General features: G+C 38.0%; 4 protein-coding genes across 4 annotated transcripts in view; 1 reads left to right on the top strand and 3 right to left on the bottom strand.

Annotated features, from left to right (window-relative positions):
* The window catches only part of LOC145784351 (sarcoplasmic/endoplasmic reticulum calcium ATPase 1-like), a 13613-nt gene extending 4048 nt beyond the window's left edge, over positions 1 to 9565 (bottom strand). Inside the window, exons 1-17 of the mRNA XM_082596154.1 lie at positions 9448 to 9565; positions 8781 to 8798; positions 7940 to 8022; positions 7126 to 7230; positions 6660 to 6798; positions 6296 to 6376; positions 5561 to 5646; positions 4658 to 4813; positions 4320 to 4424; positions 3777 to 3980; positions 3145 to 3336; positions 2613 to 2744; positions 1901 to 2033; positions 1351 to 1556; positions 938 to 1121; positions 150 to 301; positions 1 to 66 (exon numbers count right to left, since the gene is read on the bottom strand). The exon at positions 1 to 66 is cut by the window's left edge and continues 155 nt beyond it. Coding sequence (XP_082452280.1) covers positions 1 to 66; positions 150 to 301; positions 938 to 1121; positions 1351 to 1556; positions 1901 to 2033; positions 2613 to 2744; positions 3145 to 3336; positions 3777 to 3980; positions 4320 to 4424; positions 4658 to 4813; positions 5561 to 5646; positions 6296 to 6376; positions 6660 to 6798; positions 7126 to 7230; positions 7940 to 8022; positions 8781 to 8798; positions 9448 to 9565 — 2160 coding nt within the window. The remainder of the gene's footprint in view (positions 67 to 149; positions 302 to 937; positions 1122 to 1350; positions 1557 to 1900; positions 2034 to 2612; positions 2745 to 3144; positions 3337 to 3776; positions 3981 to 4319; positions 4425 to 4657; positions 4814 to 5560; positions 5647 to 6295; positions 6377 to 6659; positions 6799 to 7125; positions 7231 to 7939; positions 8023 to 8780; positions 8799 to 9447) is intronic.
* A 6638-nt stretch (positions 9566 to 16203) lies between these two features.
* LOC145784024 (uncharacterized) lies at positions 16204 to 19350 on the bottom strand. The gene is made up of 5 exons (XM_082595781.1): positions 18705 to 19350; positions 17996 to 18124; positions 17291 to 17316; positions 16465 to 16517; positions 16204 to 16372 (listed from the first exon to the last, which is right to left on the bottom strand). The coding sequence occupies exons 1-5, from the start codon at positions 19348 to 19350 to the stop codon at positions 16204 to 16206; spliced, it is 1023 nt and encodes a 340-aa protein (XP_082451907.1).
* A 10133-nt stretch (positions 19351 to 29483) lies between these two features.
* LOC145784311 (uncharacterized) lies at positions 29484 to 45392 on the top strand. The gene is made up of 4 exons (XM_082596106.1): positions 29484 to 29666; positions 36187 to 36342; positions 40753 to 40836; positions 44091 to 45392. Exons 1-4 carry the CDS (start codon positions 29552 to 29554, stop codon positions 44378 to 44380), a joined length of 645 nt encoding a protein of 214 aa, XP_082452232.1. The 5' UTR covers positions 29484 to 29551; the 3' UTR covers positions 44381 to 45392.
* Positions 45393 to 45769: 377 nt separating this feature from the next.
* LOC145784023 (zinc-binding protein A33-like) lies at positions 45770 to 71412 on the bottom strand. Its single transcript, XM_082595780.1, has 11 exons — positions 71166 to 71412; positions 69461 to 69789; positions 66213 to 66392; positions 65586 to 65660; positions 49137 to 49349; positions 48641 to 48663; positions 48275 to 48478; positions 47863 to 48018; positions 47365 to 47467; positions 46710 to 46846; positions 45770 to 46088 (listed from the first exon to the last, which is right to left on the bottom strand). Exons 1-11 carry the CDS (start codon positions 71410 to 71412, stop codon positions 45809 to 45811), a joined length of 1947 nt encoding a protein of 648 aa, XP_082451906.1. The 3' UTR covers positions 45770 to 45808.
* Positions 71413 to 72089: the final 677 nt, after the last annotated feature.

Here is a 72089-nt window from a genome sequence, read left to right as displayed (position 1 = left end):
GCTTCCCATGGCGATTCCAATCTCGGCTTTCTTCAGAGCAGGAGCGTCGTTTACACCGTCACCTGTCTGAGAACAATAACAAGGAATGTGATGAAGCAGAAGCCTAATCTTAATGAAAAATAAATTGTAAGGGAGAATATGTTACTAACCATGGCTGTCACGTCACCGTTTGCTTGCAAGAACTCCACAATCTTACTCTTATGAGCCGGTTCTACGCGAGCAAACAAACGAGAACGCAGACATGCTTTGAACTGCTCGGCAGAACTTAAGTTGTCGAATTCACGTCCGGTAAAGGCCATCCCTGATACAAAAAAAATAGTTTAGATAATTTACTTACTTTGTAAATAAAAGAGGTAAAATAAGGCTGTTTAAACGAAATATGTCAAGTTGAAACAAAATTCTTCATAAAAAAATTGATTCTAAGCGAAACAGAAGAAATGCAGGATAGCAATTTTTGTAAAAACAAAATATTTCGATTTTCGCCATGTCTTTTGTTTCAAACACTCTTAAGCTTGAACAATGCAAAAATCGTTTCGTTTTTTTGGAGCTCTCTAAAAACGTAGTTATGCTACTTTTTTCGACATGAAACAAAGCCAAAACAAAAAATGTTGCGCCGAACCAATACAACAAGTTTCGACATTTGAAGTAAGTTTGTTTCAAAGAGCTTTAACTACAAAGTGGAAAGAGTTAAGCTTGACTTAAAACTGCTGATTTTGCAATTAAAGTTTTTTATTTAAATTCCACTTTTATCACAACAATACTGCAAGTAGGCTACAATTGTTTCAGCTTCTCGAAAATGGTGACAGTTGTTTAATTACAGTAGGCCTAATTTTACTTCCTAATAAAAAAATTAAGAATTCGGCAAAAAAGCATAATAACTATGGAATCCGGGTTGGCAGTTAACTAACTTTCGTAGATTTTTCTCCCCCACGCCTACCTGTTGTATCTTCATCTTCTCCAAAAACTCCAATACGACGACAGATAGCTTCCGCTGTGGCTTTGTTGTCTCCAGTGATGACGATCACACGGATGCCAGCGTGACGACAATCCTGGACTGCTTGGAAGACTTCCATCCGTGGAGGATCAAGCATCCCAACAATACCAACAAACGTAATTCCAGTCTAAAAGTATACAAGTTATGCAATTGTAAAACTAATAAATCTTGTTTTGCCAAAAATAAACAGAAATTTGTAAGTTTTTAAGCCAGCAGCCCACCAAGTTACTTCAAAGTTCAATTATTATTTTGTGTGTTTACTGCTAAACGTAGGCTATTCTACTAATTTTGTTTCCTTTGTACAACTTTTCATGAAATGAAGAACTTTGTAGTGTATTTTACGAAGGAATACTTGCTTCGTATTCAATAAATTTGCTTGAATCGCTTAAATCCATTTGGTTGGGGCTTGGTGGGACATCTATGGTCCCTAATGCCAAGCAACGAAGTGTGTCACGCCCTGTTCCGTATTCCTTGATCAAAGCTTGTATTTCAGCTTTGATTTCATGGGTCATGGGGACTCGCTGTTTTCCTATGCGAACGTACGTACATCTGTCCAACACACCTATAAAGAAAAACTTTATTGTGAAGGTAATTTGTGTGATGTTGCAGCGTTTGTAGCCTTCTCTGCAATGTAAAATGCGATACTTTTATGTAAAAAGTTTAAAACATTAAACAGCTTAGATAGTTTTCAAGTTCTGAGATTTTTATTATTAGCCTATAAACTAAATCTAGGTGCTGCACGCAGAGGCTGCTGAGAAAGCCAAACTAGTTTGTACAAATTGGAGAGTAAACTGCCAAACTATGTTTGTATGTGGGTTAAACTTCATACCAGTCATTAAAGGCAGTAAACCAAAAATTCGATAAAAGCAAAGTCTAGATAATTTAAATAAACAAAAGTGTTTTTGCCTTCAGGAGCGCCTTTGACAAACATTTTGGGGCCGATAGCTGAAGGCGCTGTTGGCCGACAATACGCGCTCATTGACTTCCTATCCCGAGAAAATTCCAAAGTGAATTCTTTTTTCAGCATTCCTTTGATAACCTGTTTACAAAATCAGAAATGCTTTAATCAACCCATATTTGAAACACTATCCAGGCTACAGGCAGTGACATAGTCCCAGGGCAGGAGAAACCGATCAAGGCCACTAGCTACTTGCTTGACGCATGTAGCACTGGACAATAGAAACGTTTAGAACTTTCTGCTTCGCTAGTGGCCCTGTCACAGCTTCTACAACAATGTGAACGAAACGACCACTGTGGTTCTTAAAGAGCAGGCAATGTTGTTCTCACTTCGAGCTCAAAGAGAATTAAATAACTGTCAACAGCTAGATGCATTTTAAAAGGAACATTTCTTTATATCATACCCATGTATGTCTACTGTTTGTCGCTTGAAATATACAAAACAACTTTTATACTGTAAGTTACTGGCAGTCTAATCTATGGAGTTTGGAAGTAGGAAGAAATAACCTTCGAAAAGAGTTTGTTTAAATAAATTATTATTGTTTTTATTGCAAATTTTATTGTCAACGATTCACTTTTTTAGAAAACTTCTCAGAACCTCACAAGTAGCCTACGATAGCCTACTATTTTTGACTAGAGCATAATATCTAGACTCCCTGACACTGTTGCAAGGATGAGATCGTTGGGACTTGCTCAACTTGCTCAGGTCAGTGTTGAAGACATTCATCTTCTCGCAAAGAACCGTCAGGGCGGTTTCTGTTGCTTCTCCAACTTTTTCGTACACACCTTTGCTCTGGAATATTTAAAGATACCGGTACACAAGTTGCTTGTAGTGATGCCAACGTTAGCGTCGTACAATAATATTGTCTTGCATACAATTGGCAACGTTACGTCGCCTATGGATCAAGCAAAGGTCTATTTCATAGTATGCTATATTCGTATGGCTTGGATGTTTTTTTTTTTAAAGTCTGCAATTGCCTACGATTCTAAGCAGTGCTATTTCAGTGGTAAACAATGTACGATAAGGTACTGTATTGTTGAAATCGCCGCCCTCCCAAGGTTACTTTCTGGATCCGTCTCTGCTTTAGCCTACAATTGCGTAGGCTACGCATGTTCCCCAATCAGTCAATTACAAGAGCAGCATACGTTTGAAACGCGCGTGTAAAGTGAATACAAAAAGTTTTTGAAAGCACCTCGTTGTAATCTAATGAAGAGTCATTGCACAGTGAACAGATGGTCGAAAGTTCTACAAGTGAATCGTAATCGCTGCACCGAATTTTTTTCTCATTTTTGGTAACGTCACCGGTTGGTTCGTACGTCGAACCAGAGACTTGGAATTCGTGAAAGCAAGCTCCGTCCGCTCTCACTTTGTCGACAACAAACATCTGAAAGAAAGTGAAAATATGATGTTGGAGAATAACTTTAGTCAAAGATTAATCGCTTCTCTTTCATTGTGATGTTTTTATCACACTACGGTTACGGTGATTTGCCCAACAGCCCCGTGCAAGATCACCTGACTTTGCAAAGCAACAGCATGAATGAAAAAAACAGAAAGATCGTTTTAGTGTGCGCTTAACCATGCATTTCAAAGGTTGCTCCTTGTAATCTGCAGAAAAAAACATTTCAACAAGCAGAGCCTTCACTCTGTCAATCTTGGTGACCAAGTCTGTGTCAGTGGTTCAATCTTTACCAGTAGACGTATGTGTAGCACCACTTACGTGCTTTGTTGGTTCAAAGATGGAGATTCTTACATTCTCACATTTCTACTGGAAAAAGTTTGATTCTAACATAATGTATACAATTTTTTACAATATTTAACTTTTACCCGGCAAACAGACATTTGATTCGTCGTCAGAGTTCCAGTCTTATCCGAACAAATCACGGATGTGCAACCCAATGTTTCAACAGAAGGCAAACTTCGCACAATCGAGTTCTTCTTTGCCATTCTACTTGTACCAAGAGCAAGGCAGGTTGTGATTACAGCTGGAAGTCCTTCAGGAATGGCTGCTACTGCCAAAGCAACAGCTATCTGAAATTTAACTTTCTCATTGAACAATACATCAGCTATCTGAAATTTAACTTTCTCATTGAACAATACATGTCAACAAAAGTTTGAAAATTTCAAACTTGTGGCAGTGACTGGCTCATTTAGATAATTTTGGTGGCTGAAACATTCCTTTGGAACAAATAGTTTCATTTTCCGAGAAACAAACATCCCGGAAGGTCGTAGCCTACTTGTGTGAACTGAAAAATTTTCTTTTGAAAACAAGAAGCGTGATAAAATTTAGGAAAGAAAATATCAATTTGTAGCTACATCATTCCTGGTTTATAAAATGCATAGATATAAAAGTTGGAAAATTTCATTCACTTTAAAGTAATAGATAGCTCCCTTAAACCATGAGCCTCCATGAATTGGGTCGTTAAAATGTCCAATGTTAATCGCCCAAACAGCAATACAGATCAGAGTGATGATCTAAAAAGAAGAAGTATCTCATAAGTTATGACACAAGTTTGATACTACAGTATGTTAAGTGGAGAAAATAAAGTTCTTTTAATGTAACATAAACTGTTTCGAATCAAATTTTGTCACATTAAATAAATGTTTAAAGTTATGTTTAATTGTTTTTTCAAAACTCTTACAACTTGTCACTACCTTTACGATGTAGGGTACTACCAATCTCAATCCAGAAGCCGCTTAGTTTTCACCTTAGAAAGTTGTTGTCCAAATTCGTCAAGCTTTTGTTGAAGAGGAGTCTTTTCTGCTTCTGTTTCTGCCATTTGATCGCGGATCTTACCAATTTCCGTGTTGCTGCCTGTGCCAACTACAATACCGGTGGCTTTACCAGAAGCTATATTGGTGCCCTGGAAAATAATCACTTATTCTTGGTGTACATCTGGGGGCTTCAGGTATTTGTTAGACCAGCATTTAGTAAATACCCTATACTGGCCCACTCATCAGAAATTAATTCCAAATGCTGAAATGTAAATTATCATGCCATTTTAGATTTCACAAAAAAATCTGAAATAGTTCCATGATCATTAGTCTGACGCTGCTGGTTTTGTTTTGACGTTTGTTTGTTTTTCATATCTTTATCCTGCATTGCGGGAAAGCGGACTTGAGCGCTATGCATCGGTGTACGCCTTCCGACGTACACCTGACCCACGCTGCAGCCGACGGCAATGTCTGTTTCCGGTTGTCTACTCTACTTATGACTTGAATTTGGTACTACCCATTACTCGAAATCGATCACTGGGTAGAGGTAATTATCGTAAAGTTTCTTGCCCAGAGAAACAACAGCAAGTGCGGGTGGCTGGAGTCGAACATGCAGGCTCTCGACTGCGAGCCCAACGCGCTAACCACTCGGCCACTGCTGCAGGCAAAAACTAATAAACTCTTTTCCAACCCTACATAATGAACCCTTGCAGGTTGATATCACTTCCATAATGCATCAATATAGTTGTTAAAGTTGATAAATTTACAAAAGAAAAACTATTTTTTATTGATAAACAATTCTCGAGGTAACACACTGGTTTGTATGTGACCAAATTAGACTATTTAAAAGCTACACGTAGATATTTTCAAATCAGTTGGAATGGCATTCCCCTTACCGAGAACAACATGTTCTTTTTGTCTTGATTGACAGCTCGGGGGTCAGGTACGGGATCTGTGTGCTTTATCACGCTTACGCTCTCTCCTATAGATAAATAATTCAGCAGACTGTTAAGTATCAATTTTAATTACCATACGCGATAACAGTTGAGAAGAACAGATTGACCTTCAAATATAGAACTCTGCATTTAAATTAAATCAAAACGCCTACTCAAGATATTTATAACGTCACATAACATAACGATATTCGTCATTTTGACAAAAGCTACAAATCTCTAGACTTTATTCTTACAAAATAAAATACTTTCTGTTTGTTGCAGTTTTAAGAATAAAGTCTAGAGATTTGTAGCTTTTGTCAAAATGACGAATATCATTTTGTAAGTTTAGTTTTTTATGCCCTCGTAATACTTGTCTCATAGATACCTTTTCAACTCACTTCTAAAAATAAATTTACTCGATGAATCCTTTTCGAATTAGAATTTTGGTGTTTTCTATTTTCTCTTTTTTAGTAAAATTATTCTTTTGATAAGCAAAATTTGTACATTGTTGAACATTTCTAACTTCACGAATTAATTTGACATTGAAAACTTAAAGACTCAAACAATAATGTACGTCAACGTCGACCTGTAAACCTATTTATTGTCATTGGCTCCCTTGTGTAAATATATCAACACCTGGCTACGTTGAAACAACGTAAAATGAAATCTTTCGCCCGCTAGGATTAGATTGCTGACCTGTGAGAATAGCTTGATCGACACGCAATGTGGTTGAGTGAATAGCGATCAATCGAACATCTGCTGGTACCTTGTCGCCAACTGAAAATAAAAAACTTTTGCAAATATCATGTGCACTACGATTACTGATCGTGTGAGCAGATGCAGGGCTTGTCACGCCACACACATAGGTATAGCTATCAAAATTTTATTTTTACATGCTTTTAGGCTAAATCGGCTACCGTAGATTAATCAGCTCAGAGGCCAAGTGTTTAGTACCATCGGTTATAGTGCTGTTAAGACTGGGTTCGATTCCAGGTCGGGATCGCATACCATAATGTGTTGTTACACATTTTTCAAATATTGATTTACAATAGAAACCGACCTGAGACTTCCACGATATCTCCTGGGACGATACTTTTTGCCAGCACTCTCTGAACAATAGCCCTGTCTTTCCTCATCACTTTTCCCATCTCTGGTTCGTATTCCTTCAACGCTTCTATGGCGCTTTCTGCATTCCGCTCCTGTGAGAAGCAACAGATTTTAAAACACTAAAAATTTGGAAGTTCTTTAAGATATTCATCTTTCTTACAATAGTTGCAAGGTTCTAAATGTGTATCTAAGATATAGTTAGCATATTAAAAGGTGTAGCCTATCTCAAATCACTAATCTAAAACACACAAGTTCTTCAAAGCTTTGTAAAAGGTAAGCATGGGAAAGAGAATACTAATCTGAGGTTTGAAAATCATCATGAACATATACCACAAACAATGCAATGTCGGCTAGTGTATTTTCAGTTTTCATAAAAAAACGTTGTCCGTGTTATCAGTTTTTGGCATTTATCAACTCACCTGCCAAATTCCGATGACTGAATTTGCAATCAAGATTAGAAGAATCACCAAGGGCTCAACAAAAGCTGTGATTGTATCTTCACCATCTTCAAAAAGAGCAAGCACCTATTTCAGAAAAAAAATTAACTCTTAAAACATAAATGGAGTTATATTGGAAAGTCAGTGCACGTCAATCGGCAATCGCTGTGATGATTCTATTTGAATAAGATACTGAAGAAGCCGCCTTCATATCAGCAAAAGTTTTATCAAAAAATTTATACGAGATTTCGAACCTAGCTGATGTTACTTATTCGTTGTGTTTAATTGTTCGGTTACATCTTAAAAAAGGATCCTTATATAATTTCCCATCCTCAGTAACATCAAGGAACCAGAGCAGAGGTTCAGAGACATCAGCGACTACCATATCACTTATTGTGATGATGGCGGCAGTTATATGAATTGATGCCTACCGAAAGGTAATAAAGTGCATTCAAAGATCTTCTCAAACGGTGAATTCAAAGCAGACACTACGAAATGGAAATAACTGATCGCATTTGCAATCAACACGTTCCAAGTTTCAAGGTCATATGCATTAGAAACCCGTTGATGTGTAGCGGTATATAAATTTAGCTTAGTAGTTAATAGTAATTGAAAACAATACGATAGATGGTGGAGTAGGCCTTAAATATTTTGAATGGTTGCATCTGAAAGATTTAGAAAATTGATGTTGGCTGTTGATCTATTGATTTTTTTTGGATTGTAAACTTGTAATAAAAGCAAATAAAATTAATAATACAAACATTATGTAGTAAGGTAAAAACAATTTTGAACTTACAAAAGAAATTATGGCCGCCAAGAGCAAAATTCGAACCAATAAATCCTCAAACTGCTCAATGATCATTTGCCATATTGATTTTCCTGCGTACAAACAAGAAAGACGACGTTTAACGTTTTTTGATGATACAACGTTTATTTACATTGAATCGATGGAAATACGACCATTGTTAAACATGTTCGTTTTGATGCTTGTTTAAGCTTTCACTAAACAGCATTAAATCTATTGTAAGAGGCTAAATATACGTTTTTTATAGCATTTTAATTAACCAGTTGTGTTATTTGGTAATATTGCTTGACAAAGCAGTCAGTCAACAACAAAGGAATGGAAATTAACGAAGTCACGATACGTTATGAAGTTATTTGTTTTTATGTGTTCAACTTCACAAATATTTTTAGGACTCTCTTGCGTTCCAGAGAAAAAGCGAAAGAAATTATTGCAATTGGAAACACTTCACAACATGGCAGTCAGCAAACCGTCAACACAACAAAATTTAGATTTGTTGGCATTATACTACATATCATTAATTAAAAACGAAAAAGTTTAATTTTTTTTTTTTTTTTGATAAATAAAAAGAGCTGTATCCTAGATAGCCACTTTATCTGGTCCAGATCTAGTAAAGATTTGGTCAGATCCGTACCCGATCTGGTAAAGATCTGGACCAGATAAAGTGGCTATCTGGGATAATACTCTTCTTAGTAATATGGGATAAGATACGTCTTAATAACAAGAGCTGCATAATACTCTTCCAACTATAACTTATATTTTTTTTAATGTTATTTAAAGCAACATTAAACGTTGTTTTATAGTTGTTTTTGAGGAAAATTAAATACTTTCTCACCTTCTTCTGCCGGGAGTTCTGAAAAGATACACAAGCTTACGTTATAATTATGAAAACAATATTCAATATTACGTGTCCGTCACGTCGGTTAAGCGCCCGACTCAAGATCACGCGGCGCTGGTTCGGCTCTCGGAGTGTGCGCTTGAGCAACGCATTCAAGACTGCTCTCCATTCAGAGACATATAGTGGATGGAATAATTCCCAGACAACAACACTTCAACAGCTATCGGAAACTCCACTCTTTGTCATTCTCAGTAACCGATCTTGCGTCAAAAGCCTCTGCAAGTATGTGAAACTGCCAGGAATAACCTATCAAGGATTTATCAGTCCGAGGATAAAGATTCAAAACCAAACCAAAACGTGTGTAACGAAAACATGGAATGATACACAGGCCTACCTAAAATAAGATCTTATCAAGGTTGTTATTTACCCTCCGTTGTACTATTTGAAGGTTGTTAAGTATTCACCGTTGCCGTTTTTAGAAAATACGTGTAGAGAACCTGTTTTAAAAGTCTTTTTCATTTAGAATGTAGCCTACGGAGTCTGCTTCCACTCAAGGATTGAGAAATTTTCAGTTTTTATCAAGATAATTTACTATAGCTATATATTACAACAGTAAGCCTAATAACAACTTATAGTTACCACTAGCTATTGCAGGCATACGTACCGTTCGGTCCATATTTTGCTCTGTTCGTTTTAATTTGTTCTTCGCTGAGACCAACTTTTAACGAAACATCAAAAAATTTCAGCACTTCACCGGACGTTTTGGCAAAAGCATCTTCCATGCTCCCCGAAAGGGCTTTGTCAGGAAGGACAACCTACTTTTTAATTCAATATTCAAGCTGTAATCTATCACTCTACAATTGAAACGTTTTGTGATTGAATTGACAAAAGATAGTTAGGTTTCTGATTCGTAAGCAAAAGTTTTACAAGCATATTTGTGATTACAAAACTAGGCTGGATGAGCCAGGATCCAGGTTAAGTTTGACGCCAAGGAGCTTCAAATACATATTGATCGCTTTTATTCCTAAATGACTGAGTCTATAAACAAGAAATATCAAGCAGGTAAAGCCTTACATTGTATTTTCAGTTGGACCAACATTTCACTTCGATTAATTTTATACTATGATCGATTCCCTTTCAAAATACAATGCTGATTGGTCATACGTGGATGAGCCATTACGACTGTTCCTCTTTTTTTTAGTCTTGCCTGACAGAGCAACTCGTTTGAGTAAATAAATGTTTTGTCATTACATTGGTTTTTCTGCTGACTGTGTAGTCACAATATTCGTCTACATGAGCTGCATTCTGAAAGTAAAAGTAACCATTAAAAACTCATCTTTTTTCCTCTATCGCTGCAGTTGCTTGGCTTTATGAATGACTTTGACTTTGTGATATCCTGTAACTTTATACCAACTATAAGATGATTCTTAATCTCACTTTAAGCTGCCAATGAAAGGTGATAAAAATGTGACGTCATATATCTTTCAACAGCGTCGATCAGTTATCTATACCGATCTATAAATGGATGCCTGGACATCACTTTAATGGAAACAGCAGAGATCTTACAATTTGCGGTTTTACGTTTGTTTTGAGTTTAGTCAACATGATTGCAATAAAAGCTCTACGACCTCTACGCTCGTACTAACTTGCTCTCCATAAAAAAAATCAGCATTGATATCACGTGGAAGAATAACAAGTAGTTTGCTCCGTCATCACGTTACGCGGATCTTGAGGGATTTGAGTTCAGTAAAAGGTCAGTCAATGGTGCAAATCTTAGCCAACATATAGATCTTTGAATACTGAAAAGTTTGGGTGTTCATCAGGACAATTATGTAATGATTGTTATGATTGCGCGAAACGTCAGTGAAGCAATAAACCATTTTGTTTGTTGTTAATTTTACTTTCAATTTCATCAGATGAACGTAGCAACTAGTGCTAGAAACGATATAGATCTTTATAACTTGGATAAATAAAAAGGTGAAGATATTGTGCAACTGTTTAACAAGGACACTATTATAGTTCATTTTACACTTTGTGTGAACCTGCAAAGAGTTTTACTTGTTTCCAAATTATAGTGAAGCTATATGATGGATGGCCTATAGAAATCGTAAACAACCAGACTATGAACCAGACTCCAGAAGAAAATCATAAGCTGTATGGCAAAAACGTGTTTTTTTTCTTTGCAGCTTATTTTTCTCTTTCTAAAATGTAATTCTCTTATTTTACTTTCTCATTTTCGTAAATCACATTTTTTTCCTCGCAGCTTACGTTTCGTTTTTTTTCTTTGTTAAACCTTTGGTCATGTTCTAACTTTTATCTTCAAGAGTAGAGTTGCGTTTTAAATATTTCCACACCTGTGTCGGACTTTTTTCATTCAACCATAGACCGGTGGTGATTGACATTAATCTGTTTTTTTAAAGTGGTGTTTTTTTTCGTTCTCGGGCCTTTTAGGAAAGATACCGGACCCTAAAATCACTCCCGATCCCAAGTCTAAAACTACCCCTGGACCCCTGTTTGCGCTACCAGCCATAGATGCAGATGATGAAAAGGTACAAACACGATTAGATCTTCTTGCTCTTGAAACGGTTAACCTGCCCTAAAAGATGAATTACTAAAAAATGATAAAGCTTCATCTCAATTGGATCGATTGTTTTTAGACTGAAAAATTTAATGTTATGACGGTGCTATGGCAATGCTATTAAAGAATGTTAGACCAACTCAGGACTAGGCTTTGGAAAATACAATTTTACTTAGCTTACAGCATATCGAAAATCATGTCTGGTCTCAGACGATTTCGACTTTTGGATTTGATGGAATTAAGGCCGAGAACCCTTGCTCACATTCCCATGTAAATAGGAAATCCAGCAGCTGACGATTAGTATTTCGGGACAAGGTTGGAAAAACAGAACTCATTATTAGGCAGAAACTTGTGTAAAAGAAAACAGCGGACGCCATTTTTGTCAAAATTTTCTTCTGACACATAAAAATCTTTCGCGTACCCCTAGTGGTACGTTTACCACAGTTTGAGAACCGCTGCATAGCAGAGGTGTACAGGAGCCGGAGTTTTGGGGTGTTTAAGAGCCGGAGTAATGAGTTTCCGGCCGGAGTCGGACTGCTATGGGAGTCTAAAATTCTCGGAAAAAAACCCAGAAGCCTGGTTGGAGCCGGAATCTGTTTTTTCGCTAGTTACTTTTAGCATAAAATTTTTTCCGCTTTACTTAGCGCAGTTGTTAGTTTTGTAAACTTTTATGGTTTCCTTTTTCAAGCAGTAATTTTTTTTTATTTAAAAGTATGCTTTTTATTTCATGACAGGGGTTAGGAAAGATACAAGTGTTTATAATAAAAAAAAACACAAATTTGGATTTTGGTGTAGGCTATGGTTTGCGCTAAGAGTCAATGCAGTTTGGAGTCAATATCCCCAAAATATTTGGAGCTGAAGCAGTCACAGACTTCAGAGTCGGAGTAAAACAGGAGTCTGGATAACTTGACTTTTTGCACGTCTGCTGCATATAGGCCATGTCTTGCTTAGTTCAAGTTACATTTGCAATAAGCAAACATCATTGGTTTGATTTAGTTTAGTTTTGAATCTTTATCCTTGGACCGGCAAAGCCTTGATAGGTTATTCATGGTAGTTTCGCATACTTGTAGAGGCTTTTGACACAGGGCCAGTTCCCTAGATTTGGCAGAGTGAAGTTTTCCGATTGTTGAAGGGAATTACTCCATTGACTAGTTGCCGCTGGACTCATTCATAGACACTGCAATGCATTCTCCATGTTTTCATAGAAACAACGCATTTTGGAATAGTAAAAAAAAGGAAAATATATTTAAAGTAAGCCAATTATTTTATTTAGCTATAATGATACTTAAACTGCTTTTTTCACAAAAACAACTGGGGATGAGTTACAATCTCTAGACCAGCCGTCACTACTATGGATGACGTTAATCAAGCAAGAGAAGATTTCTATCGAATCAAAAAGTAGTAAGCTGCGCAGTATTTTCACGTAAATACCAGAAACAGTAAAATTTTCTTAAATTCCCAAATTTTCAATCCTTATGTTCAAGGAAGCTAAAGTTATTTTTAAGAGCTAAAAGTAAGAATCTATTAAGGTGTTTTTGCATTCTCCGTATTTTGAAGGAGTTAAACCAACCGAAACTTGAATTTATAGGTCCCCCCTCACTCAGATTACAACTTTTCGTTGTACGCCACTGTTGATCATGTACAAGCGTTTAAAAATTCATTTTAAAAACCACAAAACACTTCACTTTGGTTTTGTGGTTTGCTTGTTATGACCCTTGACGAACAACACATAAATATTAAAGCAAGGCCAAAGATAGACGGAAGAAAATATTTACATAACAACATATAAACGAAAAATAGCATTGATTGTTGTTGGTTTAGTGGGGCATGTAGCATTTGATATTGCGATAGAGTCAAACAGTTTTCTTTCAGATTGTAAAAGATTATCTTGTTTTTACACTGATTGAACGTATACAGACGTTGGATATACGCAACGCTTACCAATTTGCAAGCTGGACTGTCAGACCATATGCCTGACAAGGCATTTCGAAACTAAGTTTTTGACATTTATGCTTTGTAAAAGGATAATTTTACTGTAAAAGGATAATAAATAAGCGTGCTTTGAAAATTTCCACTGACATCTTGAATTTACAAAAAAATAGTACCTACACACTTTTACTTTTGCTTTTACACCATCAGATCTGCCTTGCAATTCTGAAAAAGTTAAAAAAAAGACAAAACTGGAAGCGTGGCTGTGCTTTCAGTGATGAATAGAAGTATAAAGGATTCCCTTTAAAGAAGCAAATGATTAAAGAATGGACGTTTACTCGTCCTGATAGTGCCATTTTTGCAACGTAATTTTTTTGTAAAGTCCTATATGGAACAACAGAAAAGGATTTTCAAATGAAAACAACACTACTTGTGCTGCCTGTAGCAACAAAATCTTTGCTTTTTATCACTTTTGTTGGTGCATTGTAACACGGAAAGACAACTTAAAAAAAAAATATTTATGATATTAAATATTTATTTTGAGATAAAACTGTTTTAATAGCGATGACTCTCGACTTACTTCAAGACAAAATATAACCCTTTCTTTGTTTTGCTGTTTATTCCGTTTCCAGTCATTTTGTAAACAAGATTTTGCTAACACATCAACTTTTATTTGATTCTTAAAAAAAAAATTCGGCGACCATTCCAAGTTGCGCAAATTGTAACAGAGCCTCCATCGTACAACTGTTCAAACTTGGACAGCAAATGAAGTGACTCGGTCTTCAAGGAAAAGAACTTCATTCTTCGGCTTCGTATTCAATTCTCTAAACATGTCAAACAGAAGTGTCAGTTTGTTATGCTTGAAAAAACAAAACTTACCGCAATTTAAAGCCATAAATTGGTAGACATGACTGTAGGTCATTTAATCTAAAAACAAAGAGCCCAAAATGTAGATACTAAACTCATGTTCAGCAAACAAACGTTTTGAAAATTGTACTGTCTTCATTTTCAGTGCTATAAATGTACGCATAGTTGTGCATTGTGGGTCACAGATTACAGTTTGTAAATACACTCACTACGCTGTGCAGTATATCTGCAGAAAGCGTGCCTTTTGCTTTTGAAATTGACAGGCAACAAATGTAATGAAATAGATCTGATGCATTTTTAATTTTGTTCAATTTATTTTAATCATTCGTTGTGAAGAGGTTTAAAAAGAAGGCTTACACAGCAAAGAAAATCATCATCATCAATATGAAGTGTAATTTTTAACTGCAATTACCAATAAAGCTGTTTTTGCCTTTGACTTTACGTTACAGATCGCGCTTTTACATGTTAGTTATGCCACAGTATGTTGAGAGCTAAGGCGGGCTTTGAGAGTCACCAAGTTACACTTTCCCTGCAACGCATATGAGGAGCCACGATAGCGGAAGTTTGTAGGCTATATGAAGTTGCCAATGTTTTTCTGATATAAGTTTCTGACACTTCAAATTCTCAATGTATGCCCCTACTGCACTATAAATCGGTAGCAAACATTCCGCGTATGGTTTCATCACCCACGCAGACCTTACAATCCATTTTGTGGACAAGAGAGAAAAGACTCATTGATGACATCCTCTTTAGCCTTTTCTTCAGAGCCACTCCACATGAGTGGGCGGTGGAGCAGAAAGGCCTGACGCCCGTTGAGCCACTGAAGTCTGGGACAGATCGGTGACGATTTTTTTTTTGTGGTATCCAGGCTTACACCCGGTGGTTGAAGATTTAGATTAAGTGGACGGGAAGGCAAGGAAGCCGATCTTCGTATCCACCTTCCGGCATGACGATGTCAGCGTTATGGATAACAGAGGTGAAAAAAACGAAGACGAGGTATTTGGTTCATATACTCTCTTTTCACTAAGCGTTAGACCTGTTGCTAGTCAGTTCTGGACGTCTAGAAACGTTAATAGGCTACTCATGTTTGGGATATCGATAAAATGCCACATTTATTGTGCATATATGTGCGAATTGTAGCCTGACAAAAATGCAAACATCTGGCACCCCTCTTTTTATCAGAACGGTCGATTTGTGTCGCTTGATTGTCCTGGATGGCCTCAAAAATCTGGACATTGATTGACACAAACTTGAAGCCAAAATTTACGTCGATTCTGCGATAAAAAGTGACGACATTACAAAGCCTGCAGTGGCAGCACAGTCGTAGGCTCATAGAGACGTAGCCGAATATATTAATACCCTATAGCCATTCCATCACTAAGTGCCAAACAGGAATAAGATTCAGTACCACTCTTAAAACGTAGTTGGTAGGACCCTGCACAACAAGGTATCAAACACATGCTTACCGATTTCAGATGCGAACACTCCAGTCCAACCACTAATCCACCGAGTCGTTTAAAGTGCAACTGCACGATCGAATTAACATTTGGCTAGAATCCATTGCCAAGACATCCGGTACCGGTTGAAAAACTCACTTCCTTACAATTGAGGCCCACAGCCAAGAAACGGGCTTTTTTCCCACGCTCTCTTACGCTTCTCTCAAACGCTACCTGGAAGTGGTAAACTCGTCAACGCCATCTTGTGATATGACGTCAGTTCTAGTCGAACTTAGTGGAGACTAAACTAGACGAGATAGGCGTGGTTGCCAGTAAATGCGCAAATTTATAAGGCATCTATAATGAAGACACATCTTTCATCCAGCATATATATACAAATTTAGTTGTTGATGCCTATGTGTCAGGAGTGGTCTGCAAAGCCCATCGCCGAAGGCTAGTTTCGTAGATTGGAACAGCCAAATTTGGTTATATCGAAAAGATTTTTGTATTGTACAATAACAAGCTGCCCAGTAGGACATTACGAACGCACCACAAGGACATAGTAGCCTACAATCGGCTATCAATGCAACATGCGATAACGCTTCATCATTCATTGGGGCTGTTTTCTGAACCCAGCATAATCTCCATCGCCGCTAGGGCATTTTCTGCGAATGGAAGAGACAATGCAGGATAGCAGCACGACTCTGTTCGACTTGCCTAGAACTTCTCCCTCCAACAGCCACTCCAGCACGTGCCTATAAGCGACCAGCCGGAATTGCCTGAGAGATATAACAGCTTCGTTTAATTATGAACGGAATAATTACGCAACTAGCTCTTGAAAGGCTGTTGAACAGTAAACAAGCTTACTCACTCATTTGACAACTTTCCATTGCGTTGTCCGGGCTTATCATCTTTTTCCCAATTCTTACAACAATGTCACATAACATTGGTTAAGACTTACCAAGACGTACCGTGCCTCGCATGCTTTTCTTATGGGCATATGACAGCTTTGGTCGGTCCCTTAACCAACAATCTCAATGGATAAGTCAACAGACCTGGCTTATTTTTTCAAACTCGAGATTGCAAAGAGCCTATACTACCTGCCTTCACATAAAAAGCACGTACAACAAAATTGAATCAGCGAAAAAACCTTCTTCCTCTAGGTCCTAGGACGAAGACAACGAAAGAACTTGCAAAACCGATAGTCGCTTGGAGATCGGTCTAGAACTGACGTCACAATTTGATGTGTTGCGTAATACAATCCGCCATTGCAGGAACGTGGTCAAAAACACAAGCGAGTGGAAAACCATAGTTTTGATAATTTTTGTTGAGATAAACATAGCCTTAAAATGCAACGGCAAGGTTGGTATCGTATTTATAGAATGAAACATGCTCTTTCGGGTAAAGTGATGTAAAAGTCGTCGTGCAGTTGCACTTTACTGCAATCACAAAATGCTTAAAAGAACAACAGTGTAGAAAAAGGGTTGGTGCTAGCCTCTGATTCGGTGGCTATGGGTTCAATATCTTGTTAGGTTACACCAAATAACCTTATAGAAACCATCCCTGATAGAAACGACACCAAGTCTTGTTCCCGCTTTAGACTTAGCATTAAGGGGATTGATTTTGGACAATGATGTAAATCGCAGGCTTAGCCTACTCAGTTGCGTCTCTATACAATTGCGCCGAAATTGTCTGACTTGCAAAGCGTTGAGAGCAATGTAACCTGTAAGGATAGATACACTGAGGTAGTATACACACACACATTCAGCAAAAGTAGGCTATTTAAAAATCTTGAAATACTATATTTTTCCAAACAATTTGTTTCCAACAATCACATTTGATTGACTGATTGTGAAAATCTGTGTCTTCAGACTGATTAAGCCTCTGTTAATTCAAAAAAGGTGTGTTAATTTCAAATTCAACTTTTGACCTGATTTTCGGATACAACGAGATATTCTTTTTATGGGCATTTCTATCTATCCTCCTTCTACACTCATAATTACTTTTTACTTTTAGAAAAGGTTATTATTAATATTTGTTTGCGTCAGACAAAGCTGTCGATATCCAAAACAAAACAACGAAATAATACACACACTGCAAATGCGCAAAGGTTACATTACGATGCTGTAAAAATTGCCTGATACGTTACGACATCCAATTTTGAGGCATATCTCTGGCAGTTTCGCATACTTCGTCAGGCTTTGTACTTCGTGGAAAACTATCATGTGACTATTGCATTGCTTTGCTTCAAACAATCAACCACACAATTTGGTGATTTCACCTTACATTGAGGAGCAGTCAGAGCTTATTCTTTAGGCTTACTGGAATCCTAATTGGTTTCCAAAGTGACAATTTGCACGTCTTCTCTCGCTGATCTTTTGGTCGCATAAACCAAGGCAAACCTTTGGCTTGAGAATTAGCTGAGTTTTTTGACAGAAAGGTGTCTTTCATACTTTCTTGAAAAGTTGTTGCGCAGAGCGCGTATAAAAATGGATTAATCAAGCTATTGGCATAAGCAAGACAGAGAGTTTTTGATTGATTGATTGATTGAATCTTTATCCTCGGACTGGGAAAGCTTCTTGCAGAGCTTAATCCTGGCAGTTTCGCATACTTGTAGAGGCTTTGAATCACTGACGCAGGCTCGGTCACCGAGATTGACAGAATGAAGTTTCCGATTGTTGAAGTCTTGTTGCCGGGGAACTATTCCATCCATTAGATGCCGCTGAATGGAGAGCAGTCCTTAACGTGCGTTGCTCAAGCGCACACCCCGAGAGTCGAACCAGCGCCGCTTGATCTTGAAGCTTCTTCATTCCAGAAGTGACGCGCTAACCAATTGAGCTATCGGGGCGGATATGTAAGGATAAATCAAATTGTACATTGCAGCGTTTACGTGAAAAAGTTTTAACCATCCACCCAGAGCAGAATAAAAGTTCATGATGTGAAAAGGTAGCCAGCAAACAAAAAAAGCTACTACGACCGAGGCAGCAAGTTTTGCGACTTGAACTTTTTTAACCTTTTTGCTGATCAATTGACGTTTGACAACAAGAATGATGCTTATGTAACAAGGAATTATAATGGCCATCGGAATGATAAAGCAAATCACAGATCTACCAAGAATATAAGCTGCAAGAATGCTTCTCTTATTAGGCACGTAGTACGGAATGTAAAACTGGCACTGGTAGGTAATTGTCATTGCTTCTGCAGTAGAAGCAAATAAAGTTTCTTTCACGAATGGCGTTACTGTTTTGAAGTCAGTACTTTGTGTTGTGCTGTTGAAGACTGTGATGCTGTTGTTTTCTTTCCGCCTAGATAGTGGAATGCGCAAATCTCTACAAATAAACTCTGGAAGAGAAAGAATAATAGCAGATGTCCAAATAGCAATACAAACTCGACGTGTTGTAGAAGTACTTCGTATTTGACTTAATTTTGTAGCGTACACCACTGCTAGCCATCTCTCAATGCTCATTGCCACAAGAAAAAATATGCTAGCGTACATGTTGATGGCTGTGGCTGCACCTGATAACTTACACATGACCGAACCGAAAATCCATGACAGACCTTTCAAATAATATTGACCCCAAAAAATAAGAAAGACGATGAACATAGAATCAGCGACTGCTAAGTTGAAAAGATATGTGGCTGTGATAGTCCAAGTCTTTTTTTGGCAAAGAAGTACAATCAAGACGATGGAATTCCCAACAATTCCCACAACAAGTATAATAAACGACACAATCGCTAGATTGGAATACACATCCATTAGGCCTACTCAGTTTCAAAGGGGAAACTTGTTCCTAAAAGTTTTCTCCGCTTTTCTGAAATAAAATTATAACTATTTTATACGTCACTGTTCTACACGTCATTATTCCCTATTGAAAACAGCTACAACGAAAGCAATAAACTTAACAAATACAACTTTTTCATGACAACAAATACTTCATTTCTTTGTAAAAAAACATTTGTTTATGGGAAAAAGCACTGTGGTAAAAACCGATGGTTAGATATGTCCGATTTTTTTGCGTTTGGTTGAAAACAAACGTTTGGAAAGAAGCAGTTTTGGTCCTTGTGAGTGATTTGTATGACTTAATAAATAAAGGTTTTTCATGATATATTAAATGCTTCATTTCTTTGTAAAAAACAGTTTTTTAATATTGGAAAAAGTACAGTCTTTAAAAACAGGTTACTAAACGTAGGCACGGGAGTAAGTCATAAGATGAAAATTGGCACGCTAGCGTGTTTGAGTTGGACAGTGGACACCCTAGCCTAGCCTATAGCTTGATACAAGCTTAAAAATACAATCACATAATTAAATAATAAAGGCTACAGTATAAATACTACAAAAAGTGTTCAATGCCAAATAAAAAATATAAGCAGAGCTGATTACAGCAAATATATAGTTAATATCTTCTAACACCTCTACAGCCTGTTTCAACCTAAAAGGGGAATCTTTAAAAGGTCCTGAAAAATATGCGAAACAAACAAATCGATATTACCTGAAAAGATATTAAAACATTATAACCTTAAATCAATCTGCAAAAATAACTCAAAATTACAAAGGGTTACCACCATCTGATGCCACAAAAGCTTCAATTAAGACATCCAAATGGAAACCAACCAGATCTCAATAACAACATTTTTGACGTCATTGAGAAGCAAAATGCGATAAAACCGTGAAGGTAATCTGTAGAAATCAAAATTAAATTTGTGTTATTTTAATGTATTTGAATTTAAATTTGTTGCGATGACGACATTTACCCACCAGTTCAGAACGTTTGCTCAGAAAGTGGTTACAATCAGTCTTTAGAATGGCCAGCTTTTCAGCAAGACAAAGGCTACAATTGTTGCGACCACCTCCACTGCATGAAAGACCGAGCATAGCTGTGGATGGACCATCATATTTTAGGATAAACATTCTTGTCATTGAGGTTGAGGTCCCAAACCGCCTTAGACAGTTTTGTGCTGTTTCGTTTATTAGACCTATCCATGAAGGAACATTTGTGGTTGGAGAAACGTTTTTCAACCAATGTAATTCAGGATCTTTAGGCCGCTATCCTTTTGCAAGCATTGCCCATTCAAAGGGCAATCGGATTTCACCCTACAACTGCTTCGTAAATGATTTGGCAAAATCGATAGCTTATACAAACAATTGTCATTGTTTGGAAATCATTGCTTTTTGATGGTGGTGATGCTTGGGCTAAGAAAGATGAATTGTTTGATGTCATTATGGGCTCATTTAATGGTGCAGAGGTTTGCAAATTGGTTGGTTGTTTCTTTTGAACAAACTTTTTGCTATTAAAAACAGAGTGAAACTGTTCACCAGGCATTTGATAATTACAGTAACTTGCGTTCTTTTGGTGACTATGGGCTACTAGGTTACTTCCTGATGTTAAAGATGATACCTAGCTTTTATTTCCGACGTTTCGTTAGTCAGCACGACTGACTTTATCAAGGTGGCTAAAACAGGTTAACACAACCTGTTCAGCAACGATGGCACAACACAAAAACATACTGACGAAATGAATAAGGTAAAGTAGCAAGAATCAGAGTTAAAAAAAAACGCAACAGCATAACTGCTTGATCAACTGAATGTAGTGAATGCCTAAAACCAGTAGGTTACTTTCCAGCAGCGTAAATTTATCTATCTTTAAAGCCACCGTCAAGAAACGTTGAAAAGACATCAGACAAGACGGAAAAAAGCATTAGCACTTACAATGATAGAGAAAAACCTCTGTACAAAGGAAAAGGTGATGGTACTCAACGTAATTTTTTGTACACAAAGGGAAAGTTCTGACCATCTTTCTGGTTAAGAGCATGTTGTGCTTTCTGGCTTATGTACCACTTTTCTGTAACAATCTTTTTGTATAATCCTTTTCAGTTTTAAGAATGATAGCGTTGGTCCAAGTAATTTTATGGTCTGAATTTATAGAGTGTTTCCAAAAAGCGGAATGCTCCTGACGTTCAAATTTAATAGCTATTTGGTGCTCGTTAATTCTGGATTTAAGATCACGTTTTGTCTGTCCAATGTAGATTAATTACAGACAGGACGCGGAACTTGGTAAATCAATCCGGTTTTTTGGTGCTCGTTGATTCTTGATTTAACATCACGTTTTGTCTGTCCAATGTAGATTAATTACAGTCATGACAGGGAACCTGGTAGGTCAATCCCTTTGAGCTATTTTTAGCAGGAAAATACTTGTGTTATGTCATGATCATGTCTGACTATTTTGCGTAATTTATTTGGCCCAAAGTTGATCGTTTGCAAAAAATATTATTCAAACAACCTGGCTTAAGTATAATTATTGAAACTGGCCTAATTGAAACTGAACTTCTTGATGTGAATTTGAACCTATTATCTGGTAATTTCTGGCCTTACCGAAAACCCAAGAGTGATCCAATTTACAGTATACTCATGCCCACTTTAATCAATCTCCTAACGTTAAGAAACAAATCCCGAAAGTCATTACGAAACGATGGTACGCCAAATCATTTGGCCAGAATGAATTTGATAAGACCTCATCTGTTTATAAGGATGCTCTTTTGAAAAGTGGTTTTACGGAAAAAATTTGCTACAATCCTGCTAATAACTCGCGGATATCTAAAAAAAGGAGTCGGAAAACTTCATGGTTTGATCCTCTTTTCAGCTTACATGTTGACGGCAACATTGGCAAAGAATTTTTCAGACGCATTTCCATCCACTTTTGGCCCCATTATAGATTGCATAAGATATTCAATCGTAATACTGTAAAGCTAAGCTATAGTTGTAGCCTAGGCTATACTCCTAGTGTTGCAAGCATCATATCTACCTACAATAAATCAATATTGCAAGCAACAAATGAACCATCTCAACCTGGTTGCAATTGTAGGGTGATCCGATTGCCCTTTGAATGGGCAATGTTTACTAAAGGCCGCTATTTACAAAGCCACCATTAATAGCAGCCCTAAGGCTCTAAATTACATTGGTTGTTGCAAAACGAATTTTAAAAAACGTTTCTCCAACCACAAATGTTCCTTCATGGATAGGTCTAAAAAACGAAACAGCACAAAACTGTCTAAGGCGGTTTGGGACCTCAACCTCAATGACAAGAATGTTTATCCTAAAATATGATGGTCCATCCACAGCTATGCTCGGTCTTACATGCAGTGGAGGTAGGGATGGTAGAAGAAGGGGATTGCTCACTCAAAAGTAAGGTGGACAACTGGAGGGTCACAATGTTATGACAAAATTTGATGCAACTACAGCTTGAGGTCTACTGTCATATGTCGCATACTCATGTGCAGTTTATATGACCTGCCCACGTGTGTACAAAGTGTGTATCGCCAAAATAAATGTAGGCAATATGTGATATCATGTTTATTTAATAGGTATTCAAGTCATGGTAATGCAGCGGTTAACTTCACGCAACAGCGGTAAAGGTAGGTAGCCTCACACTGCTGCAGTAAGGTTCTGTAGATTTTCTAGCACCCAAAATTTTAACCAAATATAGCAATTCATTTGATGAGAATGAATTTACGCAAAAGCAAAGAAAACGTTGTGCAGTTCTGCTAATTTTTGAACTTCTTAGTGACCCTCCAGCTGTCCATTTCACAAGAAAAATCAGTAAAGTGAGTCGTCCGGGTATTCCACTGTCCCTAAGTGGAGGTGGTCGCAACAATTGTAGCCTTTGTCTTGCTGAAAAGCTGGCCATTCTAAAGGCTGATTGTAACCACCTTCTGAGCAAACGTTCTAAACTGGTGGGTAAATGTCGTCATCGCAACAAATTTAAATTCAAATACTTTAAAATAACACAAATTTAATTTTGATTTCTACAGATTACCTTCACGGTTTTATCGCATTTTGCTTCTCAATGACGTCAAAAATGTTGTTATTGAGATCTGGTTGGTTTTCTTTTAGATGTCTTAATTGAGGCTTTTGTGGCATCAGATGGTGGTAAGCCCTTTGTAACTTTGAGTCATTTTTGCAGATTGATTTAACACTTTGCTCCTCAAAGGGAGGCCAGATTTGGCCCCCCCCTCATATTTCCTTTGATTATTTGAAGCACAGTAACGCCATGCACCTGGTTTTTCTTGACTTTTCCTAAAATTGCCAGGCGGATCTGATGATATTAAATTTGATGCTAACAGTTGTGTAGTTTTCTTGTAAATTCAAGATTTTGGTGAATTTTTGCTATTTCTAGCTAACTTCCAGCAAAGCGTGAAATGGATTACATTGCGATAACAAGCCATAAGCTCATAATTGCTTCGTGCATCGATATGCGCGAGCAGAGAGAAACATCCTCTTGTTTTCCTTTGTTTGGTTTGACCTCAATATTACAAAGCGCGTTATTTCTTATGCTACAAAAGAAAAGCTAGTGATCACAAAGCTGTTAATTAGAAAAAATAATAGCAAACGTTTTTTGCGTTATCAGCTCTACAAAGAAGAATAGCAATCCACGATCAAAATAGTAGGCTATGTAGGCCACAAACTATTCAAAACAGTTGTTTCAAGCAAATGATGTTCATTGACGAATAAAAAACGTTACAATAAGAAATCTTGGGTAAAGGCACGAAAACCTGGTTTCGAAATAAACGTTCTATGGAAATACTCTCATTGACAAGCATTGCAATTGCGGAAATGTATGACTGCAAATGATTTTGGGATAAGCCGAAGAAATAGCGTTTTTGCAAACAGTAATTGTGAGATACACTCAAAATTATCAGATAGGCTCCATTTACACGTAGCAGCTAACTCGATGGCGTCCCTTCCCTGCTTTATGTCGCCTACTTGTTCTTATGTCCTGCATTTTTTGTTTCACCGTGCACTGTGTGTTGTTCCAAAGAGCGCAAAATAAAGATGATAATGCCTCATCTACATTACAAAATATTTTGTAATGTAGACAAGGCATAAAGTTAGGCGTCACATCAGACAAAAAACAAATCAGCTTTCTTGATCATTGATTCAACATCTGAATACGTTGCGCCAATGTACAGTATAAGAGGCCGGCTATTGTGAAGACCCGCCATTTATAAACGATTCGATTATACCAAAAGTGAGACAAACTAGTGGATCAAAGAATGAATAAACAATGCTGAGAAAACTAAATCTAAGTGACGAACAATACCGATGTCTTCATTTATCTTGGAAAAATGCTGCCTAAACTTATCAACAAAAAATACAGTAAATAACGGCAAGGATCCCGAAAGCAGAATTTGCTCGACTTTGGCATGAATTTAGTCAGACATCTACAGTAATAATTCCACACATACAATAACGGGCTCTCAACGGCTGTAAGATACATAATAATCAACCTGGTTCTGGGCGGTTTGTGTAACAGCTTATGGGAAGACACTACTTGAAATGATGCACCACACAAAAGATTTTCAATGAAGACTGAGTCTAAAAACCGATGTGGATTGTGCTTCACAATGACTTCAAGTTTAGGACAGAAAAGGCACAAAAATATCACGATGAAAATAAAGACCTTGTGGGAAATTTTCGAAAATCATAACACGATGCAAATACCAAAAACGCTTAGTTTGCATGCTGGTCTAAGCTGGCCGGCAACCACAAAGGTAGACAATACAGGCAGTTTATAATTCGATAACAGCGCAATAAACATTATAAATACGTAAACCGACAATTTTCTTTTACAAACATTTTACGTCTAATGGTAAATTTTCCCCCAACAATTTTTTGTGAAGCGCTTGCAAACTACGGTTTTGTAAAATAATTCATCATTATTATTTTTTACTTCTCGGATATTGTAAAACGTCATCAGCAAAATCACAAAAAAAAATTTCATTACTTCAATGTAGTAGGCCTAAGAATTTTTTATAGAATTGTAGCCACGTTGTTTCAACAAAGAAGCCATTTTTTGGCAATATAAAGTTATAGAAAATAATTTGCAATCATGCAAATGTTTGGAAAGAATCTAGGAAGTCTTCTCACAATCTGACACAAAATGATTATGTTTATTGTATCTCTGCAATATTTTTTACGACAAACTTTGAAGCTTCGTTATAATCATTTTTATCTTTGAAGTCAAAAGTTAATTTTTTTTTTGGCCAGAAACATAATCGCTGCCTTGCTGATGTTGTCGCCTTTACGCGTATTTTTTGTGCTTCAAACAATAAGGACCCAGTCAGCAATCCAGTCCTTTTACATTGATTCAACATTTGTAAACGTTAAATTTATGTAGATTTGCTGACTGTGAGTTATTTCACATTTCCTTTGTTTACGCATGTTCCTCAATTCGCTGTTGCATTGTTTCGACGCTGGCGGACTAAAAATGTTATTTCAAATTGATTGACACAATCTTCAATAAAAAGTGAGCTTCGAACTTAGCTTTGTTGATGTAAATGCTGTATTTTTTGTGGATGTAATTGATGAGTCATGTTTATAAACACCCGTAAGCGAAATGACTTATGAATGATGTGGCCTGCATGATATTGGTGTTGCGACTTGACACAAATCCACAATTTCAAATGCAACTAATTTGAACTTAGAAATTTCAGATAATTTCAACAACTTGTTCAATTGTCTTCTCTCTACTAAAAATATTCATACTACAAACTCAATTGTAGACTTAAAATACACAAACGAAGATGTAAACAGCTATTCAAGCAGGCTAAGGTGTTACTTATGAGAAATTTGGTTCCATAAAACTAGAAGCTAGCCATGAGTTTCGGAATGCATCAGTTTAGGATAAAAATGTAAGACAACAAACGCAGTTTTGTTTTTTTTCAAACTCGTGTAACAATGTTACTCTGATTGTAACTATTTTAGAATCAGTGAGTAGGTTACAATAAGATTTGCTCGCAAGTCGTAAATTCTAATCAATGCAATGATTCGGCACACCGCACACACACTTCGTGCGTTCGATCGAGCTCTTTGTTATTCAGAAGTTTGCATGAAATCGGATTAGCACGGTAATTAAATAGCGGCAAGTTAAATCAAAATTGTCGTTTTTGGGTACCTTTGCAAAAATTGAAATATCAAGTTTAACATATAAAATTTTAAAATAATGACTTTTCAAACTTATAGACAAATGATTTGCTTTCACACCAGTGCAACTTCTGTTGAAATAGCATCAGCGGATAACACGTAACAGCTGATTGAATTTGATCCAAATACGGCCCCCCCTTGAGCAGTTAACTTCCAAAAAAACGTTGAAAAGCAAAGGGTTAAGGTTATAATGTTTTGATATCTTTTCAGGTATTATCGATTTGTTGTTTTTGCATATTTTTCAGAACCTTTTAAAGATTCCCCTTTTAGGTCGAAACAGGCTGTAGAGGTTTAGAAAGTAATAACTAACTTATATTTGATGAAATCACATAGTTATAAGAACTTGATTCGTATATTGTTACGCATAAAGTAGCCTATGAACTGATAAAAAACCAGACTTCGACTCCTGTTGTGCATGAAAAGTCTCCGATTCCTGCTGTACTCCGAGTCCGACTCCGCCGAAATCGGAGACTCTGGCTCGTAAATACTCCAAAACTCCGGCTTCTGAATACCTGTGATAGCAGCATATAAAAACACTATGTTGGTCTTCTGATTCTTCTCCATGTGAGCTTGTTCCGCTACTAAGTGATAGCCTAATAATTAGTGGTAGGCTACAAACCAGCACTTTGCATTTCAATCTCAAATATAATTTTACACAAGCAACTTTAGTTATAAATTTAGTTCCAGCACACACTATAATATTTGAGTGGGCTACAATGAATATTTGAGCATGGCTTTACGTATTTTTTATAATAACCTTGCGCACCTTTCCTAAAATACAGTAAACCTGCTTTCACTCTGGTTGACGATCAGCAAAATAATTCTTATATTTTTACTAGGCCGCAGTGTTGAAAAGTTAAAAACCACTGCTGTAGATAAAAAGAAAGATTTTGTAATACGTTTTAGACACAGGTCCACTGTAGGCCTATATAGGTACCGTAAGCATAAACTATATAACTTACTAGGCTACTGAACTAAAGTAGCCTACCGGTATCGTACAAACACAGGAAACCAACATGCAACAACACAGGGTTGATATTGTTACAAAAGAAATAAAACTGCAGGAATTTTCGGCAACACATAAAGTCATCTTTCAGTGGTGGCTCTGGTGGTACGGTAATTAAAAAGATTATTCATGTTGGGCTAAAATGAGAATTGGTAACGAAAAAATTACGTCACAAGAGATATATGGTCAAACTCTCAGTTCATTTTTTGCTTGCATTTTACCACTGGCTACTGTATAAACTTAAAGTAGGCTATCCCTCAAGCTAACTTGTTTTCAAACTAAAGCCTCTTCTTCAACACAATTTATGCACTGAGTGGTTGCCTTTGTCTTCAACAGATTTAACACAGCGAATTTTCGCTTCGCTTTTAAAACGGCTAGTGGACCGAATAAATGAAGTACCGGTATTGCAGTCTGCTGAACAATACATTCTGTACACTGCACACCATAAAAGTGAAAAAAGGCAAATAAGCTTCACCGATATGTTATTCTACTCAAGGTCGTTGAGAGAATAATTTAGGCCGGATATCAATTAGATCTTCGTGCCTCAAGTCAAGACACTTTGTAGAAAAACGCTCTTTGTCCGAAGAATATGCAGCGGTTTACTCAAGTTTCCGGGCTCCTTGGAAAGATTACGGGTCCCTGAAGTATCTCAAGCCAGGATTAAAAAGTAGGGCCTACTCATTGGACCCCCTGCTAAAGCTATTTCTTAAGTATGTTGTAGCTTACAAATAACAAATATTACAAAATTCAAACCTAAATTCAAAACCCTTTTTATGTGTCGTCCATTTTATAGTTTATATTTGGCAGCATCACTTTAAATTTTTTGTGATTGACTTCAGTGTTGCTATACCTGCTAGACTTTGATAAAAAAATAATTCGAAAAGTTATGAACAATGCAAAGCGAATATCGTTATAAATTTAGTTACTTTAGAGATAATTTTTAAATTAATGAAAAAACTATTAATGATGTCTTGTAATTAAAAAGCGTTGTTAAAATGAATTTGAAGATGGGAAATTTTTGAAACGGTTGTTGGAAAATTCATTCGTAGGAATCTGGCAACGCTAATTTGATTTGAAGATTAATCGTCTGCAAATCAGGCTTGCCAGATTGGCCTTTTTGGGGCCAAATTTGTGAAATTTGGCCCTTTTTAGAGGTAGTTGGCCCAAAAAAAAATTATTTGGCCTCTTGGCCCTTTGTTTTCAATATTTGGCTCTTTTTGGAAGCAGTTGGCACATACTATCAAACTAGCTATTTAAATAAATGTCTTTCGGAAATTGAGACTGAAAAGTGTTATTACGATTTTTTAGACAGTGTTTAGCTGACAATGTTTATGCCAATGCCAAAGATTCGAGTGGAAACACTGTAGAAGATGAAGATTTGGAATTGTTCTTGTAGAATGTAGACTGTGTTGTAACGTTATTGACGTTGTTGACGTTATTATGTTTTATTAGCAACGTTATTAACATTATTGAACAATTTGGCTCTTTTTTATCCAATTTGGCCCTTTTTTCGACATTATTTGGCTCTTTTTCTCAAAAGCTGTCTGACAACCCTGCTGCAAATGCAAATTGCAATGTAAAATATGTGGAGCCTGAACTGGAGCGTGCAGGGGATCCGAGTGGGAAGGGGAGAAGTCGGGCAATTCGTAACTTTCCGTGGCACACTGACTGGCGACTTCAATGTTTTTTAAAACTATTGCTTGTGTCAGTGCAGAAAAAGCCGAGCAATATCAGGACACTCTTGACGCATGTTCAATATCTAAAAACTGTTGCATTGTGTTTCAGTTGTGAAGAGCTATCCATGCTTAATTGAACAGTTGCTCTCAGGCTGCCAATTTTAAGCACTGGACAGGCAGAAGGCCTACTTGAATAGACCTATATAATTAACACTTTACTTATAGGCGTATTAGTTTTTTTAAGCCTACCGTAGTTATTGCAACTTTTTGTAGTAAATTTTCACTGTCTTTACTAAAGATGATTAGCTCTCCTTGCCAAAATGTGCCTGGTACTCCACATTTTAGTTTTAACAGAAGTTTTATGACGTCAGTCACATGTCTGGGAAGTAATGAAACGCAATACTTCACACCAGGTGGGCAATGTGTAGTTTTATCATTCTCATGCTTATGATTTTATTTGGTCTTCTTCATCGTGTGTCACACGGCCGTAGCCCAGAGCATCACGCAGGCACTTGCTCTATCGTTGAACTCGGCCAAATCCTGTGCAGAGCACCTTGCTTTTAGGTCAGGGCATTCGAGTAGATGTTGCATCGTTTGCTCCTGTCCGCATTTGCAACTTGTGTTACGTCACACGACAACCGTACCATTTTATTTGGTGACAAAATGCCTTTGAAGTCATCGAGCCTTTTTCGTGTTTTTGTTGAAGCCTTAATTTGTTGGTGCTTGCAGTCTTTATTTTCTTGTGATTACACTCTAGTATACGTTACAACAAAATGTTAATATTTTCGGTATCTGTTCTTCAGTTGTATGTGTACCTAGTCACTCAGTCAGTGTGTAATGCAGTTATTTGTTCAATCACTTATTATTATCATTATTTATCGGTATTTGATGTTTTTTTGTTTAGATGTACAGATTAAATCAGTTAATTGTATCAGCCAATTGCTAGTATCTAGCCAATTGCTAGACGTTTTGATAGGATTATCTGTTTAAAACGTTAAACCAATGTGCTCAAGAAAAGAGGTTTATTGTGATCAGGTATTATTGTTGGGGATGTTCGTGTGCTAACTCGGTTGCATTGGCCTTCACAACTGTGTGGTTTAATCCTACAACTGTTTGCAAGTCTAATTAAACTCCTTTGTTACAGAATCTAGTGCATTGCTAGCCGGATTGTACAATAGGGTGGAGTGAAACATAGATTAAAAATGAAAGTTGATAGAATCAATCTGTAATAGTTACTAAAAGTTGTGATGTGGTAAATGTATTCACATGCTGAAATATTTTTGATTTTGATCAACGTTTACGTGTGCCGCAAGTCCATTGAAGTTTTCACTGGTATTTTGGAGCTATGACGTCATCACAATTAGCAGATCGTCACTTTTATCTAACTTCTACCTTCGGTACTTCTATCTAACAATATCAGAGTTGTAAATTACACATAAATCGTTGCAATGCAGTGGAAAATACGTCTTTTAGAACGCTTGTTGCATGTATATGATCAACTGATAAGAAAAAACACGGATTTTAAGCTATTTTCTTCAAATTTCTGTTCCTTTCACAAGTTCATCACCACAGTTTAAGCAAGTATGTGCCATGAAGGTAAAGCAAACTACAGTAGAAAAGTGTTTTTCTTAATATGACAATATTGAGATTTCGGTTGCCTGTTTACTTTTGATCCCATATAAATATTGTAAACGCTTTTTAAATCATCAGCTTATACAGTACATGGGCGTTGGCAGAAATATTGCAGGGGGAGGGGGCAAACATCTTTTAAGCCAAATTTCATCTTGTGAGCTACAACGAGTGCAACGTAGCTAAGTGTATTGATGAAATGTAACGTAAATTTGGACGGCACGAGCGAAAACGTTACAATTAAAGATATTTCCAAGGCATACTTAGCGATAGTTTCCGAAAGCGCGAAAAAATAGTCCTGGAAAAATGTTGGTTTACTTCGAAGAAAATTGGATGAAAAAGATATTATCGCCCAAAGGTAAGAAACATTTTTGAAAGTATCGTTTTCATAAGGAAAGAAACGTTTATAAAACCCAAATCCAGGGGGACAAGTGCCCCTCTCTGCCGACTCCCATGAGTTTAAATCTCATTAAGCACTCCATTTGCCAAAAACTCTCGTTTTGTATTGAATACAGGCATTTCTAATTTTGACTGCAGTCTACTTCGAATAAATCCCTCCCGTTGTTTCTGCCCACACACCGCAGATGTTGCTTCAATAACGAGGCGAACGGCTCCTTCCATGGCTTGCGTGTGACACGGATAGCTAGGAAATTCAAACTCTGGAGCTGCAGCATCTTGAATGAAGGACATTAACTGACTGTCCGGTATGTTTCGAGTTAGCGGTAGTTCATATCTCTCTGTATGCTGCCAATCAATCAGTTCAAAGTATTCGTTTGCTTCAAAGATCAAGAGTGGAACTTTAAAGAGACGAATGGAATCTCCATGACCTTGTTTTCTGGAAAGTATCCTTCTCAGTGCTAATTTTCTGTTGTACAGACGTTCATCTACCAACATCCACTGCAATAGGTTCTCTTGGTGAGCAAAAAAGGCATTTCGGTTGATACCAGGGACAACTATTGCTTTTAGTTCAGCGCTAAGACAGCGCGACTTTTTAACTACGTGAAACAAAGTGTTTAGCTCCTTTACAGTAAGTAGTACAGGAAGGTTGCGTTTTCACTGCAAACCACGTTGGAGCGTATAACTTGGCAATGTAGGCTACTCCACCAAAAGTTTCCTTGCTTCAGTTGTCCCATTAGGTCATGACGATGTCGCCGCCAATGTGCGGGTTCAACTATGGCAGGAGAGACTGGCAGCCGGACCGACATTGGCCAATATGGAGCTCACACCCATGGAGAGCCTTCCTCCCGGAAAACGTGAACCGTGGAAGTATTGGCGATGCCTCAACCGCTTAAGAACTGGTATTGGCAGGTGTAAAACCTTGATGAGACACTGGGGGTATTCCATGGGGAGCACAAGTTGCAAATGCGGACAGGAGCAAACGATGCAACATCTACTCGAATGCCCTGACCTAAAAGCAAGGTGCTCTGCACAGGATTTGGCCGAGTTCAACGATAGAGCAAGTGCCTGCGTGATGCTCTGGGCTACGGCCGTGTGATACACGATGAAGAAGACCAACGCTCTCAGATTTTACAGGGATTGTTTCGTGAAACATAAAGCTTCAAAATGCGATTGGTTGTTGTCAGCCATCTGGAGTGATTCATCTTTCTTGGATTACAATAGGCAAGCTTGGCATCACAACGCCCTGAGCTAATTGCTTTACAGATGCCATACAAGTACACAGGCGCGGATCTAGGAGTTTTTTTTGGGGGGGGCCAGAAAATTTGAAAATGAATTAAAAAGTAATAAAGATAAAACAGATATGAACAATCAGTGGCGTAGCCAGGAATTTGGGGGGTTTTGACGGCCGGCGGGCGAAGCCCGACGGCGTGTTCGCCAAAGGCGACACCCAGCGGCGGGGAGTCTGGGGGGCCTCCCCCAGAAAATTTTGAAAAATTACTTTGAATTTGGTGCATTCTGAGAGCATTTTCAACAAAATATGGGTATAAATATTCCTGTAAAATGGTGCTGTCCGGTGGCATAGCAAAAGGATAAGATCATGTTTTCTTCGGCATTTTTTCGGTAATAAAGCTAAGTCTCTATGTTTTCTTGTTGCTAATTCCTGGCTGAGATGTTTGGTATTGGCAAAACTTGCTCTTTCAATGCAGTTTCGCTTAAACTTAGGCAAACTTTGTTTTAGAGACATAGAGACTGAAAGCATCATTTTCAATATCGTGACGTCACACGGGGTTGTAAGTCTGCTGCGGGACTAATATCAGCTGTTTAGAAGCATATCAAACCATTCAACAATTTCTCACAAAATTTCGGGGGGGGCCCGGGCCCCTTGGGCCCCCCCCATAAATCCGCGCCTGCAAGTACAGTAGGCTACTGCTGGTCTGTGCTTAAGCTCACGTCAATTGAAGGCAGTTGAATATCAACAGCCTCAAACTCTGTGACTGGTAAACTGTCACAGTCTTCAAGTTTTTTACCAATGGAGCCAGAAAAACTTAGTGGACCAGATGTAACTCCATCAAGATAATGCATCAAGTGTCTCAGTGGTAATTCATTAAAATGCAACAGACATACAAACCGCTGCAATGGCTTTTTCAGGCCCTTTTTAAGAATTGCATATTTCCGATTATGTTGCTTAAATGGACTAATTGAATCGTAAGAAATATCCTCTATGACGTCACATGCGATGGTTTTGTTGCGGAAAAAAATCTGAAGCAAATTGTGATATTTAATCAGCACATCCCTTGTAATCTTGAACTTGCTTGCGGCAGACGAAAACTTTATTTTAAAACGCTGAAATTTTCAAAGCTCAATAGTCAAGCCACACTACAACTTTTAATCGCTATTACAGAGCAAAAATCAAAATTTTCTTTTTTCACTCCACCCTATTGTACAATCAAAGTGTTTTCTTCACAATGTAGATCTTAACGACCTGTTTTAGCCTGGTGCTACGAATTCATTGTGGTAATAACGAATTGCATTAGTTTTCGGGACACAGTTCCCTAGTCATGTGCTATGACGAATGGGTCTGCTACTATTCGGTGAGTCCGATTCGGTGAGTCCGATTCGGTGAGTCTGATTCGGTGAGTTCCTAACCTCTAACCCCTAACTCCTAACCCCTAATCCTAAAACGGCAATGATAATTAGGCTACGGTACACGATAATTTTAAAAAAAAATTGAAAAAATCCCTCGTTAAGGGATCGGACTCACCGAATCGGACTCACCGAATCGGACTCACCGAAACGGGCCATTCCGATGACGAATGGTGTTAAAGTCGGTGGGTCGTTGTTTTATGCGGCTCTTTTGTTTGGCTTGAGGCTGCTGTCTGTGGAGTTTCTGTGTTATTACGCGTTATTGCTGTAAAATTTTGTTGAATCAGTTGATTAATAGATTAGATGAGGTAGTTCTTCCCTTTCGGCACGGTTGTTGATTTTTGGACTCTGTCTACTTATGAAACATAGTGTTTTCTCTCAAACTGTGGCAATCGGACTCCTTTTATCTTAAACGATCTCTGTGATGTCACAAGACGAGCTTTGATCACCTGCGTCTTTGTTTCAAGGGTGCTATTTTCAGATCTGTTGCAGTGTGATTATTTCTTTTGTCCGTTCTTTCACCTTAATGAAATCACACCACAGGATTTCAGTTGCTTGTTTTTCTTTTAATGGCATGCATCTGTCTGGTGACTTGATTTTCTTCCTTTCACTTTTGCACATGGCAAACAGTTATGTGGGACATTTTCTTTTAGCTTGCGGGTAACGATTGTCATGGGACTCATTGTCTTTGCCCAAATGTTTGTAAGCAAAGACAATGATATGATTAAATAAATGAAGTATGTAAACGAGAAGCAAATCCTGATATGCTTATCCGATATATTCCTTTAAGTGGGATACGTTAAAACGATATATTTACTGAGCTTGGGATACGTTAAAATATGATATATTTTCTGAAGTGGGATACGTTGAAACGATATATTTACTGAACTTTAGATAGGATTTGATTTGGGATTTCAGATTTTAATGCCATAAATCAATTAATACATTTAAGTAGTATGCATAGGCGTCGAAATAGGGTGGGCCGGGTGGGCGACGCCCACCCGGCCGTGAAATGAGGGTGGGCAAAATATGTTTCGCCCACCCTGTCTTCATGACACTTATGAAGTGTTTGTTACAATTTTGTTAAACACGTTTTTGTTAAACGCTGAATTATCCAACCAACTGCAGCGCAACTCCATGTTTTACGCTATGTCTCTCGCTAGGTATCCGACAGAACAAAGCAATTCCACAACAACGCTGCGTTGAAAAAAATGTGGTGCTTACTGCATTGTTGTTGCTACCACAACTGCCACACGCTGGCAATTCCTGGTAAGAGAAAGCCACATTTGATCTTTTCTCCGAATGGTCTCACTTTCGTTATGTCACAATCAAACTTCAGTTCCGGGTCAGCGTAAGGGAATATGACATCATAATGAACATGACAATAAAATAACCGATACAAACTAAAGACGTACTGAAACAATCGCTTTTTACAAATTTTCGCTTTTTACAAATCAAAATGCGGCAAATCCGAAGGCACCACTTTAAAGGCAACAGGTCGCGAGCCACGCGCTTTTTAGGTCGAAAAGGAAAACTTAAAAGAAGTTTGTTTAGTTTAGCAGCGCTCATAAGATCGAAAGGCGCAAAAAAGCAAACATCAAACCTATTAAAGCTTAATTGCTGCAGCGACGCTAACTGCAGTCTTTGTGAGAAAGACTAACCATTGCGAATTTGCGAACATACACATTCAATGAAATCTATTTGAAAACCCTCGCCCACCCAGAATTTCTCTCTTCAAAGAAAAAATTGACGCCTATGGTAGTATGCACTTAACCGATTGCATGTGTATTAGATATTTCCTCATGAGAACAGAGTTCTTGCCGAAAACGCTTGAATTTATTATGTTGTTATTCTGTTAGTGTTAGTTAATGTATTGCATTCGTTTTGAATAATGCTACCGTTATTCAATCCTATTAAGTTGTAGTCAGTCATCTAAGCCTAAAGAATTGAGATGCATTCTCTTTTCAAGTCTTGTCATCACATTTTTCTAAAATATAAAACTGAAAAACTAGAATAAAGTTAGTATATATACATTTTTTTGCGCTCATTGACAATTCATTTGATGTGGGTATTTACCCTCAACTAACAAATCATGCACGGCTGTAAATTTAGCCACGGCCATTATAGCCAGAGCATGTACAAGGATATTGTAGAAGCAAAACAGTTTTGTGTGCATACTTTTGTTTTACACATATTTTTTGAATATGCTCTATACTTTTTATTCAGTGCTTTCAATAGAAAAAAAATCAGTCGTGTTTTTAGGAACTTCACATGCAAGCAGAATCTTAGAGCAAAGTGTGCCCGGAACTCCACTTGGACAGATTAACAGTATAACAAGCAGAAGTGATACAGTTATTAAAACATCCTTCACCACACCCAGCTGGACTTCTTTTGCAACTGTTCCTAGTACTTCAACAGGTGCTATTCGCCAATACTTATAAATGTCAAAAGTTTATGAACTTTATATCATGTGAAACGTATTTTAATTTGCTTAACAATTTATTTGTATAAAAATCTTACTTTGAGGTGAAACTATGTTGTGGTGGATGTCCGACGTTTTCTTCGTAAACAGTTTTTCGTAAAACAATTGTTCGTAAGCAATTCTTCGTAAAAGCAATTCTTCGTAAAGCAATTCTTCGGGCATGCAATTGACCGTAATACTAATTGTTCGTAAACAAATGTTCATAAAAGTTAGGCTACAGCTTTTTTTTTTAAAAAACAGTTACAATTGTTTACGAACAATCAATTAGGGTAGCCTATATGCTAGAGATGTGCTAATTGTGCTTAAACACATAATTGTGCCACTGAAAGAAATCTGCAGCTCCTTGCCCGTTCAAAGCACTGGTATGCTGACGGCACCTTCAAGACAGTGCCTTCACTGTTTGAACAGCTTTACACAATACACGGACGGGTCTGCTACTATTCGGTGAGTCCGATTCGGTGAGAGCCTTTTTCGGTGAGAGCCCTATTCGGTGAGTTTTTTTTTTAAATTATTGCGCGCCGTAGCCTAATTATCATTGCCGTTATAGGGTTAGGGGTTAGGGGATAGAGGTTAGGGGATAGGGGTTGGGGGTTTTTGGGGTTGGGGATTTTTGTGTTTTTTTTTTGAATTTTTGTTTGAAAATTATCGGGTACCGTAGCCTAATTAAAACCCCTAACCCAAACCCCCAAAAACCCCCTAACCCCCCAAAAACCCCAAACCCCCAAAAACCCCAAAACCGCAAACCCCAAACCCCAAAAACCCCAAAAAACCCCAACCCCAAAAACCCCCAACCCCAAAAACCCCCAACCCAAAAACCCCTAACCCCAAAACCCCCCAACCCCAAAAACCCCCCCAAAAAACCCCTAACCCCAAAAACCCCCAACCCCCTATCCCCAAAAACCCCCAACCCCAAAACCCCCTAACCCCAAAAACCCCCAACCCCAAAAACCCCCTAACCCCAAAAACCCCTAACCCCAAAACCCCCAAACCCCAAACACCCCAAACCCCAACCCCCAAAAACCCCCAAACCCCAAAAACCCCAACCCCAAAAACCCCCAACCTCAAAAACCCCCAAACCCAAAAACCCCCAACCCCCTAACCCCAAAAACCCCCAACCCCAAAAACCCCCAACCCCAAAAACCCCCAACCCCCTAACCCCAAAAACCCCCAACCCCCTAACCTCTATCCTCTAACCCAGCGTTTCTTAACCTTTTCTGACTCTAGCACCCCTGTAAACAAGTCTGAACAATCTAGCACCCCCTAACTATCGTTGACATACCACTAGCCTACTACAGTGCCGGCTAAAAGTTTAGTAGAGGCCGAAATTTTGATATGCCTTCAAGATCGCCGGCAATATATTAGCCTATGCAATCAAATCTGTTGTTGTCTAACAAACTGTGCATTCGTTTTAACGAAGTTGATTCAGGATTAAGATTTGGTATTTGACTTTCATTCACCAACAGAAATTCAATTATAACCATATGTAAGTGAATCAACTCTTTTAAAACACCAGCACAGTTTGTTAGGCGACAAGAAACTTCACTACAAAATATACCGCCAGCGATCAAAAAGCATGTCAAAATTTCGGCACTGCCATTAAACTTTGGTCCGCACTATTGAAGGAAAGCGATTGACAAATTGATCGTTTTGTTTATTCTTCAAAACTGCTGTCATCATTGGTGATAAAAGAAATAGGAAAACCAAAAAATAGTGAAAGAACATGGACAAACTTAAGTATACCCAGCTGGGTAACTAGTTACACATGTATCAATATGATTTCTGTTGTTGCTTATGTGTGACCAATTTCTCAATTTGAGGCTTCGTGTTGGTCAAAGCCACTCTCATATCGTAGAGCAACCCGTGTTGAAGCCGGTTCTGGCCAATTGTTTTGATTTGGAGCATGGTGGAGAACGCCTTCTCACACAGGTAGGTAGTCGGAAATGGAATGATCAATTCCAATGCTGCCCTTGCCAATGCAGGATAAGCTGTCAACTGATCACACCAAAAATCAGCAAGCTGAAGTTGACGAAATTTTGTCCGACAACTCTGATTCACCTGCTTATCAATCAGCTCCTCCTTTAGTCTATTATCATCATTCATGTCTGCCAAGAAGGGCTGCTATTGTCCACTCTGGATATGAGTGACTCGTGGGAAAGTATTTTGCCATAGTGGTTTCAAGAAGCGAGAGATGAGCAACAATATTACAACAAAGCACCTACCAGGTAAGTTCGCACAATCTACTCAGGATCAATTTGCGTACTTGACTGGGAGATGACTATAATAACAGAAAATCATGTATAGGCCACTTCGAAACAGCAACCATTGATATGACAACTGCTGATACTGGCAGAAAGAGGAAAAAAATGCAGAAAAGTAAAATAGCATTTTTTGATATTATACTGCATGCATTTAGCACCCCCTACAGTCTATTTTAGCACCCCCTGGGGGTGCTAGCACCCCCGGTTAAGAAACGCTGCTCTAACCCCTATCCCCTAACCCCTATCCCCTAACCCCTATCCCTTAACCCCTATCCCCTAACCCTATAACGGCAATGATAATTAGGCTACGGCGCGCAATAATTTAAAAAAAAAAACTCACCGAATAGGGCTCTCACCGCAAAAGGCTCTCACCGAAAAAGGCTCTCACCGAATCGGACTCACCGAATCGGGCCATTCCGACACGGACTGACGGAAAACACTTCAGTGCCTCTGGTGTATGCCCTGCTGGGGGACAAAAGGAGAGGGACATACATTCATGGAGTTGTTACCTGCTGTTGCTGTTCCAGAGACAATCATGACTGACTTTGAGATGGCCATGGTCAATGCAGTAAGCAGAGAGTACCCACTTTCAACTCACCGTGGCTGGTTCTTCCATTTGTGCCAGTGCATTTGGAGAAAAACGATGGGAATGTATTACCAGATGTTGCTCAGCCAGTAATTGACTACTTTGAAGACACTTGGGTTGGGCGCCCAGATCGTCGTCAAGGGCGCCGTCCTCCAATGTTTGCAATCCAAATGTGGAACTGCTATGATGGCGTCCTCAGTGGCCTTCCCAAAACTAATAATAGCATTGAAGGATGGCACAGAGGGTTCATGTTCCAGGTATCTGCAAATCATCCAGATATTTGGAAGTTCATATCTGCAATCAAGCGAGAGCAAAACCTAAATGAGGTTCGCATTGAACAGTTATGTCAGTGGCCAGGCAGGATCCCCTCCAAAGAAGAAGTACAAGGACAGTGCAGAAAGACTAACTAGAGTCGTCCGAACTTGGCGTCAAGACTGTCAAGATGATGAAATTTGTGATTAGCCTACTTGCGTGGAATTGCACACAATACTTCATACTAAACTTGGCTTGTGGACAATTTGTACGAAGTTACTTAAAGTAGTATTGGTAGTGTAAGCAAAGAATTGCTAAACACAGACAATTGTTGTATTCCAATAAATAACAAAAAATGCGCTTTTTCATTGTGCTTATTTGTTTATGTCTCGTAACTTGGTTATTCAGGAAAATTTGCATTATGCACCTTCATAGGAAATTGCAAGACAAACCTTGCTGTTGCGAAAAATTGTTCACGAACAATTGACCTATCACCTGTCTACGAACAATTCACCTATACGAAGAATTGATGTATACGAAGAATTGCTTTACGAAGAATTGCTTTACGAAGAATTGCTTTTACGAACAATTGTTTACGAACAATTGTTTTACGAAAAACTGTTTACGAACAATTCACCTATAACCGTTGTGGTGATACCACTTGAATTGGTTTTGGTTAGCATTCCACATTGAATACTCTTAGAACTGTCATATAAATACCATAATCTGCTAGTTTGCTGGACTGACAAAGATGAAACGGCTTTGCGAAAGATGAAATGATAAAAGCAACAATAATTTAACTCTTGGGCATTGAGCAACGTATTTCAAGGGCAGCTATTTATTCACTTGCTTCCAGTGGATCGAATAGTTCACAGAAAACAACACTTTAACAACCAAAAGTATCATTTTATTAATTTCAATGTGTGGACCGGACCTGTGCCAGTAGCTAAAAGCCTCTGCAAATAAGCAAAACTGCTGGGAATATGCTTCCAAAGAGGCATTCTCAGTCCCAAGATAAAATTCATAATCATTAATTGTAACATTTTGAATATAAATGTTGAACGTACAGTTACAGTGCATTTTGAGGATCGTAGGACTACATTTAGTGAGGTGTTGCATGAGTGGATGCATTTTGATAAGCGCAACGTTTGAAACAATGGTTATTATAGGAATTATAAAAGTCCACACATGACCTACATTTATTTGAATTTTACTACAGTATTCTAATATCAATGTGTTTTTATGTTTAGCTTCCCCTTACATTTCTGAAGTTCCCATACCTAGGCAGCCTGCTGTACTGACATACCATTCGTTTGCTGCAAGTCCTGTCACAAGTCAGTATGTTTCTTTGGATATATTGTTTTTGCCTTTGGATTACACTAAAGGCCAGGTTTAAATTATGGTGTAAAGAAATTACACTAGGTTTGCGCCCTATGTTTTTGTGTGCAGTGGTTGGTTTGTTGCTTTAAAAGAGAGTATTCAGCATAAATCAGTATCTCTATAAAGTGCGGGTTAACATGATCAATTGATCATAAGCTTATTAGTAGCCTACGGAACAAATAGATGAGATCGAATAGGCCAAAATAACAACTTAATTCTCTCTACAGTTTGTTTATGTACATTTGTGAAGTGTGTCAGCACGATTTATTTAGTTTTATTACTTACACCCACTAAATTATACAAAACTGCAATCAAGAAGTCTACTTGCACAGTGCTAGGCTATATCTGTTTTTTAACTGTGTTTTTGCTTACACCTACAGTGAAAATTATACTTGGACTAGTTTGAGTAGATAAGAAAGCAAGGGAGTTAATGTTCGTGTTATATCAACGCCTACATAACATAAAGTGTTATTCCATTATTACCTTATGCAAAAGACATCTCATCTATGAAACGTTTTCCAAGTACGTAAGTGATTATATGGAAGAGTGTGAAAGTTACAGTGTGTGTGGATAACTGGTTGTGAAAAATTCTCATGACGTGAATAGTTTTATAGTAGCAATACAGCAGGCTACAGCTAGAGATGTGAATCGTTTTTTTTTGCGCTTCATTTTTTTTTAAAAACATGTTTCTTTTGTAAAAATAAAATGAAAGTACAAAAAGGCAATCGTTTTTTTTTTGAGCAAAGAGCTTGTCTAAAAATTAAATGCTGGAACAAAACTTGCACTTTTTTTCGGAAATATCTGTTCTGAAATAATCAAGATATAGGTAAGTTACCAAAATAAAACCTTGTCATTAAGCTTTTCTTTAAAGTCTTCTTTTGCCTTCAGTAATGACCAAAAACGATGCGTAGCGGGCCTCTAAACTCCTTTATTTTTCCGGTGACCAAGCATAGCCTACCAGAGCTTCTTCCCGGCAGCCAAATTCTCACACCCACTGGTCAGCCAAAATAAAAACAATCGTGTTTTTAAAAATCTGTTTACTAATTTCGTGTTTGCGTTCACTCAGGTAAAAACAACGCAAACAAGGCTCTGAAAAATGTTGTAGTTGCATTCAAGTAGCCTACACTGCTTCCCAAGAAGTGCAGAGCAAGTCTTCCAGCTTTTATAGGTCGACGCTCAGCCGTTTTGCAAAACCTCTCAGCAATATTTCTCGGCGTATGAGACTTTGCCTTGTTTGTGAAAAATGTTTCAAATATCAACAGAGTGGAGAAATGTGGGCTTTTGGAAACAGGCTACCGTAAATGGACTACCAACGCGGTAGTTTCGGAAGCCAATTGAGGACTTCTCGGCGGCCATAGCCGCCAGGAGCATAGAGACCTGCTTAGTGTGATAAAATAATCAAAAAAGTACAGAGTACCACGAAATTGGCAAATTCAAGTTTATTAATTTTTAGTTTGAATTGAAAGAACTTGAATTTACTAATTTAGTGTGGTGCTCTCTATTTTTTTTTATCCGTAAGCTTTACCTGTATCAGTCGGCCAGACTGCAGGATCACCAATTAGACTTTAAAGAACATTTATTCATCTTCTTCGCGGGAACTTTCTTCGCCACTCCAGGGCCGAGGTGCTCTGCCTTTTACCACCCTCGGGCAGTGGCGGCGATTTGGTCTAGATGTTTAGACAGGTGTCGAGCAGCCACTGAATAGATTTGTCATCCAGTTCACGCACACCTTTTGGCGCACGGTAAATGGCGCAGTTGCAGATGGCGTGGTCTGCAGTTTGTTCCTCCTTGCCACACTCACAGATCGCGGGTGGAGCCATTCCCCATTTTTGCATGTTGGAGCGGAATATTCCAACGCCAAAGCGCAGACGGTTGAGTCACACCCAGGCCTTCTGTGGCAAAAGCAATCCGGTTGGATAGGGACCTGTGTCGGAGATAAAACTTTGGAGTCTGGAGGAGTTCTTCTTCCACTCTGAGCTCCGTTGGTGGTCCGCCCAGGTAGCCGCACTGATGCGTTGGTCTTCAGCGGTTTTTATCGGAAGTTGTGCGGCCTGTACAAATTGGCGTCTAGAGTTTAGTCGCCGAAAATGCTCGTATACAGACTCGTAGACACTTGAGTCGAGCAAGTGGTTGGGGTTCATAGCCTTAGAAAAGCTGAGTGTTGAGATCTTTTTGCGTAGTGACTCCAAATGTTGACGGTGTCTAATTGATTTTTGAGGGTTTGGACAGAAAGACAAAATTTTTCTATTGATGTTGATCTTGAGCTCACGCTTCGCTTCCCGGTTGTTTAAGTGGAAGGCTGTCGTCACTGTTTTGGTTTCGCTGAGCTTCAGTCTCCATCTCTGGAGGTATGCCGAAAGTGTCGATATGTCCTGGTTTAGAGTCCCTTCTAATGTTTCCCAATCGTTCGACAGGTGTAGATCGTTCGTAGGCGGCTGTGAGGTCAAGAAACACAGCACCGGTCTTCTTCGTTGCTTCAAAGTAGTCTTCGGTGTCTAAGAGTGACTTGTTCCACAGATCATAATCATTTACTCATCATAACTTAATAGGCTATATGCAATGAAGAAAATGAATGACAGAAATTAAACAAACTAAAAGGAATTGACACAAGTAACAAAGAAGGTTGACTGTTAACACGGTCACCACTGGGACCATTTCCCAGGATTTATCAGTCAAAACTATCCTCATCATTGTTCAGTTCTTTGTTATGACTAATGAAATTAGTTGTTACTTGAAAAACGTATGAAACGATTGGACATAGTATAAAAAAATGATCAAAAAAGACGACTAAAAAATCCCTAACTACAGCTAAACTATTCTGTAAAATCATTCACTTTATTTGTTTGACCTTTTATGAAAAATTTACAAATTGATTTTCATTACTCTTGTTATTTAGATTTACAACAGATTTAAGCATTAAGTTTTTTATTGAATAATATGTTGAGACGAATTTTTATTGAATAATATGTTAATATGTTGAATAATCTGGTGACATATCACCCTCTTCCAATCTGCCTTGAGCCAGCATGGAAGAAGTACGGCTCATAAAATCACATGGAACCCTGTCAAGTAACCCATGTCGATGCGCAATCTGCTGCAAGCGGAGATAGCGAATGATTATTATGTTGAGACGCGTAGGTTATGAAAATGTGTCGATTTGAAAGCGTGGTCTATTACTTCTCAAGTTATACAAATCACGTTTTTGTAGTTGCTGCTGCCAATGATGCTGATCTTCAAGTAGTTCCTGAGAGTTCATTGATTGAAGATAATGATAGAGAGCCCGTGAAGAAGAGTATTGAAGAGTTTCAAACGGACAAAGTAATAAAGAAAAAGTTCCAGTCATTGCAGAAAGGTCACAAACAGTTCGATTCTCAGGTCAAAACTAACTCTACACATTTATCTCATCAAAGTGGAAATGTGAAGAAACCACAAAACCGCACTTCAAAAGAGACTGCCCTGTCTATTTTTGACCAAGATCTCGATGACATTTGGGGATAATATAGAAGATATATTTATTTCATTAGGAAGCTCTATGTGGGCAACCAGTGGCACACAAATCCGTATTTGAGGAAATAGGCCTACGACGTAAAAATATGACACTAACCCTCAACCAGGAACCAGCAGCCTGCAATTTGGCTCAGTAACATTTACATGATTCAAAACTTGTTTTACACTGCCTCTGTTAAATTTTAAATTATTATTCTGTAGGAGAGAGAGCAAAGTCAATCTGCTAAACTTGGAATTTTATTACTAAATGAAAGTTACAACGTGGAAAACTATTTTGTAGGACATCTATTGTATACGAATAAAAAACAAGTTGGAAAACAATCTCCGTTCACCATTGTAAGAACAGCTAATTATGTTGTCATAATCAACTGGAAGAAAAGTAGCGATTCGATGCTTGTGTGAAACAACCACAGCTCTGGCTGTGGGAATAACTAGAATCTAGATTCAAGCCTTTACAATACGTTGAACAATGTTGCAATTTATTTGAAAAGGTATTGGAAGGAAGTGTGCATACTTAAGTTTTTGTCGTTGCGTTACTTTAAGAAACTGTTCTGCTTTCAACTACTTTTACACACTGTTTCATGAATATTAGAATTGTTAACGGTTTATTGACTGATGTTTTCAAAGCTTCTGTTATATATTTAAGTAAGTGGTTCAAAGGCTGTGCTATGAAAAATAATTACGTTCTGTTATTTGCCTATTTGATTAGCTACTATTGACTTATATAAAAAAAAAAGCTAAAGCAGCGTTTCTCAAGAAGTGTTACTTCCATGGAAAATATAACATAGCTAAATGTCCACCAAAACAGCTTGTGCTGTTGCAGTCGGATTTTAACTTTAGTTACAGGTGTTATAATGTACAGACGTGTTTACAGGGGTGCCAAAGTCAGGAATGGTTGATATGTTACTTGCATGGAATGGAAATAAAAACTGTTAAAGTGAGTTTTATAATCGGTTTGCAATTTTTATGCTTTGCGGCCTGCAAATAGAAAAGCAGTGTTGCTGAAAATTGGGAATGGTTCCTCTTGAGAATAACATACTATACAGCCGTCATTTAGTTTTCCAATTATGTATTTATTGAAATGATACGATCGAGATAAAGGTAAATCAAATGCAAAAACGGACATCATAATATTTCAGTGTAGTATCGCTGTATAATTTATCTACTTGCAAATTTAAAAGCATTGTACAATAAAAATAAAAAGAAGATTATTAAAGTAGGTCTGAACAAAAGCTCACGAAAACATTAATCATTCAAATTCCATATTTGCATGATATTTCTATCACAAGTAAATGTAGGATGTAGGCCCTATACAAGCCAGATTACGGCAATTCTGCAAACCGTCAGGGAACAAATACATTTCAAAGACAATAATACACGTTTCAATGTGATGATGGAAGTGAAAAAAATTAATTGCCGTCATCTTGTTTTCCATACTAGGTTTCTTGGCACCGGAAGACCAGTTAATATTTGCAGCTTCCCTTGTCTCAATGATAACATTGGCCACACGGGTCTGTTGAAGAAAGTCCGAAACGTATACAGGTGGCGTTTCTCTGCTGCTGTGCTCGCATTGTAAAACGACAAAACGCCCTTTTCGTAGTCTAGAAAGATTCCAATGCGAACAACTTTGTTAGCTTGTGTTGCTGTATGTGACGGCACGAAGATATATTCTTTGTGATGTTTGTGGATTGCTGAAAACCTTTAAAACAATGGATACCGTAGTTCATTGAGATTTTGTTTGTCATGAAACTTGTAAAATAATCATTTATATTGTCTTTATTTTTCAGCAAATAATAAATAATTTAACAACCCGATGGCAACACTGTTTAAACCCATTATGAAGAAAACTTCATTTACATAAGTCTACACCTACACGTCAAAAGTTTCATGTTTTATTTCCGACCATCAAAGCGAAAAGAACAATATCACTTGCAACAACATTACAAGGGTCTGAAAAAAGGTAAAAGCGCGAACGTGGAAGCGTTAAAGCATGCTCGAGAAAGAAATGATTTGCTAAATACATTTGGTACGGTCGGAACACCTCGAGAAAATATATAAGTTAAGGAAATGGGAAGAAGTTTCACAAACTGGTGTTTGAGAAAGTTTATGATATAGAATAAAAACTTAATAGACGATTAGGCCTACTAGGTTGATCGGGGCCGTTGTGCATTATCAAGAGTGGGAGACACAATTCTTGCTGCGTTAGGTTCCAAAAATGAGCAACCAAATTTGTTGTAAGTTGAGACACAACAATGTTGGGAATACTGAGTGGTCATTTGAGATGCTAACTTATCTTTAATGAATAATATTTTTGCCATACCTGTCAGGATAAGAGAGGTACAAAGCCCAACAGTTATGTTCGTCTGCTAAACTTTTTGTTCCTTGAGTCTGTTTGTAAGCAACACCAAGCCTGTATTCCATGCTTCGATTCACAGAAATCTCCCAATATTGCTTTCCCTTAAAATGTGAGGGTGAAGCATAAATTACAAGTCTGAATGCTTGCAGATCAGTCACGTGATGTCAATAACATGATCAGTTGGTTATCTCTATTCTTGACATGTGACATCAGCTTTCAGCTTAGCTGGAGTTGGTTAATAAGTTATGTTGTAGCTGTTGGTCGACAGCAAAGCTGCTGCATTGTAACAAGAGCGGTTTTCGTACCATCTGCCGAGCCACAACAGGTCAAATATGAATCTAGGTGGAACGCTCACCCGCGTTCTAAAATATGATCACGGGGTTTGCCATTAACGACAGTTCGTACACCATTTCCTTACTTTTTTTCACTCTCTTATGGCGTTTTCAACCGAGCTAAAACGAACACAATAAGCTTTAACAGCTATTTACTACGGGCAATACAGAGCTTCATTGATAAACATTTCAAATCGGGTCCACAAAGTTCCAGAAGAGATCAACTTCTTGTCTTTGTCTTGCATAATCAAATCACGGATTTGTAGCCTTTTTATCGACCAACTTACCTGAGTTATAGAAGAGTCTCCAATAACAGTTGCGAATTGAGTTCGCTTTAATTTTCCGCTTATTCCGTTAGTCAAACCTTGAAACTTCGAACTGTATGGATTGCTATGAAAAAAATTCATTTGGCTTAGCAAAGATAGTAGTCCACTATTTGAAAAGACGATAGCAGTAAGCAATAATGGACCGCAAGATGTTGGAATTATCATAACTTTATGATTTGCTGTGTGGCTGTTACCGCAAAAATTATCCAATGAAACTCCTGTGTCCAAATTCAGAGGTTTCTAATAAAAACGCACCATATCGAACAAATACGAAGTGGTTTCTTGAAGCTTCCGGGCTAGAGCCCAAAAGTAGGCTACCTTTTGGACCGCCCGTCAGCGCTACTGGCAACAGAAATTATTCACTATTGATTAGGTTGTCACTTGCATCATCTCTGAAAGCGCTATTGTTGCGCAATAGGTTTATGAGTAAACGTATACGTGCTCTGTTCTGTTATGCACCTTGTTGGTATTTGCGCTAGACCGTTCGCATGTCGTGTGGTGGCGCCATTTCGTTCTGATCCAATGTATTCCACTGAGGTATGATTAGTTGACACCCGCAAGGCTGAATGAGCAGTGTTGGCGTCCAGTTTAAACGTAAATCTTTTCTTGCTTTGTCTGTCAACATTAATGCGTTTAAGTTTTGTTTTACAAATGTTTCTCAAATAACTTAACAGTGAGCCATTTTAACTAAAAAGACATAGACCTATCACAATCAGTAGCTTTTCAGTTTGTTTTTCGTTTCTGACCATCACAATACAAAATGCATGGAAATCTAACCTGCATGTAGATCCCATCAACATATTTAAAATCATTAGGTATTCAATCTCCACGTTTTGATTCTAACCTTAAAGCTGATTTAGTTGCCAATTACCTTGGGGTTAAACCATTCAATATAGAACTTCCATCAGAATTAGAATCTATATCTGATCCAATGATGGTGATTTTCTCAATTTCATCTTGAACTTTATCGAGGTCAACTGCAGTTCGAGAACTTTCTATCTTGGTGAGAATATTCTCTCCATTTTTGGGAGGAGATACAGGCGGACTGAAAGAAGAGTCCGGATGCTTAAAGTTGCTGGAACAAAACAACAGACACTCCAAGTAACATTCAAGCTCTTATCTACTGTAGTATCGGAAATCTAATCGAAAAGCACAGCCCTCGATTACAAAAACGTGTAGAGCTAGGCTGGTGGACAGTACCAGAATACAGATTAATTGCAGTATTGAAAATACTTACATTACCGTCAATCCATTATATTCCTGAAAGAAAAAAAACAAGAGATTTTCCAAAAAGAAAAATGATCTACAAATTTGTAGGCCTAATAGGCCGAGGCTATCCATAGGCTATAGCTCGATGGTCAAGATAATTCAGTGTTTTACTTGTTGCCTTGTCAAGCCTATATACTAAGATTTGTTCCGGTACCTTATAAGGATGCATTTGAACAAGTTTTAATTCTACTGTACAAATAAATTCCAAATAAAAAAATTAAAAAAAGTTTTTTCGGCCAACATATAGCAAAGATTATACTTATCAGTGATTTAACCCTTGCAACATTGCGCCCCATCCTTTTTTTGTAGCCTATTATCTTTTAATTTTTTTCCTTTATGTCAATTTTGTTTAAAAAGTTTTTTTTATTTTTTAGAAATTTGCAAAGTATTAGCTTACTCTTTTCTTTCACTGTTAATGTTGAATAAAAATACTCAAGTATGACCTACTCCTTTGAATGACCTACCTCAAGCATTTTTACATCATCTTGGGTTTTAAGAACTGCATCTATTTGGCCCCAGGCGGTTTCTTGTTGGCTTTGCATCCCGTGGATTAAACCAGTCTGTTTTTGTTTCATTTTATCAACTTCTATCATCATCTCTGCTTCTTTTTTACGTAATTGTTGGACGACTTGATCAAATTGTAAGTGAATACGCTGCTGCAGATTTTCGTTGCTGGCCTGCAAATAAGGGATTGTTTTTTAATTTCTTGTTAAAAATTGCTTTATAGGAATTTAAGTTTGAAGAAATAAATGTGGTATAGCGCACCTAGGATACTTCGTTTAAATGGGGCGATCTACCTGACGTCAGCACGAGAATGACCTACTCATGAGAGAACAGCGAGCGTTTTGTTTCGCTAGCCATCAAAACTTAATGAACAATTATGAAATGTGCTTTTCGATCACAGACATATACAACCAAGCAACCACACGGCATTTAACATAATCCATTAAAATTGAACATAAACTATAAGCTACAAACGTTTTCGGCCATACACACGTTAGCCCTTATCGAGTAACAAAAAATAACTGCTTATCATATCGACAATGAAAATGAATACCTGATCTAAACACTGAATTGAAAAACGAATTGCATAAAATGAAACGGCAGAGCAAAGGAGAAAGGCACATCACATGGCGTTTAAATTACGTGTAATTCATTTTCATTGTAGATATGATAAGCAGTTATTTTTTGTTACTTGATAAGGGCTAACGTGTGTATGGCCGAAAACGTTTGTAGCTTATAGTTTATGTTCAATTTTAATGGATTATGTTAAATGCCGTGTGGTTGCTTGATTGTATATGTCTGACTGTCTGTGGTTGAAGAAAGTGACCTCTTTACCAAAATTGTTCTTGTCGATGTTCTGTAAACATATGTAAGCCTGTAGTCTCCTCGGCTACCCTAATTGAGAAGGCTTTTCATTCATTGAATCTCCAATCTTACAGACCCGTTTCATCAACCAGTCCCTGCTGAGATTAGTGTGGATGCAATTCAACCGTTTCCACAAGAGCATAGAACCAGCAATAGGACTAAGAGTAACATATCGCAGGCAATGTCATTCATGTCCGTGGTAGTCATGGAACAACCCCGGATCTGGCCAAACTCCGGCGCCTTTTTTATACTCCGGCTCCGGGCCGGAGGTGTTTGTGCCTATACTGTCTATATTGCTGTGGGCAAGTTCATGACCTTAGATCAGTGGTTCCCAACCTTTTTGTTGTCACGGACCCCTTTAGACAAATTATTAATTCTGCGGACCCCTACCTAAATTTTGCCTGAAACTCAATTGACATACTATTGACTATTGTAATAATTATGCTACGGTACTCAACTACTGTACTGTGTCATATTGCATTGGCGCTATGACTCCTGCGGCAAATATCAGGTTAAACAGTTGCTCAAATAAGAAAATGAATGAATTGTTCAAGAAATGTCAGCAGTATTTGAATATCAAGGTGACCCAAAGTGCCATGCCGAAGCTTATGAGGTAAACTTTGGTTGCACCGCATGCTTTCTATTACGTAATAGACGAGCCGATCCTGATTTGACTGTAAACGACATGCAGTGTAGTAGATGTAGTTTAAAGCCAATGTACACACTGTAGGCAGCAGCATAGATTTATTGTAATGCATACCGGCACAGTTTATTTTCGCAGGCTTGAGCTTGACACATTTGCATTTAAAGAGAGAAATGAAAGTAAAAAGATCGCTTTTCGTTTTTTTTCCCCAAAATTCATCAAGGTAATCACGGACCTCCAAATGCTTTCTCATGGACCCCCAAGGGGTCCGCGGACCCCAGGTTGGGAACCGCTGCCTTAGATGAATGTAATTTTATGTTGCATTGTAGTAATGCAACATAAATAAGTAATACATAATTAAGTAATAATTAATCAACATAAATAAGTAAGTAATACATAATTAATAAGTAATTACATATGTTGGCTGTAACATTGGTCTTAAACGTACTTGTAAGATTGAAAAGGGGTTCAAGGAAGTTAATAAAAATTTTCCATCGGTACCTTAAACACAGTAAGCTTACTACATCAGGTGGATAGAAAACGCAGCCAAATTTGAAATCTTCTCAAACGTTCACTCTTAAATAAACTCCCTTTAAAAGAACATAAGCATTGCCAAAAGGCAATTTCTAGAGTGCTTGGTTATCGCTTCACTGCTTGATAAAAGTGGCGTACCAACAATCAGGTCCGTTGAGAGGATAATTTGAGTCCGGTATCAATGAGACTCTCAGGCTCGCACTTCAAAGAAAAACGCGCCACATCCAACAAATACAAGGTGGTTACTTCAAGCTTCCGGGCTCCTTGAAATGGTTACAGCTTTTAAAATCATCCCGAGTTCAAAAATAATCTCTATAGACCGCCCTGTCAATGCTACTGCCAACAACCACATAGTTAAAACGTTGATTAAATGAGGTAGGCCAAATGTTCCGGTCTCAGACCGGAGTTGACATTCTCTGGCCTGAACTTTATGCCTCCAGCGAATCAATAGTCAGAGGTCAGCTGCATAGCCTATGGTGACGTTTGATAGGGCGCTTGTTCGACACCGCTCAAGAGCATGTGACTGTGTTTTTAGCAAAACACTTAAAGACTTGGCTGAATGGCTTCCTTGACCTCCCTAAAATTTTATCTCAATCTTCAACCATCGTACGTAAGCCTGAATACGACAAAAAGTCCGTGATTCAAATGGAGTGGAAGGCCTGCGTGTCTTACATGATGAGTTTAGAGTTGTGATCCTCTCTCTCTCTCTGTAGGTATCATTGCTGATACAGCCCTCGATGTACAATGATGTTCCAGTTTGATCGATCTCGTGCGTCTTGCCAAATTTTAGTAGGGTTTTTGATTAGTGGTTGAAAATTGTGCAAAAATGTGAATCTTTGAGCTCCTCTTGACCGTTTTTCTATTATTTTTCCACTTAAAGATAAATCTTCAAGTTCGCCTTTTCTTATGCTGTGACCCAAGAACTTCAGTTGCCGCATTTCTATAGATCTCATTATCTGCTGCTCCTGGCCCATCTGTTGGAGAACTGCTCTGTTGGTTCGAAAAGCTGTCCATGGAATTTTAAGAATTCTTCGGTAAAACCACATTTCTGCAGCTTCAAGCTTTTTTCGGGTTTTTGTTGTTAGCGTCCAGGTTTCACATCCGTACATCAAAATTGACCAAACAAACATTTTAACAAACGAATTTTTAAAGTTTTGGAGAGCTTTCGATCTTTAAAGATTTTTGTCATGGTGTTGAAACTCGACTTTGATAATGCAATTGCGTCGTCTAATTTCTTCTTCACGTCGGGTGCGTGGATTCAGTATTGAGCCCAAATAATTGAATTTTTGAACCTGTTCAGTTTTGTTATCATTTGTTGGTTCAGGAAGACGTTTCGAGACTGCCAGAGTTTTAGTTTTGTTACTGTTTATTTTTAGTCTATATTTTTCACTGGATGTTTGAACTGCATCTAGTAAAATTTGCAAACCACATTGTGACATTGCAAGCAAGACTGTGTCGTCTGCATATCGAATGTTATTTATAAGTTTTCCGTTTATATTAATTCCTTCATCAATATCTTCCAGTTCTCTAAGGATGAGTTCACTGTACAAATTGAAGAGATCTGGGCTCATGACACAGCCCTGTCGAACACCTCTTGATATTTCCATCCATTCAGTGATTCCATCGGGAAGCATGACAGCGGCTTGGTGCTTGTAGTATAGATTGTGTATCATACGGAAATCTTTATCATCAATACCAATTCGTTTTAGTGACGAAAGAAGCTGGAAATGGCGTACTTTATCGAAAGCTTTCTGATAATCTACGAAACACTGAAATACATCCTGTTGGTGTTGAATTGAACGTTCACACAGCATGCAAACTACAAAAATTGCATTTCTCGTTCCTCTGTCAGGCATGAATGCGTATTGGCAAGCAGATATTTCCGGTAAAATCTTTCTTCGTATTCTTAGGAGGACAATTTTCAAGAGCAGTTTTAATGTATGTGACATTAGACTTATCGTTCTATGATTTCCACATTCAAGTGTGTTTGGTTTTCTCGGAAGGGCAATAAAAAGAGATTTCAGCAGATCCTTAGGTAATTCACCACTTTCATAAATGGTATTAATGAGATTCCACAACAAGCTTATTCAATCTTCTTTCAAGGCAATCAACATTTCCACCACAATTTCATCTGGGCCTACTGCCTTGCCGGTTTTTGAATTATCTAAAGCCCACTGTACTTCTTCCCTAATATTGGTGGTCCAGTTTCACAATTAATCATATTATGATCAATATTTTCTCTGTCATCTTGAAAAAGGTCAGTAATATATTCTTCCCAACGTTTCTTCACATCTTTCGGTTCATAGAGAATTTTGCCATCAGAAGATCGAATGCACTTCGAGGTTAATACAGGACCGGTTTTGGATATTAAGCGTATTTCCTTGAACAGTTCCTTCGGGCTGATGTCTTTAAGCCTTTCAATTTTTTCACACTTTTCTTCTAACCATCGTTCTTTTGCAGATTTGCACTTTTCTTGAATAGATTGATGAATTTTGTTATATTTTTCTCGGTTTGTTTTTGACTGTCTTCTTTCTGACATACGATTTTTTATTTCTTCAGTCATCTAGTGAGGCTGTTTAGTTCGTCTGGTTTCTTCTGGTATAACTTTATCTGCTGCTGTTAGAATACTTGTTTTGAGATTGTCCCACTGATTATCTACTGTTTCTTTCTTTTAGTTAGCTGGGAGATTATCCAGGACCAGCATGACAAAAATCTGTTCTTGTTACAGGTCTTTCAGAGCAGTTAACAAATATTTCGGTTTGCATTTCGGTTGTTTTAAAGTGTTTAAACGAATTTTAATTGTTGCAATTACAGGGTTATGATCACTGTTTGCATCAGCACCTGGATAGGCTCTTGCATTAGAAATGGAAGACCTATATCTTTCATTTATCATAATGTAGTCAATTTGATTTCTTGATCGGTCACCAGGACTTGTCCAAGTATATCGATGCCGAGGGTGTGCTGCAAACCATGTGTTTATAACAGCAAGCTTTTTTCCTTCACACCAGTCAATGAGCATCTCACCGCGATCGTTTTGTGACCCAAGGCCGTGAGGTCCAACAGTTTTTCCGTGTTTGTTGCAGCCAACTTTAGCATTAAAATCACCCATCACAATATTCACTTCCTGTGATTTACATTCTTTGTACAATTCATCCAGTGAGTCGTAGAAATCACCAATTAGAAATCATCTGCATCCGTTGTTGGTGCATAAGCAACAATCAGATTGATATTGAAAGGACTAGCTTTCAGTTTTACGAGAAGCAAACGATCAGATTTAGGCCAACTACCCAGTATTGATTTAGAAAGCTGTTTGTCAATAATCACAGCAACACCTCTTTGATGTTCATTACCTCCAGAATATATAATTGTTTTACCATCTTTCATGAATTGACCAGTTTTTGTCCATCTTACTTCGCAAAGACCCAAGCAGTTCATTCTCATTCTGTCCATTTCTAGCATAATATTGTCCAGTTTTCCTTGTTGGTAAAGTGTTCGTACATTCCATATGGCAATTCTTTGAGTTCGTTGTCGGAATGTTTTTGCATTAATTACAGTTGTTGAATGACGATCGAAGGAGCCCTGCAATTGATGACTCCGACTACCGGGCGAGGGGCTCCGGTTTCTAGAACTCGGAGACCCATTTACGCCGTTTCTCGTATTTTTGTTAAACGTTTGCATCATTGTAGACTTGGCCATAGTACTGAAGTAGGTAGGCCAGTTCCTTTCTTCAGCGCCTCTGTGTTTAGTCAGCCGCACTGCTTCCAACCGCACCACGAGGAGGTACACAGATGACTTGGTGCCAAAAGCGGTCACCCAACGGCCTCTCAAAATCCTCTCTACTGGACTCTAAGTGTTTACTTACCCTAGGTTGACATTGGTATCATGAGGTAATAAAAGAATAGATCAGAGATTCTCAGCCTATTTAGGGAACGTTAAAATATTACGTAACGCATGTTTTCCGAATTTTTGACCCCCCCTCCCCCATGTAACGCCAACGTAACGCTTTTTTCAATCCCCCCCCTCCCCCATGTAACGCTTTTTCACTACGAATTCAGCACAAAAAACTACCATTTCCTACTCGAAAGCGTTACGTAACGTTTTGCTTGAACCCCCTCCCCCCCCCGATGTGACGCTAACGTAACGCTTTGCATAAACCCCCCCTCCCCTTCGAAGGCGTTACGTAATATTTGAACGTTCCCTTAAGCTATATTCTTATTTGTCACTTACCCACCACTGTCTCAAGAAAAATCTACTTTTAACGTATAGTTCAGGCCCTTAGGGGCAAAAATGAGCATCTTTAGGCTAAACGTGTTACACGTTGTTTTTTTGCATTTTTTTGTAGCTGATGAATCTAACTTCAATTTTAGTGGGTGCCGCAACTTTTTGGGTCACGTGATCACCCCCAAATCGGGGATTCCCCCCAAGTCAATTTTGAGCTCTTTTCACGGCATTTTTATGCAATTAGATACGTTATTTTTTTACATTTGGACTGACTGCCACTACAAAATACACGAGATAAAAATCGCACAAAATTATGTTATTAATGACGTCATTGTGACGTCATGTATTAATTTTTTGCTTGTTTTTTTCTTATTGTAGTCGCTTGTTTGTTGTTGGTGTTACTTTTTTGGTTACAATAAGTTACCAATGGTTTTTCAACTGATTTCATTAGTATTGAGTGTCAGTACTAACATATTCAAAATCTTAAGGAATCCAACTTCCGGAAAGTGGTTATTTTCAAGATGGCCGCTAAACCATTGAACAAAACAGTAAATTGACCATAACTCGGCCATCATATGACCAAAACATGTAGTTTTGGTGTCTGTATCTAGGTTTTTATACCCTGTGAAGTCAATGAGACTATTCTCAGAATTGTTGAATTATCTGATAGCCTATAAATTCAATATGGCCATCCAAGATGGCCGCCAAACCATTAAAATAACAGTAAATTGACCATAACTAGGTCATCATATGACCAAAACATGTAGTTTTGGTGTCTATATCTAGGTTTTTATACCCTGTAAAGTCAATGAAACCATTCTCAGAATTGTTAAATCATCTGATGGCCTATAAATTCAACATGGCAATCCAAGATGGCCGCTAAACCATTAAAATAACATAGTAAATTGACCATAACTAGGTCATCGTATCACCAAAACATGTAGTTTTGGTATCTATATCTAGGTTATTATACCCTGTGAAGTCAATGAGACTATTCTCAGAATTGTTGAATTATCTGATAGCCTATAAATTCAATATGGCCATCCAAGATGGCCGCCAAACCATTAAAATAATAGTAAATTGACCATAACTAGGTCATCCTATGACCAAAACATGTAGTTTTGGTGTCTATATCTAGGTTTTTATACCCTGTAAAGTCAATGAAACCATTATCAGAATTGTTAATTCATCTGATAGCTTATAAATTCAATATGGCAATCCAAGATGGCCGCTAAACCATTAAAATAACATAGTAAATTGAACATAACTAGGTCATCATATGACCAAAACATGTAGTTTTGATGTCTATATCTAGGTTTGTATACCCTGTGAAGTCAATGAGACTATTGTCAGAATTGTTGAATTATCTGATAGCCTATAAATTCAATATGGCAAACCAAGATGGCTGCCAAACCATTAAAATGACAGTAAATTGACCATAACTAGGTTATCATATGACCAAAACGTGTAGTTTTGGTGTCTATATCTAGGTTTTTATACCTTGTGAAGTCAATGAGACCATTCTCAGAATTGTTAAATTGTCTGATAGCCTATAAATTCAATATGGCAATCCAAGATGGCTGCCAAAACAATTAAAAATGTACAATAACAATGTATTGTTTATTAATAAACCCGGTAAATTTCTATATGTATTTGGGTTAACTGAGCAGGCATAAAGAGCTCATACGATGTGGTCATGTAGACTCTTGACATAATCAGTGTAAAGAAAGCAAATGGATCAAGTATTACTAATGCTCATCGCTGTGACTCTCGATGTCATCGTCTGTAATTATGTGACTGCTGTATGGACACATGAACCAGTTTGGCATGGTCCACATCCAGCATGGTATGGTAGCACATATCTCCGGCAACTACAGTGAGGTGAACACGATTCGCAATTGCAGTGATCACTTTCAGTAGGTTGTCCGGGGCAGCTTTCATGTTCGTCATGATTGGAACCATCTGATTATTGTCTACTTTCCATCCCCAGTCTAGAGCATCCATACCATCGTCAGTAGCCTACCCATCCTGACCATAATCTGGTAGTAAACTCTGAGGCAGTGGAATTTGGTAAAGGATGATGTAGGTGGCAAGCGTTCAGGGTGAACAAAGGATTTGGCTGTTTTAATTTTCTTGACCAATGTATTGTATCGCTGTGTTTCTAGGTTACTACTGCCATCGTTGCCAAACATAACGGTCATAGCTTTGTTTCCAAGATCCTTAATGATGTGGTCTGTCTGATTTGGGAGAATAAAGCAATTTGCACATTCTTTGATTATTGGTTGACTTTTCACTAGTTTCTGGAAAGCGTCTTCTTCCCGATACCAAATATCCTTGACGTTGAATCACAACCGGTGAATGCATGAATGAAGAGGAGCTGTAAGCATAATTATGTCTGGTCCGATGATTGCTTTAAGTTTGTTGATGTCGTGTATTTTGGTTGCGTAAGCCTTTTCGGAGTGGAAGTAGAGGTCTTTAATGTCTGGGTCAGTGTCAGCATAGCGTAGTATCAATATTAAAAGGTCCGTGTCTTCACCAATTAAAGCCGTACTATGTCGATGAGGGCTGTCCATCTGCCGTCTTGACGATGTCAACATCTGCATCACCTGGAGCGTTCATCACATTGCAGCTTCTATTCCTCAGTTGAGCAGAAATTAATCCTTCCTTGTTGGAAGCTCGAGGCAAGAACTGCTCCTTCTTTCCAATGAACTGGGTGTCTACAGTAAAGTGAACAACCGGGTGGACGTTCATGCCGCGTCTTTGATGGGTATTGTCTTTGATAGACGGACCACCATATCCATCAAAGACCACCGTTGCTAAGCGATAATGACGAATGGTAAAATCTGCATACGACAGTGCAATAGACCCATAACTGTCTCCAGTTTCCATGGCACTCGATGCAACAAGAACCCTCCATCAAGGAATGTAGTGATCGGTTTTCGAGGCAGATTCTTTCACTACTTCATAATCGGCTGACATCACACTGCTGGCATGTTCTGTGATGGCAGTAGCTATCTGAGGCTTATCTTCTGCAAGAAACAGGGTCTGGATGTTACGTGGCTGTCACAAGTAATACTCGTCTTCCTCTCAACTGGTCTGAGTTTTTGGGAAATGACAGCAACAAAACTGCGTTATATCAACTGGTTCAACAAGCTGTGATAACTTCAGTCGATCCAAACTTGTTTACGATTGTTGTAACATCATTAGATACAGCTCTTAACAATCAAACATTGGACATGTCTGATGTTTCCCCATGTGATCACGAAGAGGCAGACACCCGTATGTTTCTCCATGTGAAACATGGAAAATCCGATGCCATAGTCAAAACAGTAGATACTGATGTGGTAATTATTGCAATTTCGTGTTTTGACAAGTTAGAAATCTGTAAACTATGGGTTGAATTTGGAGTTGGAGAAAAAACTCGCTTCATTCCAATCCATGATATTGTTTCATCTTCACCTCAATCTCAGATGATTTGCGCTTCTTTACCTTTGTTTTATGCTATCACAATCTGTGATACTGTTTCGTCTTCGGAAAAAAAGGCTTGGGATTGTTGGATGCTTAATCTTACCGCAATGTGTGGCTTATTTAACTCTCTGAATTTCTCAAGCTCACCTAGTTCTATAAATGACATACAAAAGTATGTCATAGCTCTTTATGGCAATAGTCCTACTATCACGGATGTAGACGAATGCCGTTATATGATGTTTACCAATGGTTGCACTATTGAAAAGCTGCCACCAACGTCAGCTGCTTTGATGCAACATACACGCAGAGCGATACATCAAGCTGAAATACGGACATCAAGCTGAAATACGGAAATCAAGCCTCGTAAATGTTCAGCAACTACCTTCTCCTTTAGCTTGGGGTTGGAAACATAATGATGCAAATCAGCTTGTTCCGTTTTGTCAGTCTACTTGTGGCTCTCGATGTCCCTGTAAGAAAAAATCCATAAAATGCACAAGTCTTTGTTCATGCGAGTACGAAACATGCAATTCGACCACAAAATATCCAATCCTCTCTGATGTTTCATCTTCAATCCACATTGACGTTTCATCTCCAATCCACAATCATCATTCAAGAAATGCTTTTGACTTTCTAAACTCTATCTTGTAACTTGAAAAAACTTGTCGTACACGATTTTTTTTAATATCAAATTACGTATGGTAGGAATTTAACATCGAAAACCGCTAGTTTTTTCATCTTGAATTAACAGTGTTAAGACTCTGACATTGCATCATCTGGGGTCGTGTATTAATTGGATTTGTAGATCATAATTAGGGCTACATAATTATTTTAAATTTTAAAGTGGCATGACCAAAAGGGAAATTCACCCCTGGTAGCTGCTCTTCTGGTTATTCCCTTGATGACGTCGTTATTGCGTCATACTGTACTGGAATTATTGTTATTGCTTGCAATTGTAAAATTTTAAGCATTTGCAAAACTAATAATGAGAGTATTTGATCGCTTTTTTCGGAATAAACTTACCTTTGGTTCCTGAATTTGAAGTTGTCTAGTTTTAATAATGTAATGATGACGTCATAAAAGACGCAATCATGACGAAACTACTTTTAGGAATTGTGAAATGGTTGTAGTAACCGGTACTCCAACTAAAACCAACAGCAAACGACCAAAATAGGTTAAAAAAGCAAAAAAAAATATTTGATGACGTCACAATGACGTCATCAAATAAATTATTTTGTGTTTATTTTGTCTCACTTATTAGTATGTGCTTTTTAAGTTAAAATATACAAAAATCGAATATGTAATTGCACAAAAATGACGTAAAAAGAGCTGAAACGTGATTTCTGGGGAAATCCCCGATTTGGGGGTGATCACGTGACCCAAAAAGTTGCGGCACCCACTAAAATCAAAGTTGGGTTGATCAACTGCAAAAATATGCAAAAAAACAACGTGTAACACGTTTAGCCTAAAGATTCCCCTAAGGACCTGAACTAGTAGGTTACCAGCTATTTGCCGGTCAAAGTTTTGGACATTTATTAAGCGGTTTTATTTTTCTTGCTTAATCAAGTTAATCTAATTGATAGATGAAATTTACTCCTTTACCCCAGGATAAATTCAAAAACCTATACGGCCTTCACCCATAGCATCTTTTCACAAAATTGGGACTAGGTGGGAAAATTTTCAAAAAAGGCACTTTTAGCGCAAGAGTTATGTTAAAAAGGGCACTTTTCGCGCGTAAATGATGGGAAAAAGGGCATTTTTTTCCCGAGCGTAAAACATGCAAGCTTAAAAATGTAGTTTTTTCAGGCAAATTGTAGGTAAAAAGGCATATTATACCTTGACTAAACTTTTGAGACCCATAATTGATTCCTATATATTTCCCCGTCCACAATATTTTATAAATAATAATGTAGCCTAATAAAATTTAATCTAGCAACAGTTAGTTACAGAGGTTCTTTGTACTAAAGTAAAAAGAAGAAACAACTACGATAATCTATGAAACACAACTGCTAAGATATTATAATGAGTTGAATCTTTGCAGAATTAGATGATTCTAAAGAGCTGGTATTTTATTTTGATGAAAATCTGGAAATAAACTTAATTCAGACATTTAGAATGTCACACATTTGAGGTACTCACAACACAAATTGCTAATTAATCTGCTTGAATGAAACATTAAAGATATTATAAGTACCGTAAGATCAAAGATAGGCTCATATACCCTATAAACATTGGCTCGTAAAAACACGAGAAACATACGTGTACTTACACGAGTTTTCTCAGAATTTTACGTGTTTTTCACGACCAATGTTTATGGGGTAAGTTCTAAATGTATGCTGAAGCTTTCCATTTAGCTGTTCATGCTTCAACTTGGATCTAACTTAAACAAACATTAAGTCTTAAAAATTGCCCACCTAGTTTTAAACTATGGGGGCAAAGAAAGGTCTAGGGGGGCAAGCAAAGCGACTAGGTGGGTAATTGCCCACCTAGTTTATATGTGAAAAGATGCTATATGCCTTCACCCATGAGAAGCTCAGACGACTACTTGCTTATAAAGAAGTCATCACCATAACCTTTTTTGTCTAGTAATGTTTCCCTGAGTTTCAATCATTTTGTAGTTGTTGCTATTATCGGACATATCATTGAATGCAAGCCTTAAAGCAGCCGGCGGCCATCGCGGCCATGGCCGCTAAGTAGTGCTTGAATGGCCGCCGGTGCTACCTTCTCAGTCGGCCAAGTTTGGCCGCCGGTTTCTTCTAGCCAATTATTTAATTTCGCAACAGAATGAGCGTGGATTAACTGTCGAAAATATGTGGTATCAAAGAGTGACGCAGAATTAGGTCAGCGCGTCATAATCACCACTGTTGTATTGTGCGGGAACATTTGCTATTGTATATATGGAATATATCCAGTTGCGATCACCAGTGGTAACGCAGTGAGCGCATTAGGCCAACGCGCGACTCGCATTCACATCCATTGTGCGGGAGTGCGCGAGTAATAGCGTTAATTACCGTGACGTGAAACCACAAGTTGCAGGTTTGCGATTTTTTTGCATGATTATACTAGAGCAGTACTCACGTTTTATTTTAACAAAGTGTTAATCCAAAGTGCTAATTTCATCATCATTTAATTTACAATATTGTCGTTTTTATGTCGATGCAATGTTGGCGGACATTGAATCCTTGTTAACAAGAAGAACTAGACTAGTTGACATCCGAGGAGAAAACACGTGTCTTCTTAGTTGAGAACGCTGTGGGTTAGTGACTTCACACCCTCAATTGTGACATCATAGCGGTATAAATGGTCAGGTTTTATGAAAGGCGGTATTCGGTAATGCAGTTGAAACAATTTACTGAGCAGCTGAAACAATTTAGTGTCGTTAGATGGTCCCGCAATACCGGATTACAATCCCGATAAAGCGGTTATAACGTGGTACAACGATTCTATTGCAGGACGTCGCCCAGATTTCAACAACGCTAAATGATCATTTTAGCATTGTAGCAAGTTTAATTCTATTCACTTAATGCTATCGTTATTTGTATTTTGGCCTCCAAGCGCGCAGATTTGGCCGCCGAGAAGGAGCTCCCGGTAGGCCACGATGGCTGCCGGAAAAAAATACGAGTTTTAAGGCCTGCATTGCCGGTATGGAAAAAGCGAATAGTTTTAAATAATTTCGTTAAAGGCACGATCAACTATCGTCATCGCACAATACGACACCAATCACAAATCATCTCACGAGTTTTCCCCATGTTGTCAGTTCACAATAAAAAACCTCCCTACTTTTGTTGTCTGTTTCTTTGCGCATTTCTGCTGTAATCTACAAGTTGGTGGCTGAGTACCTTCGTAAGTGGCTGCCTGCTTTGAATTATGTCCACTTTCATTGTCCGAAGTGGTTTTAGCACTAAGAGGTTTGAAACTACAAGTGATTTGTAAAATTTCAACTTCTTTTTCAACTGCGTCACAATTTGTTGTCAATGAGAAGCGTCATGGCAAATTCCTAAGAGTAGCCTACGAAAGAGCTATGGGCGATGTATGTTGTTCTGGTTTATCAAAGTTGTTTTCCTAAATAATTTACATGTTTGCTAATGCTCAGTGGTCTCATAAACTTGCGCTGTTTGAAACAAATTGTTTAGTTTACAAAGAAAACGAAACTTCGTTGGAAGGAAATGATACGAAATGAAACAAAACACTTTATAAGAATAATTCGAATGAAAGTGTCCTAGTATGCTTGTTTTGAACACACGTTAGCCGAAATAAGGTACCCTGCCCAAATAAGGCCCGTGCCTAAATAAGGCCCACCCTTTCATATCTGGAAAACCAAAGCAAGCACGGAACATCTGTTGTAATCTAATTGGCTGCGATAATCATGTGAATGAACAGAAAAGTAATTTGGTTTCCTAAAAGAAACCACATGCCAGCAGAGTTAGTTGTAAATTTCTGAAAGCTATCTTGCAGGAGTAAAATTTTGTTCAGTTTTTAATCTATCGGCGTTTTTCGTAAGTGGTGTTTGTTTTCTACCTTTGTTAGAGTTTCAGGATACTCTAAAGGGTCTAAAGTTTCAACATGTATTGACATATTGACCCTTCTTGGATAGTGTATTTAGGTAGTTCATGTTAAACTGATTGTGAAGACTTGCCCTAACAAGGCCCATCAAAATCAGCCATGGGTCTTATTAGGATAGGTACCCCTGGCATTCAATTGTGGGCTTGTAAGGGCTGTTAGGAGAAAGACAGTGCAGTTGATACTCCCTTACTGGCAGCTAACAAGTACAGCCTCAGATCAAAACACCACCACCATGTGGTTAGGGCACAAAATAACTTCGGCTACCTGTTTCCAGTTTTGCGAAAATTGGGTTTCGCTTTTATTAGGATTTGGAATTTTTCCATTTGCTAACAAGGCTACTGCTGACCATGTCTTTGCTCCAAGTGATGTCACCAACATTGACCATACAGTCGGTGACCAATCTCAGCTGCCATCACCGAATCATGAAATGTTTTCATAGCCACCAACAAGTTGTGGGATGTCTCCCCAACCGTCAACAAGTCATGAGTTGTCTCCACAAATATCAACAAGGTATGGGATGTCTCCACAATCGTTAACAAGTCATGAGATGTCTCCACAAATATCAACTAGTAATAAGATGTCTCAACAACCATTAACAAGTCATGAGATGTCTCCAAAAATATAAACAAGTCATGGGATCTCTCTTCAACCATCAACAAGTCATGGGATCTCAACACAGCCCCCCATATCAACACCATGTCATAGCATTATGGCTACACCGTCAGAAAATACTCTAAGCAAGAAGCGGGGGCAAAGAAAAAGGAGCATTAATTATCGCGCAACAACTGTATCGAAGTCTCTGTTTGACACGTATAGAAAAGGGAGAGAAAAGGCAAAACGAAAGGGGAAAACAGTAATTATGAAAAGACGTCCAAGTGTAGGAAATTGGTGTTGCCCAGTATGTTTAGAAAATACAGTCTCCGACATGAGGCAACGTGAAAGTTGCAAAATGTGGTAGGCAACCATTAAGACTGCGTTGGTTTAACAAAAGATGATGATGAATTTGCATGCCCTGATTGTGATATGTAAATGTTTTATTGTTGAAAAAGAATTTCTTTGAAGAAATTTATTTGAACTTGTGATTGAAAAAAACCTTGTTTGCACGAACTTACGATTGATTGGAAAAGAACTTACTTGAACTCATTACGTGAAATTTAACATTTCTTTTTGTAATAAACTATGGTAACGAAATTGTTTTTGGGATTTTTTGCGGTTTTGATGTTGTGTATTGTTTTTTTTCCGCACTTTATGGTTCAAAAAATTGAGTTCAGATGGCTGGCCTTATTAAGGCAATGGTGCCCTTTTAAGGCCCACTCAGAAGTAATTAGCAAATCAACTATAATTTTAAAACCGTGGTCAATATGTTATTAAAATTATTCTAAAGAGGTGCTTTAAAGATGCTAAAACACAATAAAACACACATTGGTACCCGCTTTTTCCATTTCATGATGAATTTGCGACAAAATCAAAAAGGCGGGCCTTATTAGGGAAGGGTACCTTAGTAACTTAATTGATGAATATGGACAAGTCCGCTCACTTTAAGCTTCATCATTTTCGACCACAAGCATTTATTTTGTGAGTTTAGTTTCGCATTGATAGCTAAACAAAATTGCTTGAACCAAAAAGAGCAGTTTTGTGCAAAAACAAAATAATTTTATTTTGAATAACCGCAAGCTACTATAACCGAGGCTACGGGCAACTCCGTGCGCACCTACGCTTTTCAATAAGTCACACATAGGCTACTGCGGCCTACTTAAGCGTAACCCTGTGAGACTGAGTAAACACATCTACTCTGTTGATTTAGGCAGACTTTTCATCCAGTAGGCTGAGTCTGTGGGGATATCCAGATGAGGTACAAATGTTGTTACAGTTTACATTGTGATCACTAAACTTATAATCACTTGTTTATGCAATATACATTATCAATACCACAAAAAAAGTGCTCAATGCTACACAGAATAAACTCAAGCACATAAAGTTACTAATATTAAAAAAAACTGTAACAACCTGTTACTTTTGGTAGGATTTTCAAAAGGTTCTTATCCTTGAATGAAAGCCTTTTGAAAATTGTGTTTTCAATGATAATGATTCTTCTTAAGACATTTTGCAAACGTTTTACCTCAACACTTTTTCTCTTTGCGCTCAGTTGTGATATTGTACTCTCAATTTTCCGTTTTCGTTCAGCCAGGCTTATCTAAAACATAAACACTAGTTTATGATCACCACTGCTGAGGTCTAGAGGTCACCAGGTCTAAGCCTGATACAAATTAATAGACTAGCTCATAAAGCAATTTATTAGAAAATTGCAGGAAAATTTTTTATTTTTATTTCGTTCAAACATAGACCCAAAAATTAATAGGGATGCTGACTTGAGGTCAAGACTCTAGACTCTAGAGAGACGTGGCATACAAGATGCTCATTTGCATCAATATAGCAGAACAGGCTGCTCAATTATATATTCACTCAGAGCTTCTCCGTTACGCCAACACTGATCTACATTCAGGCTACTTATGAGCAAATGGAACTTCTGTTATGTTTCGAAACTTGCAAACAAAAACAGCTTCTTGACTCCGGCGGCTAAAATATGGCTGAAAAGGCGGATTGACTACCAAAAGCCTTCCGAATGCAGTTTTGCGTTTTGAAACAAGCATTGCTTATCATTTGGCAAATCAGGGTTATAAATGGCTTGAAACATTGTAGGTAAGCTCGTAGCAACGAACACTCACTATGCAGAAAAACAACTTACTCGAATAGTTTCTGCTGCAGCTTGCACCGGGGTGACTTTGTGCTCTTGGTGTTTCTCAAAGGCACATTTATAACAAACTGTTGCTGAACACGCTCCACAGTATAAAACAGCCTCCAATGTCTCTCCACCGTTCCTCCCATCATGGTTCGAACATACTGCCAACATGCATCGGGGACTCGGCTAGTAAAATGTTTCAGTTATAAGGATTGTAAGTTACTACGAAAATTATCAAAACCATGTGTTTTTTGTATCATTTTCAAGCAGAAAATAGCTGTAAATAAGCCCACTTTAAATATAAACAAACTTTCAAAAGTTTGCCTTTTTTACATTTACATTCACCTTTCAAAAGACAGGGTACTTTTTTCTTTTTAATAAGTCAATAAGTTTTCAAAAGATTTTGATATGATTTGCTGCTGGTATCATAATTTTATATGTAGCCTACAGTATTGGGATAGGTTAAACCTTAATGCTGGACCCAAAAAGCCTAATGTTGAACCCATATGCTAAACCTCAATGTTGGCATAATTTTGATATGTTAAACCTTATTTGAGAGGCCACAGAGTGACTGTTTCTGGGGGCGTGTGCTCTCAGAACTCATTTTATGGACAACTCTTCATTCAGTTGAAAAAATATCTTGCAAAAATCAATCAACAAAAATGGCACTTTGTAATCTCTGTGATGGCGTCACTTATTTGAAACTTCGACAGGTAGGGAAGATCGGTGACCAATGGGACGCTTTACCATTGGGACACTACAGTTTTCTTGAATTGTGGTAAACGTACATGACTGAAATTGTGCCTGTGAAAGCAAGATACTGGTCAATGTCGCTTAGCGTAGTTTGATGGCAAAAATTTATGTAGTTCAAGCATGACACCAAAAAGAGTTTTTTTCACTTATAATTTGTAGAAGTTTTGTTGAAGCAATCCAGTAAGACTATTATTTTATTTCACCATTTATTTGATGTAAAGTGTCGCAACAATGCCTTGCAATACATAAATGCATGCATGAAAGCGATGCAAAATCTCTGTTTTTATTTGCAACTAGTTTCTTATTGCTCTAAACGCATTTTTAAAGTGTCCCACTGCTCTTTTAGGTTAGGCACCAGTGGGACTCTTTAGTGTGGCATTTAAAACTTAAAAATAAACATAAAAATAGCAAAAAGCGCACCCCTCAAGAATCGAACCAGCGCCGCTTCATCCTCAGTCGGGCGCGTAGGCTACCACTGAGTTAACGGGGCAAATCCCACAATCAATCAGGCTATAGCCTATAGGTTAACGCCAAAGGTCGTAAGCTAATTAATGGAAGTAAAGAAATCACCAAAATTGTGTCATATAAACATACAAGGCCGATGAAAAGATAATTTAGTTCCGGTACTGATAAGAAGTCTGACCATTCCAAACAAGACACATAGCTACGAAAAAACAATAATACTGTATTGCAAATCAAGACCGATTTTATTTTCATTCCCTGGCCTTTTAAAAGATTCTGAGCTTCTAAAACAGGGGTTCCCAACCGGGGGTACTCGTACCCCTTGGGGGTACGAGATTAAACATCAAGGGGTACGAAGATCCTTGGGCCACAGCAGTGGCGTAGCCAGAAAAAAATTTTGGGGGGGGCCAAATATTTGATGAATTGAAGAGAACGACAAAATGTTTGATTTAAGACATCGCCACCTGATGTGCAGTGGCGCATCCTGGTGGGTTAAGCAAGGGAAGCAATAAAGCTGGTGGGAGTTAGAGCGTGCCGAAGGCACGCGTATTCTAGGGGGGTCCGGGGGCATGCTCCCCCGGAAAATTTTGCAAAATTACACTTAAATAATGGATTATAACGCTTCCTGGAAACACTTTCAGGGTAATATTTGTATGAAACTTATTAGCAGATAAACAGCTATTAACTTATCAAAGGTAGCTCTTATCTACGCACAAACGGGCAAAAACTGCGGCTAAAATTAGAGAACACAAAAAACTCAGCTACACAAAAACCCTACAGAGTAAGCGATTCTGAAACTGCTTCCACAGATTAGTTAAAAGAAGCGTAAATCGCGTAAACTTTGCGCGATTTACGATTTGCAAAATTTATTGGTGTCTTTCTGTGTGTCTAAAACAAGTCCTGGGGGGTGTTAATAGCCAGATGTCTTGGAAAACAATATAAATTTATACAAATTATATTATATTTTCAACAAAGAGTTCAACTTCGGAATCCAAACTTTGAAAATTTGGGGGGGGGCCATGGCCCCGTTCGCCCCCCCTGGCTACGCCTATGGGCCACAGAGCAGCTTTTCAAACAGATTTCACAGTGCAGTTTTATTTTGGAATTGTAAATGATGTTATGCCATTATGGTCTTTGCTTAAAAAAAAAATTATCTACAAATAATTGTTGTTATTTAGTAGGCTATGAAGCCTCATTGTTTCATATCAATATTTTTTTTTTACTTTCTGCTGCTGAAAATTGAAACCTTGCTAATTTTCCTTGTCTTGATCAAATTGCAAATAACTCTTTGCTGCAAAATGTCAAAAATGAAATTACTTGTGGTTGATTGATTCTTTCGATGGTTACTGTTTTGCTGGTGAACTGAATTATTTCAAGCATTGGACTAAAAATTCATTTCTTTTTGATTTAACAAAACTGTCGATGAGGTTAATTTGAAGGAGAACATCATCCAAATGAAAAGCTGCCAAAAATTGAAACTGCTAATTGACAAATCAAAGCTATAAGATTTTTGGTGTGGGGCTATGAAGCCTTTCCAAGTCTTGCTATGGAAGCCATGACAGTGTTAATTCTCTTCTCAACAACTTATTACTGTGAAAGTGACTTTTCGACCATATCAAGAATAGGCTAAGTACAGAAATCGTCTGCAACTGAAAGATGATTTACGTGTTGGCTTGAGTAAAATCGAACCAGCAATGAAGCAGCAACAAATATCTCACTGTGAAGTGACAAACAAAATAATTGACATTTAATTTCTTTTGGTGTGTTTTGCATTTTTGTGTGAAATATCGGTTTAACGTTTGATTGAGCTATAAAAACAATTTAATTTAGCAACATATAGCCTACCTGAAAAATTCAATCAGAATTTTTGGGGGTACGAAGAATGCTCTGACCTGACAAAGGGGTACGAACAGCAAAAAAGGTTGGGAACCTCTGCTCTAGAACAACCCCAGGTCCAAAACTAGCCTACCTCTTGGATCTCCTTGTCAAGCCGGTAAGCGTTGTAAACAAAAGTTACTATTGTAAGAAAATTAACTCACTTGTGTCGGTGCATGCGGCAATACCACTTTGTGTTTACTTCCTTTTCTGTTAAATTCTTTTTCATTGTTAGGCTTGGGATCATTTGCTGTTTCTCCAAGTACCGTGGCTGGGGCTTCTTCAACGTCTGCTTCTGTTTCGCTCAATATTTCCATTTTGTTGATAAATAAATTCTTCTGATTTCTTTTAATTCCGGCAAAGCCTGTCAATGTTGAGGGCAAGGTGTAACTTTTCTTCAAACTTGTCGGTCGCTCTGTTAGATCAGTGTTGTTCTGCGTGAAATCTTCTGTGTCTTTTAACGACTCTTTACCACAAACATCCGATGATTGTTCTGCAAAAACAAAATTTTGCTCATAACTTCAAGATATAATTTTGTGTAAAAGCAAGAAATTAGCCTAAGCTAAAATATTCAATGGAGCAAGATTAGTATAAGAAACATAGCCAACTGAACTGTTGCTTAGCATTGAGTTGCCTCACCATAGAGTTGCAGTTCTGTTTAGACTTAATTTGAAAAAGAAACTCGGTCGGTCCGTAGGCTATAGTCTAACCTTAAAGGAATTGAAAGGAAAAGCTCTGTAAAAACAACAAAACCAAAGTTGTTAGGTCTGGAATTTCGGTTTTTATTCGGCCAATATTGGACTCCACGACCCACGCCCATTACGTAAGTTATTTGCTTTCGAAGTTAGGCTACTTTGTTTCCCAAGTAGCAAGGATGTTTATCAGTAGGCTAAGCAAGTAAAAATGGCCATAGCACGTCTATAGTGCATTGCAAATCGACTGGATACGGTAGCCTATGTTTAGCAGCAGCAGCAGTGGCCGAGTGGTTAGCGCGTTGGGCTCGCAGTCGAGAGCCTGCATGTTCGACTTCAGCCACCCGCACTTGCTGTTGTTTCTCTGGGCAAGAAACTTTACGATAATTGCCTCTACCCAGTGATCGATTTCGAGTAATGGGTAGTACCAAATTTAAGTCATAAGTAGAGTAGACAACCGGAAACAGACATTGCAGTCGGCTGCAGCGTGGGTCAGGTGTACGTCGGAAGGCGTACACCGATGCATAGCGCTCAAGTCCGCTTTCCCCCAATGCAGCATAAAGATATGACAAACAAACAATGACTTGTTTTCTAGTCTAATTCAAAACGTAGGCCTATAGCATATCCTACTGTCAAATTTTTCTAGAAAAACAGTCGTTTGTACTTTAGCTTCACTTGGCTCTGATGATATGGTAGTTTTCATTACTCAATTTTTTCACCTCAGTCGGAGTTCGGCCTATTCATTTTTTTTTTCGGCTTGAACACCTGTTGTTAGCTAAAAGCTGTTTTACAAGACGTGTTACTTCATGTTGTGGGCAAACGTAAAACTGTGTCAGAATCAACGACGAGATGTTTTAACGTGCATCAGTTTTTGCTGCAATGAGGTAAAAAAAATAAAATTTCAAATTGAATCTTACCTTAAACAGATGAAACCAAGCAACCAAACGGCATTTAACATAATATATTAAACTGAACATAAACTATAAACTACGAACACTTTCAGCCATACACATGTTAGCTCTTTTCAAGTAACGAAAAAATAACTGATTTTTACATCTACATTGAAATAAATAACTGATCTCCACAATAAATTGAAAACGAAATGCATAAGAATGAAACGGCAAAGCAGAGGAGAAAGGCACATCACATGGCGGTTAATTTCTCGAGGCAATCTTACCTTGTTTACACAAAGTTTTGCATCTGTCTTGTGCACAATCTTTCACAGCTGGATGAGTATTTTCTCGGAAATCTTTATTATTTTCCTGCCTTAGGTCTACTTCCTCGCAAACTTCTGGTGTTGTTCTACCAAGGTTATCTTCACTTGCAGTGCCAGCATATCTAACCGGATCATTTGCTATACCATGGATGTTTTCGTTTTGGTACTGAGGGCAACTATTCTTTACAGTTTCTACTCCATTTGCCATCGAGCACTTGATGTTGCCTTTTAAGAGGTTTCTTTTTTCAACCTCTTGTCATGATATAATATGTAAAATACTACGTTATTTGATGGACACCTATTTAAAGTACGTCACTTGTGCTTTTGAATTCCACTCAGAAAAACACTTGATTCTTGTTGTTAATATTTCATTCTTTTATCAAACCCTGCATAGAGACAAGCATATCATAAACAGAAGCACAACAATCATTTTATGTTCGCATAGGTAAAATTGTTATTTTAATCGGAGAAGCCATCAAGTGCTTTGTCCAAAGAGGCTGTAGCTACTAGTGCTTTGTTCAATTTACAAATATGCAGACTTTATCTGCTGGAACACGTACAGTGGGCTATGTTTGCATTGGCTGCTTGTCATAACACATTAGCCTACCACTTGTGGCATTTTAAAATATAATTGCCATTTTTAAAACTACAATACAATTCGCATATAACCGAATATAGAACCACACAATCAGAAAATGTAACTTTATTCACGGTTGCGTTTTGTTGGAATCTTCCCTTTAGGACTACTTGCTGGATTCGCCTCTGATGTGATGAACTTTGTCTCGTAAAGTGTGACTTTTAAAAGAAATTATGCATCATATAAGCCAGCGGTTCCCAACCTTTTTTACACCGTGGCCTCCTTTAATAATTTTGAAAAATCAGTGG

Source organism: Aplidium turbinatum, chromosome 15 (assembly GCF_918807975.1).
Source record: "Aplidium turbinatum chromosome 15, kaAplTurb1.1, whole genome shotgun sequence".
NCBI classification, from domain to species: Eukaryota; Metazoa; Chordata; class Ascidiacea; order Aplousobranchia; family Polyclinidae; genus Aplidium; species Aplidium turbinatum.
The sequence above is the reverse complement of the archived record's forward strand: the minus strand, read 5'-3'. Positions and strand labels throughout refer to the sequence as shown.

Coding starts and splice junctions, on each gene's coding strand:
- LOC145784311 (XM_082596106.1), top strand. CDS start 29,552: ATGATTAGCTCTCCTTGCCAAAATGTGCCTGGTACTCCACATTTTAGT. Junction 36,343..40,752: donor TGTTCCTAGTACTTCAACAG/GTGCTATTCGCC, acceptor TTTTATGTTTAG/CTTCCCCTTACATTTCTGAA. Junction 40,837..44,090: donor TGCTGCAAGTCCTGTCACAA/GTCAGTATGTTT, acceptor ACGTTTTTGTAG/TTGCTGCTGCCAATGATGCT.
- LOC145784024 (XM_082595781.1), bottom strand. CDS start 19,350: ATGGATGTGTATTCCAATCTAGCGATTGTGTCGTTTATTATACTTGTT. Junction 17,317..17,995: donor AGCTAATTCTCAAGCCAAAG/GTTTGCCTTGGT, acceptor CTATCCTTACAG/GTTACATTGCTCTCAACGCT. Junction 16,518..17,290: donor TTGCTCTCAACGCTTTGCAA/GTCAGACAATTT, acceptor CATTGTTGTAAG/AATTGGGAAAAAGATGATAA.
- LOC145784023 (XM_082595780.1), bottom strand. CDS start 71,412: ATGGCAAATGGAGTAGAAACTGTAAAGAATAGTTGCCCTCAGTACCAA. Junction 48,664..49,136: donor ATGATGTAAAAATGCTTGAG/GTAGGTCATTCA, acceptor TTTTTCTTTCAG/GAATATAATGGATTGACGGT. Junction 47,468..47,862: donor CTAGCGCAAATACCAACAAG/GTGCATAACAGA, acceptor TTTTTTTCATAG/CAATCCATACAGTTCGAAGT.